The sequence below is a fragment of the Bombina bombina genome, chromosome 1, assembly GCF_027579735.1.
Source record: "Bombina bombina isolate aBomBom1 chromosome 1, aBomBom1.pri, whole genome shotgun sequence".
Lineage (NCBI taxonomy): Eukaryota > Metazoa > Chordata > Amphibia > Anura > Bombinatoridae > Bombina > Bombina bombina.
This window is the reverse complement of record NC_069499.1, coordinates 1,029,942,533-1,030,014,621: the sequence shown is the minus strand read 5'-3', so window position 1 is coordinate 1,030,014,621 and position 72,089 is coordinate 1,029,942,533. Positions and strand designations below refer to the sequence as shown.

The 72,089-nt window shown below is 37.0% G+C and overlaps 1 protein-coding gene across 1 annotated transcript; it reads right to left on the bottom strand.

Moving 5' to 3' along the window:
* Positions 1 to 20,485: 20,485 nt before the first annotated feature.
* Positions 20,486 to 56,801, bottom strand: LOC128662709 (protein-glutamine gamma-glutamyltransferase E-like). The gene is made up of 13 exons (XM_053716604.1): positions 56,783 to 56,801; positions 45,258 to 45,398; positions 43,904 to 44,146; positions 43,159 to 43,277; positions 41,998 to 42,126; positions 41,634 to 41,811; positions 37,642 to 37,777; positions 34,767 to 34,870; positions 32,510 to 32,752; positions 31,694 to 32,089; positions 24,593 to 24,750; positions 21,977 to 22,110; positions 20,486 to 20,633 (listed from the first exon to the last, which is right to left on the bottom strand). Exons 1-13 carry the CDS (start codon positions 56,799 to 56,801, stop codon positions 20,486 to 20,488), a joined length of 2,148 nt encoding a protein of 715 aa, XP_053572579.1.
* Positions 56,802 to 72,089: the final 15,288 nt, after the last annotated feature.

The following is a 72,089-nucleotide window of genomic DNA, read 5'->3' as shown; positions in this document are numbered from 1 at the left end:
CTTAGAAGCCTTTATCTCAGGCATCTAAGCAGCTACAGACCCCCAAGACCCATTGCTGGAAAGGGTGTAAATCTTGGGGGTCTGTAAAAAAAAAAAAAAAAAAATTAAAAATTTTTTTTTTTTAAATTTCAAAAATAAAAAAAATAAAATATTAGCACCCAGGTGGGAAATGGCTTAGCAGCCAAAGGATTAAACATAGCACTTGCTCAGAGAGTCAAATATGCATGTACTATCTGGTAATAACTCAATATCAGGTAGATTACAAGTTTTACGTTATGCTTGCAACTTTTTTTTTTTTAAAAAAAAGAATCAATTTGGATGCAGGGGATCTCCTTTCTTTAGTAAGGGATCTGGGAGCGGGAGGGATGTATATTATTTAGAGGAGCCAGCTACACTACAGAAAATAAATACTTCATATAAAAAAGTAAAAAAAAACTATTTGGGGGGGGGGGGGGCAAATTGGGTACTGGCAGACTGCCAGTACCCAAGATGGCAGCAAATAGATAGAGGGGGAGGGTTAGAGAGATGTATGGGGGGGGATCAGGGAGGTTGTGGGGTAAGGGGGGATCCATCACTGCAGACTGTATGAAAAAATAAAATAAAAAAATAAAAAATATTTTTATTTCAGTACTGGCAGACTTTCTGCCAGTACTTAAGATGGCGGTGACAATTGTGAGGTGGGGGAGGGAAGAGAGCTGTTTGAGGGGGGTCAGGGGGGGTGAGGAGGTGGGATGTGTCAGGTGGGAGGCTGATCTCTACACTAAAGCTAAAAATTAACCCTACAAGCTACCTAATTAACCACTTAACTGCTGGGCATATTACAAGTGTGGTGTGCAGCAGTATTTAACGGCCTTATTATTAACAAAAAGCAACACCAAAGATATATATGTCTGCTATTTCTGAACAAAGGGGATCCCAGAGAAGCATTTACAACCATTTGTGCCATAATTGCACAAGCTGTTTGTAAATCATTTCAGTGAGAAACCTAAAATTGTGAAAAATGTTGGTTTTTTTTTTTTATTTGATCGCATTTGGCGGTGAAATGGTGGCATGAAATATACCAAAATGGGCCTAGATCAATGCTTTGGGATGTCTTCTAAATATAAATATATACATGTCAAGGTATATTTAGGGATTCCTGAAAGATATCAGTGTTCCAATGTAACTAGTGCTAATTTTGAAAAAAGTGGTTTGGAAATAGCAAAGTGCTACTTGTATTTATGGCCCTATAACTTGTAAAAAAAGCAAAGAACATGTAAACATTGGGTATTTCTAAACTCAGGACAAAATTTAGAAACTATTTAGAATGGGTGTATTTTGGTGGTTGTAGATGTGTAACATATTTTGGGGGTCAAAGTTCGAAAAAGTGTTTTTTTTTTCAATTTTTTCCTCATATTTTATATTTTTCTTTATAGTAAATTATAAGATATGATAAAAATAATGGTATCTTTAGAAAGTCCATTCAATGGCGAGAAAAATGGTATATAATATGTGTGGGTACAGTAAATGAGTAAGAGGAAAATTACAGCTAAACACAAACACTGCAGAAATGTAAAAATAGCCATTGTCATTAAGGGTAAGAAAATTGAAAAATGGTCCGGTCATTAAGGGGCTAACTAAATAATACCTATTTAAAACTAAATACATACTTAGTTACATAACTATATACATCCATCCCATACCGCCAGGGGGTGGAAGCAATATCCTTTTTTCTTAACAATTTTTCTAACTATACTGAGGATATCAAATATTTTTTGCTAACAGCAGTAGAATTTCTTCAAGCTCATAATTATTTTTTATTTGAGGGGTGTTGCTACCTTCAGAGGCGTGGGACGGCTATGGAGGCCAAATTTGCCCCCTCCTACGCCAACCTTTTTATGGGTTGGTGGGCAGTTACCCATGTCTATGGAGATAGCAACCCCCTTAAAAAACATATTATTTATTATGGAAGATATATTGAAGACCTGCTGGTGGTGTGAGATGGAGATGCGAAGACAGCAGAGCGGTTCTTGAACACTATTAATGTAAATACTGTGAACCTGAAGTTTACATCTGAGCAAAGTATAAACAGTATAGTGTTCTTAGACTTGGAACTAATAGTAATTATACAGCATACCACTGTAAACACTTCACTACACAGAAAGCCCACAGGGGGAAATACAATCCTCAACTACAAATCCAGTCACCCTGGACATGTTGAAAAAGCAATTCCCAAGGGGCAATATATAAGAACAAAAAGAATCTGCTCAGACACCAAAACATATGAGGAACAATGTAAAGTGCTGGAGGAGAGACTCCTAAATAGGGGGTACCCTAAGCAGTTACTTAAAAACACCAAACATGAGGTAGATGTAATCCCACATGAGGACTTACTAAAATACAAAAAAGCCAGCACAAAACAAGATCCGAAGATGGAGGGCAAACTAGTATTTAGTACACCCTATAGCCTGGAATAAAAAAAGATCTGTGACATTATAAAACAATGTCTCCCTATTTTAGCAACAGACTCTAGTTTGGAGAAAGTAGCAACAGAAGGCTGCCGGTTTGTAGCAAGAAAAAGTAAAACCATAGGTAATATGGTAGCACCCTCAGACTTACCAAATGAGAATACTAGAACCTGGCTTCCAAATAGATTAGGCTTCTACAAATGTAGGGCTCAGAGATGTAAAACCTGTAGTCATGTAACAGAGAGTACAATTTTTTCCTCCACGGTAACTAAACGTGTATATGACATTAGATTTAAGTTGAACTGTAAATCTAATCATGTCATTTATCTACTCACCTGTAGGGGGTGCCAGATTCAATATGTTGGCAAAACTAAACGACTACTAAAAGATAGATCCCTAGAACACAGATATTGAGGACCCAGATATATTTACACCAGTATCCAGACACTTCAAATCTATGCACTCAGGGGATGCATCTCTTATGTCTATTCAGGCAATTGACTATGGGCTCCATGTACGAAGCAGCGAAAGCTGCTCCATAGCCTTTGCGAGGCAGGTTCGCATATGCGAGCCTGCTTCCCACAATGTAAGAAGCAGCGGTCATTAGACCGCTGCTTCCAACACCCTATGCCACCTCTTAGGTGGCGAAGCAAAATCACTGAGAGCACGCTCGCTCTCGGTGATTGACAGCTACTTCAGTCGCGTGATTGGTCGCGCGATTGAAGGGGCGGGCATTACACACTCCGATGAGTGTGTAATGATACATACGGGCAAGCGGATCAATAGATCCGCTGCCAGTGTGTAGCGGAGGCGGGCGGACAGCTTCACGAGTTAAGAAGCTGTCCGCCCGCCTCTTAGTACATGGCGCCCTATGTCCCACCACATAAATGAGGAGGGAACAGGGTACAAAAATTAGATTACAAAGAGGCTCAATGGATTTTTCTGCTAAACACTAGAGCCCCTTTAGGTATTAACAAGGAAAGTGATGTAAATCTTTTCATTTAAAGTAGTATCAAAACTAAAATACAACATCACAAATATCTTTGAGCTAAAAAACTATCTAAACTATCTAAAAGCAGGATACATTTAAAACCGGAATTTTGTAATTCAAAATATAAAATCAAAAAAAGCAAAATACTAAAAAACAAGATGTAATATACATCATAGGATAAAAATTGGACCAGAACATTAGTTCTTGTAAATATAAGTAATGATATATTTGCTACATCTTATCCCCTTTATTACTCCCTTATTTAGCCTAATATGTAAGTTGAAGCGTGATAATTAGGTAAAACTTAAAAAAGAAAATTCGTGAGCAAGCTGTCAAGTATTTAAATTGTATTCTGCATTTGAACTGCATTATAGTGCTGTCCATTCCTAAAGACATGAAGGGGTTAACTTTTTATTTTAAAATTAGAACATGTTGTTTCCTTTTAATAGAGGTCCCAGCAGTGGCAAAATTCAGCAGTGATCAAGTGTGATGGACCCACCCGAAACATGTCTGCAGTTGCCGTTCTGTGACCCTGGAATGTCATTTTTGAGCTACGGCACGTTTTGTTTTTAAGTGTCTCAGCAATAAACCTTTTTGTTTTATATCACTATGTGACCCCTGCTGCATAATTTTATATTTACCTCTATTTCTGGAGTGGAAAGGTGTGAAGCCTGGAAGTTTTTGACAATACTGTGGATCATTTTTTGCACCCTGGATGGAGGAGCTTCTGCTGGGCTTCCTTCCCGGAAGTAGCAAACAGCTGATTGAGCTGACGCCGAGGACATGCTGAAGAAACGCTGCTCGATATACAAGGACCCCAAGGACTGGTAAGCACCACTATTACATTGTATAAATACATACATACCTGTGAAATAAAACCAAAGATAGCTGCATATAACTAATAGTTATATTGTAGCTAGCTTAGGTTTTATTTTTATTTAACAGGTAAATTTGTATTTATTTTAACTATGTAGACTAGTTAGTAATGTAAATAGTTATTAACTATTTACTAACTACCTAGTTAAAATAAATACAAACTTACCTGTGAAATAAAACCTAAGCTGCCTTACACTAAAAGGCAAAAGGGAAAAGGCGCCCATATGGTGTAGTATTGTATGGTAAATATTGTTTGAAAATCTGTAGTCAAATATTACTCACAAGTCTCCTAGCACTACCAAAGTGCTATATGCGCAGTCTGGACCTTACAGCCGTCCAGTGAGCTCACTATTCAGAAGTTTTGCCTTACACTAAAACCTACCATTACAAAAAATAACAAACAAAATTATTAAAAACAATAAAAAATATTTCTATTCTAATACCCTCTGAAAAGAAAAACCCACCCAAAATAAAAAACCCTAATCTATAATAAACTACCAAGGGCCTATAAAAGGTTATCGCTCTAAAGAAATCAACTCTTTTTCTAAAAAAGAAAAACAACCACCCCTAATAGTATACTAACCCCCAAACCCCCAAAATAAAGTAAAACCTAATCTACCCATTGCCCTGAAAAGAGCATTTGTGTGGGCATTGCCCTTAAAAGGGCATTCAACTCTTTTGCTGCCCATTAAAAATAAAAAATGACTATTCTAAAAAAAAAAACATTGCACAAAATAACAAACAATTGCCAATAAAAGGGTATTCAGCTCTTTTTCTTGCCCTTCAAAGGGCATTCAGCTCTTTTAAGAAATGCCCAAACCCTAATCTAAAAAAAACCACCCCAAAAAACCTTAAAAAAACCTAACACTTACCCCTCTTTAGGTACACAGAGTTGCTGTAGTCCCGCTTGAACGCGATCTTCATCCCGGCGGCTGCCGTCTTCATCCAGTCCGTTCCATCTTCATCCATCGCAGGACAGGCATCTTCTTCATCCCTGCGGAGGTGGAGTATGCCAATAGGAATGAGAGCTGATTTCTTTAGGGCAATGCCCTACAAGAGGCACTTTTAAGGGCTATTGGTAGTTTATTATAGATTAGGTTTCTTTGTTTTTTTTAAATAGGTATTAGAATAGCAATAATTGTTATTATTTTGGATAATTTGTTTGTTATTTTGTGTATTGTTTTTTTTTTTTTTCATTTTGGGCTGGGTTTTTTTTTAGAATAGCCATTTTTTATTTTTAATGGGCAGCAAAAGAGCTGAACGCCATTTTAAGGGCAATGCCCATACACATGCCATTGTCAGGGTATTGGGTAGACTAGGTTTTACTTTATTTTTATTCTGTGGGTTTGGAGGCTGGGGGTATGTATACTATTAGACGGGTTTTTTTTCTTTTGTAGAAAAAGAGCTGATTTCTAGCCCTTTTAAGGGCCCTTGGTAGTTTATTATAGATTAGGGCTTTTTATTTTGGGGTGTTTTTTTTAAACAGGGCATTAGAATAGGAATATATTTTATTGTTTTGGATAGTATTATTTGTTATTTTTTGTAATGGTAGTTTTTTTTATTTTTTGTAATTTTAGTGTTTTTCATTTTTTGTAATGTTAGGTTTAAGTGTAAGACAGCTTAGGTTTTATTTCACAGGTAAGTTTGTATTTATTTTAACTAGGTAGTTAGTAAATAGTTAATAACTATTTACTAACTATTCTAACTAGTTAAAATAAATACAAACTTACCTGTGAAATAAAAATAAAACCTAAGCTAGCTACAATATAACTATTAGCTATATTCTAGCTAGCTTAGGTTTTATTTCACAGGTAAGTATGTATTTAGTTTTAAATAGGTATTATTTAGTTAATAATTGTAACTTTAATTTAGCTCTATTTTAATTATGTTAACGTTAGTGGGTGTTAGGTTTAAGGTTAGGGTTAGGTTTAGGGTTACGGTTAGGTTTAGGGGTTAATATAGTTTCATTTAGGTTGTTGCGATGTGGGGGGCTGGTGGTTTAGAGGTTAATAGGTTTATTTAGTGGTAGTGATGTAGGAGGCCAGAGGTTTAGGGGTTAATAACTTTATTTAGTGGTGGCGATGTTGGGGAGCGGCGGAATAGGGGTTAATATCTTTATTATAGTGTGGGCAATGTTGGGGTGTGGGGGAATAGGGGTTAATAACTTTAGTATAGTGGAGGGGATATCGGGAGCAACAGATTAGGGGGTAATAGATTTATTTTGGTGGCGGCGATATCGGGAGCGACAGATTAGAGGTTAATAACATTATGTAGGTGTTGGCGATGTCGGGGGCAGCAGATTAGGGGTGTTTAGACTTGGGGTTTATGTTAGGTTTAAACATAACTTTTTTTCTTCATAGACATCAATGGGGTTGCGTTATGCGCTTCAGGTGTTTGTTTTTTTTCTAACAATTTCTCCCCATTGATGTCTATGGGGAAAGCGTGCACAAGTACGTTGAAGCAGCGCTTGTATTTTGTGCGGTATGGAGCTCAATGCAACCATATCGCACGCACAAGCCAGCTTTTTAAAAAATTGTAATGACAACACTATGGAGGGTGAAATAACGCAACTTCTGTGGCGTTCGTTTTGCACCCTCTATAGCGCAAAACTTGTAACATAGGTGTTTGTTAATTGCTGACATGATACAAGCCCCACTGGTGTTCTGAGCAGCTGCAGTATTTAAAAATGTTGGTGCACTGAGAATATCTAGCTATGCTTCACATGCACGTGCAGAGAAAAAACACTAAAACAGTGATAACTGTTACTAGAAGCATCATTGCCAATACATGTATTTTGCAAATTACTTTTTAAATATTTAATTAACCTATGTGCATTTAAATTTTGAGCAGAATGTCCCTATAATCAGCCACTGTGCAAAATATATGGTACAAACATTGCATTTCCTGTAGTTTAAACTTAATCTTTACTAAAAATATCACTTTAACATTTCCTAAAAATATCCCTTTTAAAACATGCATTTGATCCCTTTAATAAGTCATCTCAAATTATAGCTCTATATAAAATAAATTTAATAGCAATAGTTTTTAAATATTTTTTTTAAAAAAAAACACATTCATGTCTTCTACTACTCATTTTTACTGTTCCTAAACCTAAACACTTTATTTTTCTTAAAAAGTCTTTGTAGTCTTTTATTTGCTAGGATGAACCAAACAAACTAAACTTAAATTAATGATGTCATATAAAAGAGTAATTATTAAAAAATTATAATTAATAGTAATTAAAGATACAAAACTGCCTATGACTCACATTTTATCTCTATTTAACAATGAATATAACAACAACCTTAGGTGAACCTCAAAAGTTAGTCTCATTTATTGCATCAATTGATCAATTGATAATAATAATAATTACAAAACAATACTGTAGCTTGAAATATAGCCCTGAAGCCAAGTTGACTGTGAGTTAAAACTATTCCATTAAATATTTCTATACATGTGAAATTACAATTCAATGCAAACATTATATATATATATATATAAATATATTAATGATCTCACAAAAATGTAATGTGATGAATGTTACTACTATGTTGTCAGACAATAACTATACATACAAATATAGCTTATATAATGTATATTTGGGTATATGACACTTAAAATATTGCTATATTATTTTTTAGTGACCTGTATTACAGCTATGACTTTAAATTAATATTCCCATAAGGGATAAACCTCCTATTACGTCTTTCTTTTACCAACAAAATGAATAAATAAAGACACTTGACAACAGGTTATATGGGCTAAAGACCGGTCACGGTCACATTTATTAATAACAATAAGCCTTTAAAACTAGGCTTATTCAACTATGCCAAATAGGCAACTTTAAATAGATATATAACAAACTATATTAGTTCTTCGCTGGTGTCGGCCAAGACTAGCTAAATTAACCCTTACTGACAGACGGCCAGGGCCCTACACGGTGTTTGCAACGTGGCAGGCTGCCATGCCCAATTGGCAGGGAGAGAGAGCTGTAAGCTATAGAGGTATTTGCCTAAGATTCGTAGGGGGGAGCAACCCCTAGGTCAGCACCTAGTGGGTGTCACCTCCCCCATCCCATGACATCACTCATCTCGTCCCCTGCCCGCTCTCTAGGCCCTGACCGACCGCTAGCTGTGGCATACAACCAGCCCAGTAAGGCAATCCCCCCCAGGACGAGTCGAAAAAACACGCCCTAGGTGGGTGGAAGACTAAATTACACCCCTGGGCTTATTGAGCTAGTTCAATTAAACCTACCCATGCCAGGGGATAAGTCCCTAACCCTACCTAGCGCAGCCACTTCTCCTTCCGGGGCCGGGCGGGCGGGGAAAGCTTGCTTGAAGTCTGGAACCAGGAAGAAAAGAGGGCCGGATCCACTGCAGCCAGGACCTATAAAGGTAAGCAGAAACACCGCCCCCCTACATGCAACATTGTAACATCTAGTACCTTCCAGACTTCAACTCAGTTATCCCTTAATTTTGCTACAGGCCCACTAGAGGGCCCTCCACTTCCATAAGGGATAAACCTCCTATTACGTCTTTCTTGTACCAACAAAATGAATAAATAAAGACACTTGACAACAGGTTATATGGGCTAAAGACCGGTCACGGTCACATTTATTAATAACAATAAGCCTTTAAAACTAGGCTTATTCAACTATGCCAAATAGGCAACTTTAAATAGCTATATAACGAACTATATTAGTTCTTCGCTGGTGTCGGCCAAGACTAGCTAAATTAACCCTTACTGACAGACGGCCAGGGCCCTACACGGTGTTTGCAACGTGGCAGGCTGCCACGCCCAATTGGCAGGGAGAGAGAGCTGTAAGCTATAGAGGTATTTGCCTAAGATTCGTAGAGGGGAGCAACCCCTAGGTCAGCACCTAGTGGGTGTCACCTCCCCCATCCCATGACATCACTCATCTTGCCCCCTGCCCGCTCTCTAGGCCCTGACCGACCGCCACAAGAGTCAACCTCTTGCCGCCACAACTGACTAGCTCCTACAACAACATATGAATATACCTAACCAGAATTCTTTTTTTTTTTTAAAAACTAAACAACTTAAACAAACAATAAAAGTGCTTTTCGAATGTCAGCTAGAAATATGTCCAGACCCTCTTCCGTGAGGTGAACGCCGTCCTTGCGGTAAAGAGTCTTATTGTCAGCCGTTATTGCATCATGACTAATGGCAAAACCACCTAACGCCGTGACCGTTCTCCCCATCTCCCTGTTAAGCTTCTTCCTAACATTGTATGCAGCCCTCTGATTCACAATGTATCTCCAACGCAGTCGTGCAACCACGTTGGACCAACCAATCCTGACATCAGCGAGCCAAGCACACACCCAGCGGACATCTGAAGCCATCCTCCTGATCAAGTTCAATACAGGAACCGACCCCATGTCGTTCCCCCCCAGATGCAAAACAATGATATGGGGCTGACCTCCTATGCGCATCCTGGAGCAAAGCAGGTAATTCTTCCCAGGTTAACCCTTTGCGCCCTAGCCACCGCACACTAGTTCTGGATCTTGAAATCCCCAATTGCTGTCCATCCGGCCGCTGCGATGCCCTGATGGACGCCCAGTGCACAAAGGAATGCCCCACTATCCAGACACGCTTCGTGGGCGCAGCCCTACCTGCAAACACATATACACAACTGAACCAACTACAAGGAACAGGAAAACAATCATTCCCAAAACTTAACAAGACTCACCCTCCAGGGGGCGAATGTATGACTTAAATCTCTCCGATTTCCAGCGCCCCAAACTCTTGATGCCAGCCTCCGACACCCCATTGCTAGCTGCGCTAGTAGCCGCCCCGATCCGGAATGAATGGGGGGCAATTCGCGAAGGATCCAGCCCAGCAGCGGACGCTGCCAAGGATAGAACCTTCTTAAATTGGTATAAAGATAAGGCAGAGCCATCTTCGTGGATAAGGAGCTGCCGAAAACCTTTCGGCCGAACCTCACAATAAGCCTCATAGTTCCAAACCGGGCAGCACTCCGGAAAATCATGCTTCCTCAATGGGAGCCATGCACCCTTACCTAGAGGATCCGTTTTAGACCTAGGTACAAGGAGCAACAGACCATCCTCCGACGGCCGAACATGCTCCCATTGTATCCCACCCTTGGTATCGCTTTTTGATGAAGCTGCCACTTCACCAATCCTCAAAGCCCCCGCTAGAGCAATTGAGAATGCTGTCCTAAATAACAAAACCTCAAACTTTGAAGCGCAAACCGACCGCAGAGCGCCCACCAATGCCTTCAACCATAAGGGTGTGATAGGCTCCCTGCGATCGTTCACTCGAGGGGACAACCGCCCCCATCCTTTCATTACCTGCTTCACCAGGAATGACCGCGAAAAATCCACTATGCCGAGTGACTTATTAAAGAAAGAGACGGCTGTTAACCTACTCTGCGCCGACAGCCTAGAGACACCTTGCTTATGTAACCCCGCTAGCCATTCCAGCACCTGTACCTGCGTAGCCCTCTGCACGGAGAACCCTTGCTGGTCGGCGAAGCAGACCCACGATCTCCAGTGTTTCTCATAAGCACACCAAGTCTTAGGAGCCAAGGACGCCCGCACTAGGGGAAGGACACTTTCCCAACCCCCGCCATCTGCCAAAGAAATTGAGGGCAAATTAGACCTGTGCTTGCTGCCATTGGTGCAACCCTCCTAAACTGAGCCCACTGAAATCTAGAGAGAGCATCGGCTATGACGTTGTGCACCCCCGGGACATGACGTGCCGTGAACCGTACATTCAACTGCAAGCAGCGCAACACCAGGTGTCGCAGATATGTGACCACCCTGGGTGACAAAGCCGACAACCGGTTTATGGCATAAACAACACTCATGTTGTCTGACCAAAAAAACACCGCCCGATTTGCCAGCTGCGGCCCCCATAGTTCTATTGCTACTATGATCGGAAAAAGTTCCAATAAAGTTAGGTTTTTGGTTAAACCAGCCGAAACCCAATCCTCAGGCCATGGAGCCGCACTCCATTCGCCCGCAAGGTAAGCCCCATAACCGTAGCCCCCTGCCGCATCCGTAAATAGGTGCAACACTAGATTGGAAATAGGGCCTTCCCTCCATAGGCAAACCCTGTTAAATTTCTTTAGAAATTCCTCCCAGACGCTGAGGTCTCTGCGGACACCTCTATCCTCGATCGCCGCGCATTAGGGCCCTGCAGCCGACTCTCCAACCGCCTGTTAAATACCCTCCCCATGGGTATAGCCCTGCCAGCAAAGTTCAGCAGTCCCAACAAAGACTGCAACTCTTTAAGAGAGATAGAGCTGGCTTTACGCACCGACAAAACCACCTGCAATAGGCGGTCGATCTTGTCTTGTGGCAATCTACAAACTCCAGCCGCGGTATCGATTTCGATCCCGAGGAAAGTGAGACGCGTACAGGGGCCCTGTGTCTTGTCATCAGCTAGAGGCACCCCAAATATACCCATCATCTCTTGCATGACCACCATCATGCGTGCGCATTCCTCCGAATCCGCCTCACCCACCAGCAAAAAATCGTCTAGGTAGTGGGCCACGGCCCCACCCCCAGACTCCCATTGCACTACCCAATGCAGAAAGGAACTAAAGCATTCGAACAGTGCACATGAAAGCGAGCATCCCATGGGAAGACATTTATCCACATAGAATGCCCCATCCACCTTCATGCCCATAAGCTTGAAGGCCGATGGGTGCAGGGGGAGTAAACGAAACGCTGACTCTATGTCCAGTTTCACCATTAAGGCCCTCGCCCCTTTGCCCCTGACAATCCCGAGCGCGTCATCAAAGGACTGGTAATGCACTGAACTCGCTTCAGGGTCAATGGCATCATTCACTGACCCCCCTCTCGGGAAAGACAAATGATGAATGAGCCTGAACTTGCCCGTGTCCTTCTTGGGGACCACCCCCAATGGAGACACCACCAAATCCACCAGTGGCTTATCCCAGAATGGGCCAACCATTCTCCCCAAGGCAACTTCCTTGCCCAGCTTCTCCCGGACCACACCCGGAAATTCGTAAGCCGACTTGAGGTTTCTGTGTATTACAGAACCCTGCACGGCCCCTTCTACCGGAATATAGAACCCCTCCCGCAACCCCGACCAGAGCAAATGCGCTGCCCTCCGATCGGGGTACCGAACCAGCCAAGGCTCCATGGCTTCCGCTCTAAGAGGGGTTGGGGCCCTTGTACCCAGGGCCCCCCCTGGGGGAAGGCTTATCTGCCCCAGACTCCCTGCGCTTGCTACAATCTGCCCCTGGGTGTGGACCGCTACAGAATTTGCAGATGTGACGAAAGGAGCAGCCAGCCCCCCTGTCACATTGCTTATCCTGGAACTTCCAGCATTCCCTGCCGCGCTTCTTTTGTTTCGGCACCAATATATTTGGACCTTGGCGAGGAACAGGGGAGCCTAACGCACCCCCTTCCACACCCAGCTTTGACCACAGGTCAAGATCCTTAGTCCCGAAATGCAGGAGAGGGTTACCCACCATCTTCCTGTGAAACGCCATATCATATTCCCGCCATGCGCCTTCTTTAAATCTGGCACGGATATCATCGATCGTATCCTCATATTTGAAGAGATTATGGCCTTGCGATGGCCACTTGTCAATATAGCAAGTAGCTAGCACCCGAAAGCACCTCTGCCACTCTTCAAATGTTTCCGGCCTTTGAACTTTCTTAGGTCCCATGCCATCCGCGGCGCGCTCCTGAGCCCTACAGGCCTCTGGTGAGAGTTCAAAGATGGTGACATATCGTCCATCCTGAATCTTCTTAACCACCTTAGACTTCAGGTGCCCGTACAAAGAGTGCACCAAGCACGGGTAAGTATCCCCCTGCGCTACTACCTTCCTGGGCAAAGGAAGGTCTCCCCCCGGCATGGACACAAAGCTAGCATCCTGAGGGGGAGGGACCACCCGACCAAGATCAACCGGTGACCCCTTACCTTTCGCCTGCGCCGCTACCAGCTTCTTAATCATCTTGAACATCTCCTTCTGCCCCTTACCCACTAGCCCTAAGTCACCCTCACTCTCAGAACCAGACCCACTAGAGGATGATCCTAGCCCAGTGTGTGCAGATGTGTGTAAAAGGAACTCACCGCTGGGAGCCAAAGGTGGCGCAGCTCCAGAAGGCAGACGCTGACTCCTGTCCTCTGCAGCCGCTGTGGATGAGACTGCCGCCGGCACAGGACCCTGACTGGAAGAAGCAGCCACAATTGACACCATCTGATCCATAACGAGCGTCTGTGGAAATAAAACAGATTGGGGAGTACTCCGCGCTGACGACTGAGCCCCTGAGGGTCCCCCAACCTGCTCCCTGGACAAACACACACCTAACGCAGCAGACACAGCCTTACGCATCATCTCCTCTGTCACGCCAGCAGATTGCCCATGCAGACCACTCACAGAGCCCACAGATTCACCTCTAATGCCCTTTGAAACATGTGAACCAGTATCCCGTTGCCTAGTTCCCCCTGAAGCAGTACCCACAACATCCAAAAATTCAGTGTCACCCACAGTATCCCCTTGGCCCACCACAGTTATACCCCTGTGGCTCGCACCCAGACACACACCATGCCCAGCTTGCACCCCCGGAGACACACCCGGAGCTACACCCTGCGCATTCATACCCCCATGAGCAACAGCAGGAGACCCCTGCACAGTTATACCCCTGTGCAACACACCCGTAGGCACACCCTGAACATTTGCACACCTGTGTAGCCCACCCGGAGAGCCCTGTGAAGTGCGATTGCCGAAGGCGCCCCGCCTTTTAAGTTTTGCAATAGTGGCCCGCCTACCGCCCACTGTTTTGCCTGTTTCCTTCCTAGCCTGGCCTGTTTGAGGCCCACCTCTGCCCCCCCGGCTGCCTCAGGAGCTCGACCACCCGCATGGAGACTCCCCAACTTACTATTCCGAGCTCCGTGCGGTGATCTGCTCCTGGTACCTGACCGCAGCCATGCACGTCCTCGCTCCTCCCCAACTGACTCATCACTGAGGGAGGAAGCGCGCAACGTGACGGCGGAAGGGGCGGAGCTACGCCCCGACGTGGGCCCAGGCATCTGAAGAGCCCGGACCACGTGGGCAGCCTGCGCTCCTTCCGAACTTGCTCCCACTATACCCAGGCCCCCCTGGGGGGTCTCACCCCAGAGGGCCTGAGCCAACGAGAGTACCGATGCCAAGGCAGCGGGAGGCAGGGCCCCAAGCTGCTGCCAAGACACGTGACCGGCAGCAGCCTGGTCCCCTTGCGGTATCTCCTCCTGGGTCTCAGCATCGAAGAGGCCAGAGGGCTGAACCTCTGGGAATAGCGTAGGGGAATCGGGAGGGGGTGAATCCGCCCAATAGGGGTAGATGAAGGGATATGGGAAGGGCCAGCCGCCTCAATTAGACCCGCTCCCCTAGGACTAATTAACTCGATCTGGGCCCCTAAACCACCATGAGGCGGGGGGACAGGAGGGACAGGAGAGGAACCCTGAGCTCCAGAGCCCGCCGCAGGGGCCCTGGATCCCAGCTTCCCCTTGACCCTTAAAATCCTTGCCTGCAGCACAGGAGACACCCTAGGCCTAACAACAGGGGAGGGGGGTACCACATCCTCTGAGCCTGATCCTCCATTGTCTCTTGCAGCTCCTCTCATGCCTGGAACCACCTTCACTACTTCGCTGTAGTGCTTAGGCGGATTAGACTTCCTCTTAGCACGCTCCATCACCACAGTATAAGAAAGCTTGCTTGAAGTCTGGAACCAGGAAGAAAAGAGGGCCGGATCCACTGCAGCCAGGACCTATAAAGGTAAGCAGAAACACAGCCCCCCTACATGCAACATTGTAACATCTAGTACCTTCCAGACTTCAACTCAGTTATCCCTTAATTTTGCTACAGGCCCACTAGAGGGCCCTCCACTTCCATACTAGGCTTATTTATCCCAAATGTTTACAAGCTTTAATGATAAATTATGAATTTAGCTGTAATGTCATATATGTCATATTGTCATTCACAGCAAATCAGTACAGATGTTTTTGAGATATTTCTAGGAAGAAAAAAAATGCAGCTTCCAAAACGTTAGTCAAGCCCACTACCAAAACTATTCATTGCATTTGCTGTTTTTTGGTTCCAATAAAAAAACATTAAGGAAATATTAAATACTTAGCTCCAAATTCTAAATAGACTTAGTTATGCATGAAAGAAACATATAACAGACATTGGCGTAAATACATTTATTAATACTTTATTTATAATACTAATTTAAATACTGTTTCCCTATAGACATTGCCTTTTTTTTCTAGCCATAGGGAAATCAACTTTTCAAGGGTTACTTAAAGGGACACTGAAACCAATTTTTTTATTTCGTGATTCATACTGAGCATGCATTTTTAAGCAACTTTCTAATGTACTACTATTACCAATTTTCTTCTTCTCTTGCTATCTTTATTTCAAAAAGAAGGCATCTAAGCTATTTTTTGGAACAGAACCATGGACAGCACTTGTTTATTGGTTGAAAATTTGATAATAGGAGTAAATTAGAAAGTTGCTTAAAATTGCCTGCTCTATCTGAACCATGAAAGAAAGAATTTGAGTTCAGTGTCCCTTTAAAGAAATGCCACCACAATCCTTCACTGCATCCAACAAATTAAACTTGGCTAATTTTGTTTATAAAAAACCTTTATTTTTATCACACAGCAAATAACTATATATATTTTAAAAATAAGGAATTTAAAAATGTTACTAAAAATGTAAAGACTATGTTTAAATTGACTTTGTGTCCTTTCATAGTTTTTATATTCTTTAAAGCCATAGATTAAGGTGTCACTGAGATGCCTGTGATTTTTCTTTATAGAAATATTAAAATAAAAACTCCATGTCACTAACATTTTGATATTCTCCCAATGTTGCTAAATAAAGTTTGGGACACGGAGCTGTAGATTTATGTTTATTTCCCCTGCAGTGATTGAACATGTATGTGTGTGGGGGGAGTACATCATTTAATTTCAAAATTTTCAATAATTAAAACATAAAGCCAAAAATGTCCGGATTTTTTTTAAGGATAACTTAATTTCTTCTTTACTGATGGTTTAATTTTCTATCTTTTTTTAAACAAACTACTACTACTACAGCTGATAATTATAAATAATAATAATAATAATTATTATTATTATTATTATTAAAAATAGTGTTAATCATAGTATTAAGACTTTGAAGGTAACAAATCTTAGTACACCTTTGTACATACAAAATATTATACTTGCTATTTTTGTTAGGTCTTCTTTAGTAATTTCTTTGAACTAATCTAATCAGACTCTTATGTACGTAATGCTTTTTATTTCCAACTTTGAGGCATTACCAATCTCAGAATATATGGATGTAGCCTGAGCGCCTTAACTAGAAGTGGGCTAGGATGTGAATAGGTAGTACACGTGTCTTTATTTATGACAATAAATGTTGACCGTTAAAATAATTAAAACAATAATTAAAACAAAAGTTTAAAACAATAAATAATATGCAAAATGCAAAGGTACCTATGTGGAATATTCAAATAGTACATTAACATGGATCCATGTTTATCTACATACAAAAAAACTGGTAAGATGTGACAGTAGACAATCTTGATAATAATATGTGAATAAAAGCTATATATACACTGTATATATATATATATATATATATATATATATATATATATATATAAGTTCAAATAGAGTAAGCACTCACTGGTCTTCAGTGAACAGTGACAATTCTTTATTACAAACTTGTGACATTTCGGGACTGGCAGCGTCCCTTCCTCTGACAAACAACATGTGTAAAAATGGTGACTTATAAAGCCTGAGACCCCTCCCCTTCCTCTCAGGGCAACCAGTGATTGGTGGCAGTGAAGTGCTCATTAAAACAATAAATTTCTCATAGTGTGTATCTTATAAAAAGATCAATAGTGATCTTTAGGCAAACATCCTAATTTCATAGTGATTCATAGTGATGGATTAAAGTGGTGTGATCTGTGTAAAAGCAGGTATTAAAAACATAAGTGGCGCCGTGGTGGAGGTGTGTAAGGTCAAAACACACCCATAATCAACCGAAATCAAAATAAAGCCAATGTGGCCATTGATAGTTGTATGAATACGCCTAAGGAGAGGCGTCTTGTAACACTGTGGCACGGATAAATTTCAGGCTGAAGATGTGAAATCGTACTCCTTTTTTTGAATCATGGTAAGTGAATGGTTTGAATTACACAGTGAGGTTCGCTTGTGGCGATATACGCAGTAGAGCCGTGATTTATATTTTATATTTGGTGAAGCAGCGATGCTTGATGGTGTCACTGACACTGGGCTATGATTGGTTATAGGTGACAGTTACGTGTCATTGAAGGCGTGACTATATTGCGATCATGATCGCCGTGGCATTCACTGTCGGTATGTCTTATGATGTTTATTGATACTAAGGTGAGTCACATTACAACATAGTTATGAGACTTTTTTGGTATGTTTACCCAGTATGGGCTGATGGCGATCTGCTGGATCACATTGCATGTTTTGTTTTGTTTTGGTTTATAGCGTAAGCCAATCACATTAAGGGGTGTTGCCTGTGATATCCTATTAATTTTTTTTGATTACGGTTTATTATGGGTGTGTTTTGACCTTACACACCTCCAACACGGCGCCACTTATGTTTTTAATACCTGCTTTTACACAGATAACACCACTTTAATCCATCACTATGAATCACTATGAAATTAGGATGTTTTCCTAAAGATCACTATTGATCTTTTTATAAGATACACATTTCTATGAGAAATTTATTGTTATAATGAGCACTTCACTGCCACCAATCACTGGTTGCCCTGAGAGGAAGGGGAGGGGTCTCAGGCTTTATAAGTCACCATTTTTACACATGTTGTTTGACAGAGGAAGGGACTCTGCCAGTCCCGAAACGTCACAAGTTTGTAATAAAGAATTGTCACTGTTGACTGAAGACCAGTGAGTGCTTACTCTATTTGAACTTTTATACATTACGCTATAGCACCCTGGCAGATGACACAGATGGTGAGAGTGCATACACACTTCTAAGCTTATATATATATATATTATATATATATATATATATATATATATATATACACTGTATATGGAAAAAGTACCACTAAAGCAGTACTACACCACCTTGGTACACAAATGGGGCACTAAGTGCCCAGCGGGGTCTTGGCCGTGGTGTAGTAACAAAGGATAAAAATACAAAAATGTGAAAAAGATGTGAAGATAATCAATATAATGTAGTATGCTCAAAGTAGATATAGATGTTGAAATAAGGCTTACCAGATGCTTGGTCAACGCATTTCGGCCTCTCACAAGTCTTTTTTTCAGTCTTGGAAAAGGCCTGTGAGAGGCCAAAACGCGTTGACCAAGCATCTGGTAAGTCTTATTTCTACATCTATATCTATTTTGAGCATACTACACTATATTAATTATCTTTCACAAATAAATCCAGCTACGAGCAGATCTTTCACAGATTCATCCAGCTAGGAGAAGAACATTTCCACCTGTGGTCACAACACTAACCCTGCAGCACCCAGCTGCACTAATCTCGCAACACCCTATTGAACCTTGAGAATAATTTTTCATTCACTAACTATCATCACTTAGGCTTATATTGCACCTACGAATGTATTTATCCTAACTTCAACACATTTTATCATCTTTTTCATCAATGGCATCTTTTGGCAATTTCTGCTAAAAAAAAAAAAAAAATCATATCTTTCTTACATTTTTGTATTTTTATCCTTTGTTGAAGGATAATCTTTATTTTCACTATTTTGCACTATTTTTTGAGCTTTCAGTCACATCCCCTTTTTTCTCCTACACCATCACTAATGAGGGATCATCTATAACATAACTATATTAGACTCTACCTAAGTATACGCTTGGAAATTCTACATCATATTTTCACTGAACCTGGGATTACAAATTACACTCAACTGATAGGAACAATTTGTGACTTCTCACTACACCACAGCCAAGACCCCGCTGGGCGCTTAGTGCCCCATTTGTGTACCAAGGTGGTGTAGTACTGCTTTAATGGTACTTTCTTAGTGGTACTTTTTACATATATATATATATATATATATATATATATATAGATAGATAGATAGATAGATAGATAGATATACAGTGTATATATAGCTTTATTCACATTTTATTATCAAGATTGTCTACTGTCACATCTTACCAGTCTTTTTGTATGTTGATAAACATGGATCCATGTTAATGTACTATTTGAATATTCCACATAGGTACCTTTGCATATTGCATATTATTTATTGTTTTAAACTTTTGTTTTACTACCTATTCACATCCTAGCCCACTTCTAGTTGAGGCGCTCAGGCTAAATCAATATATTCTTAGAGTTCCTTATTTATAGCTAGAGGTCAAGACAGCCGGAGCATATAGGATTACACAGGCGCTAGATATATATTCCAGCATTACCAATCTCAGTATTATTTACCCATAATGGCAGAGATGAATAATATTTTAGAAAATGCCTTTTTTTGTGAACTGTACGCTTGAAAGATTTTTTTTTTTTTACAGATTTATTAGCAGAAAAAAACAAATTAAAATAACACTTTTACTTGTTTTAGATTTTCTTTATTGCTTTTAAAAATCTGCATTTTTTTAAATAAATATGTTTCAACATGTTTATCCATATCATTTGTTTTCATATTTGATATTCAACTATATCATTACAAAAATAATGTTTATATTAGTTTGATTTATGAATGCTGAAACTTTTCCCTTCAGTACGAGAAACTTATTTAGTTGACATATTAGTGTATAAACCTAAAGATTGTTATTTATGTTTGTAAAAAGGCTTGTAGAATGAGGAATAAGAAAAAAAAATCTCTCAATTATTGAAAAATGATGTTAACTTATTTTTATATCTTTTTATATCTTGGAATCAATTATCAAATATAGTGCACAACCTAAAAATAAATTAATAAACTTACAGACATTGCCTCACAGACTCAAAAGGATCTGCTCAATAGCATGTGTTCACATGCCTTGTGTATTACATGATAAATAAAGCCTGTTACAAAATAATGAACAGAAAACTAGCTTCCCCATGTATAATAAATAGTTAGTAGTCATTTGTAAACTCATATAAATATATATATACTGTATATGTGTGTGTATTGCTGTGATCTGGTTACCAAGATTCAACATCCAATGGCTGGTAACCTCTAATTGAGAAATGTCTACATTTGAAATTGACAATTAGCTGTCTTTTTCCAGTCCTGTAAGGTGTGAGGTCCACTTTGAAACGTATTCTTTCTTTGGGTTTAAGGAATGGCACTCTGTGAAGAAACAAAATACTATTAAGTGTACTGGCAAAACAATCAAAGATAACGGGATGCAATAATCCAAAAATAAACTGCCATGTTTTATTAGGACAAACTTATGTATGTAAAACTCAACCCAATAGCTTGTTTTATTTGAATGAGCCTATCCAGGCTTGAGTCTGTAGACAACAAAGGTAGCCACTGTTATTGTTAGTATAAAGTGAATTGTTTTTCAGTTCTCTCTTAAAGTCAACCAAGGAAAGCTAAATAGCAGGGTTACCCTTGAGAATTCTGCATATGTTTTTTTCTCCAGTTCTGAGAAATAGAATACCTAAATTCTACAGACTAGGAATTTTCATTAAATTAATTTTATATTGATATGAATCCACATATTTAGCTAGGTTTGACTGGGTTTGACATGTTGACACAAAGTTAGTTGCAGTTCAGTAATTTGTGGACAAATGCTTGCTGGACTTCTATTGGAAAGTTGATTTTTACTGGAAAGTCACCGACATTAAGTGGACCCCAATAAGAATTATATGTACTCTTTGCTTTCAAATAATTATTCTCTGAATGAATATATATATATATATATATATATATATATATATATATATAAATTACGTGCCTTTATTTGTGACGTTTCGGGGACCGTATCCCCTTCCCCCAAAACGTCACAAATAAAGGCACATAATTTAAAAGACCAGTGAGTGCAAGCCAACTGTTTACTTATATTGTTTCTCCTGCATGCACCCTAGCAAGCTGACCGTGAAGTGCGAGTGCTCTCCTGATGCTATACTTATATATATATATATATATATATATATATATATATATATACACACAGGTGTGTATATATATATAATATCTAAAAGAGCTTAGCACTCACTGGAACCCTTTTTTTTGTATGCTGGGGCACTTTTCAAATCTTCATACTGAAATAGCAAAAAAATAAGAAGACACTCTCCGCTCTTAATTACTATGTGATTATTTGTCTGAAGACGTGTCTTAAACACAGAAACATTATAGAATAAATCCCCAATTAAGAATGACTGCTGGAGAGTGCCATCTTGTTTGAGGGTGCCTTCTTGTTTGATATAATATTGTGCATTCTCATTAATAATATGTCAACCACCAGGGTGCTTGCAAGGTGAAGAATATCCAAATCAAACAGTTCTCACTGAAATTTAATCTACACATATGATGTTTCAGAGATGTCTCTCTTTCCTCAGACCTCTATCTATCTATATATTTATCTATCTATCTATCCATCTAATATATATATATATATATATATATATATATATATATACAATATTTATTTATATGCACAAGTTTCTCTTTAAATTTCTACTTACACTGCGATGAGCTGTCTGTCAACCAGACCACTGCCTTCCACGATGAGGACACAGTCAGAAATTCCGACAGAGAGGGGGTTGGTAAATCTGACCTCCAGTGCCATTTGTTTGTGCAGCAGCGGTTTACTGAGGGGCTTTAGTAGACAAAGTACAAAAATTGGAATGAAACAAAAGCTTTCAAAGTAAGGGGTTAAAAGCAAGGTCATAATAATAATTTTTGAAGAAAACATGTTTTGTTTTAAAGTTGTCAATCATATATTGGCTGTTATTAACAGTTTAGGAATGTTAAACTCTGCCCTTCCCCTATGCAATCTGAGCCACACAAGCCAATTACTAAATATTTTTAACATTTATAAACTCAAGTATCAGTAGAAATTATGAGGTGGCAGTTAGTCATTTATTTATTTATTGTACATTACTTGTTTTAATAGCAATAAAGGTTATATCTTGAGGTCAGGTGGCATCTATGTTTCTCACTACATTTATATTTCAGTGCTATTTTCTCCTATTCAAATAGCTTTTTCTACAGAAAAAAATGTCTGTGATTGATATTTTCAGAGTAGTTGGAGATACAACAGGCAAAAGTAGCTATTTTTTTAAATAACAAATAAAGGTTTGCAGTTTGCAAACAAATACACTCCCACAGGTAAAATAGACTATTGGGAACACATTAAAGGGGAGAAAAATGTAGAGTACAATGTCCTTTTGACTAAACATATAGATCTTGATTCCAATCTTTTCAAAATTCTCATTTGATATAAAAAAATGGTATTGACCCATATGTGTTTTTTTTTTCATAACAATCTTATAGAATCAAACACAACCAAGCTTGACAACTTTCAAATTGTTTGATCTCCATTTCCCCCCAACCACACAGGTAATGACCAATAATGGACATTATCCACCGAAAACCGAATCGAAACATGAAAAACTACAGCTCCACAAACACCAAATCTAAAAATGGACAATTCTCTCTTTATAAATTACATCACATCCCTATGGACTTTACAGCCAATAACAAACACTGATAACACAACCAACATGCAACATTGTTGCACACAATAAACACAGATATGGTGATGAATCTGATGCATTCAGTGTGGTTTATTTAAAAAAAAAAATATTTGGCTGTCCTAAAAAAGGCAATCAATGTTTTTGGTGAAGGCAGCGCCATTTTGTTTCTCAAGCACAGTTTGGTGATCGATATCATTAACTTACATCTGATGTGTGTTATCGGATGATATGTGGGTGTAGAGCATTTATCAAATGCCTTTTCTTGTTAACCCTTTCGCTGCTAAGCATTTACCACATCCTTTTTGCTACTAATATTTAAATACAATTGTAAGTCACATTTCAGTGAGTGATTCACACAAATAACATTTTTTTTCAGCAAGGTCCAGCAGATTCAGAATATACCATTATTATATTTCATGGGAGAAAGCTGCAAAAAATATAGAAATATAATGTATATTTTTGTTAAGATTTTAGTAAATAATATATAATGGCCAAGTGACCACTGTTGTTACTGTGATTACCTTACTAAATTGTCATCAAGGGTTGCCACATGTAAAATAAGGGCCTATACAGGCTTTTTAGGGTTATAACATAAATTAGTTAGGCCCCTTTGTGCCAGTACAGAAATAAAAGTACTGTTTTTTTCTTGAAAGGTTACCACTGTGATCACCAGGCTATACAAGCAAAATTCATATATTTTTTTTAAGAAAGGGACTTGTCTACTATAAAATAAACTTTATTATGGGTTTCTAGACATAACAGATTTTTTTTTTTTTAATAAAACTTATAATGCCCCATTCCCCAGCAAAACTCCATGTGTAACATTTTTACTTATTTGAAAGAAAAAAAATCTGGGTATTTGTTGCTTTTCAAGACCATCACCATTTGAAAGAGCAGAGCTGAAGGGTTGAGATTGGGTTTGAACAACCCCCACCATCCAGCTCCCTTACCTGCCTGTCATTTCTTGATCTCGCCCCCTTTGTGATGTCACCACGCACATTCATGGAGACATCACCGGCACTCATATGCAGCTCTGGGAGTTATGCCCACTATTACCACCAGGGGATAACCAATCACAGCATCAGATCAGCGATTCCCTTTAATGATAAGAATGGATCGTCATGTATTCTCAAGCAGAGATCTTTATGGCACTCCGCTCTTATCATTCTCAAGGGAGTGGTTAATATTCAATTGATAACCTGTGGTTGGGTGTGTTATGATGCTGTGCATGCATTGTATGGCTAAGTTTTACGATATCCAATCTAATATTTTTCAAATACGAGAATGGTTATTGTTTGCAATGTGATAGTTTTAACGTCAAAATGAGTTATAGAGACCAATAAACAGACGAAAAATCGGAATGACTAGATCAGAATCAACCCCATAGGTGTTTTCAAGCAATAGTGTGATGAGAAAATACTTTGCATGATTATATAATATTCTTATTTTGTATTCTGGCAACATTAGCACATATTTAGTCAGGGAAAAATATAACAAGTTTAATTTGTCTTTATTTACTGTTTACATAAACAGTGCATTTCACATTTTAAAATAAACTTATACATTAAATGAAAACTTTCCCCATTTCACCTGTCAACATACCTTAATAATTATTGGTGGATTCTCCAAGACTACGTCCTTCCTTACAAGCACTTTCTCACCATAAGGAACCTCACACAAGGCAACCACTTGGATCATATTTCCATTTTGTAAACGCCTTTGATAGTGAGAGAAGGGAATCTGCAAAGATATATGTGCCTCTGGGAAAGCAGAAAATAGTATGAAACCTATTAGTGAAGTACCTACAATTTACACACACATATAATCATAAAAGCTGCAATAATATGTTTATGGTTTGTTTTTTCCATAAAAATATTGTATTTCTTTAAAAAAAAAAATACATTCCAAAATATATTTGTTTTTTCTGAAAGGGACAGTAAGAGGGACAGTAAACACCCCCTGAATTGCAAGACATTACTGCTGTGCTGCTAAAAAATAAAAACAGCCAAGTCTTAAAGGGATACTGAACCCAATTTTTTTCTTTTGTGATTCAAATAGAGCATGCAATTTTAATCGACTTTGTAATTTACTCCTATTATCAATTTTAGAAGGCATCTAAGTGTTTTTTTTGTTTCAGCACTCTGGACAGCACTTTTTTATTGGTGGATGAATTTATCCACCAACCAGCAAGAACAACCCAGGTTGTTCACCAAAAATGGGCCAGCATGTAAACTTACATTCTTGCATTTCAAATAAAGATACCAAGAGAATGAAGAAAATTTGATAACAGGATAAAATTAGAGAGTTGCTTTAAATTGCATGCTCTATCTGAATCACGAAAGAAAAAATTTGGGTTCAGTGTCCCTTTAATGTTTTTAAAACAAATTAACATTCTTTTTACTACAATTATTTGTCAATAGCCAAATTCCACCCACCATTTGCCTTATTTGAAGGAACCGAACTGGGCTTTAGTCAAGAAACAACAAGGCTAGTCACTGTCATAAAAGTAATATAAAGTGAATGATTTTGTAACTGTTGTCAGTTAAAACCAAGTAGGGGCAGATATGTAGCAGGGTTATAGACTTGTGAAGTCATGGTCTGAGAATTAGGGATTGGGAATGTGTTTATATCCGAATTCGAATGCTAGAACGAATGTTATTGTAGAAATTCGATTTACATAATAGAATGTTGATAAGAACGAATATTCTTAAAAATTCGATTTTCGAATGTTATTTACAGTTTTCGAATGTCACATTCGAATTCGAATATTACATTTATAAAACACAATTGTAGACTAGAAACACTATTTCGAATGTCACATTCGAATCGAATATCACATTCGAATCGAATGTCACATTCGAATTCGAATATTACATTTATAAAACACAGTATTAGACTAAAAATACTATTTTGAATTCGAATGTGACATTCGAATTCGAATGTAGCATTCGAATTCGAATATTACATTTATTAAACACAGTTGTAGACTAGAAATACTATTTCAAATTTGTATGTCACATTCGAATTCGAATGTCACATTTGAATTGGAATATTACATTTCGAAATTGAATGAATACATAGCTAAACATTCTATTACTCGAACGAATATTTTAGAATCTTATTGAAAAATTTGAAAATGAAAATTCGAAAATAGAATGTTAGAATGTTATATAAACATTCGAAATTCGATTCGAACGAACGAATGTATAAAAATTTGTTTTAAATTTCAAATTTTTAGAAACATTTGCCCATCCCTACTGAGAATTAGAAAGTGTACTATTTTCAAAGCTAAATTACATGAAAAGGGGGGGGGGGGGAATAAATATATTGAAAAGTTGTTTCATTTTGCACTCAACTAAACATTTTATATAAAAATCTCAAGGTGTTGCGTGGGAGTGCTGATGTTGCACAACATTTGCATTTTTAGCAGACTTGTAAAGACCTGTCCCTATCAACCAATTTAGCTTTGGGAATTTTACCTATCGTATAGTTAGTATTAAAGGGACTTGATTTTTTGTCGAAATTGTGATTTGTTCCATGCTCGCTAGAGAGAAAGCAAAGTCTGTATAAGTTTTTAAAATGATGCAAATTGCAAATTACAGGATTTTGCTTTTGGCCTCTTAGGGAGTGTGAGACAAAAAAGCACAATTATTACACAAAAACAAGTAAAATAAATATGATTAAATATGTTTGACTAGTCCTAAAACCATTCACACAGGCTATTTTTTGCAGTACAGCAGTCCCACCCCTTGCTCTCCCCCCCTCTCTTTTGCTCTCTCGCCCCCCTCTCTTTTGCACTCTCTCCCCCTCTTTTGTGCTCTCTCTCGCTCCATCTTTCTTTTGCTCTGTCCCCCCCTCTTTTGCTCTCTCTCTCTCTATCTCTCTCTCTTTATCCCTCTCTCTCCCTCTCTTTTGCTCTTTCTCTACCCTCTTTCTTTTGCGCTCTCTCCCCCCTCTTTTTTTCTCTATCTCCCCCCTCTCTTTTGCGCTCTCTCTCCCCCCTCTCTTTTGCTCTCTCTCTTCCCCCTCTATTTTTCTCTCTCCTCCTCTCTTTTGCTCTCTCTCTACCCCTCTTTTTTGCTCTCTCTCCCCCTCTCTTTTACTCTCTCTCTCCCCCTCTCTTTTGCTCTCTCTCCCTCATCTCTTTTTTTATGTGGCTCACTGCGTTACTGAGCAGAAAACAGATATCAGTAGGTTTGCCATTTTGGCCATGTTTTCCTGGACACTTATGAGTTACACATGCTGCTGGGCATGCAGAGGGGAACATGCATTATGCTGCTGGACAGCACAAAAATAGTGACCCTGGACAGCACTATTCATGTTCCTCCCTGCACACCCTGCAGCAAGTGTAACTCATAAGTGTCCAGGAAAACATGGCCGAGGTGGTAACCATAGATATCAGTAATTTGTTATCAAAAAAGTAGTTCTATATTTTTCATTAGGTTAAATATATTATACCGGTGCAATAACTTAATTTATAGTAATTCATTTTCTATATCAGTTTAAACTATAATATGAGGATAATCTAATAAGTATTAGTATAAAGTAATGTGGCCCATCTTACCATTAGTAACTAGTCCTTTTGAGCTGCCCTGCTTTACACACACTGACTATAACAGCAGGAATGGAAACATAAGAAAAACAATCTATTTGATTGATTACAGTGTGTGATGTGAGTGCACATTTTACAATGCCATATGAAAGCAACACTAAGCTCTAAAAATCCCTATGATGCATATGAAAGATCACTTTATAGCCCTAATAACCAGCTGTGTTTTGTACATCAAAGACAAAGAATAGGTTCTGTATTTGACATGCTGTATTTGTTACAGCCTTCCTGATTGGTTCAGGGGGATGTAGCGGCAGCATAGACTAAAGCAAGGAGCATGCTGGTTCCCTGCAGATTCACCCTTACCCAGCATTAAAGTGAAAGTCAAAGTCAATCCTAGCGTTGTACAAACGCTAGGATTGACAACTGAAACAAATAAACGGGACTTTCATTCATGAAGTATAAGATACATCATGTAGAATGCTCCTTTATTTGTTTCAACCATTCACCATTCTTGCTATGGTAACCCACGGCTAAAAAATTTTTGCTTGACATTAAGGTGACATTTTCATGGGAGCTAGATTAACCGCACGGCTATTGGCTAAGAGGTGAAAACGTCACCTCTTAGCAAAAAATGTTTAGCCGTGGGTTTCTGTAGCAGCTAAGAACGGCGGTCGATTGAAACAAATTAAGGAGCTTTCTACATGAAGTATCTTATACTTCATGAATTAAAGTCCCATTTATTTGTTTCAAAAGTCAATCCTAGAGTTTGTACAATGCTAGGACTGACTCTCACTTTAAGCAATGAATGTTTATTCACTCTCTTAGAGCCCAGAACTGTGTGGTAAATGCAAATGTTCAGATAGGAGGTAACAAGTTAAAGGAACATTATAATGCAAACATGGCATGTTGCATTTTGTTAGAACATTTAATTTTAGCACTACCGACCCTGCAAGTCTATGTCTTTAACCTCCCCTACAAAGGGGTTAAACACATAGTTAAAATACAAATTTGGAGCCAGTGGGTCATGTGGCTACTGATTAGCTCACCAGTCATGTTTGCTCTAGACCAGCAGTTTCTCCTCAGAAGTACTTTATGTTCTTAATGAAGTTACAATCATTGGGCCCTTAGACTTGCAGGGTCAATGGTGCTAAAATGACACGCTATGACAAATTTGAACAAGCAGTTTTTGCATTATAATTCTCCTTTAAACATGCTAAAGTATTTTTTGAGTTAAAAAGTTATATTAAAGGGACAGGAAACCCCAAATTTTCTTAATTTTTTTGGATAGAACGTTTCAATTTACTTCCATTATCAAATTTGCTTTGTTCTCTTGTTCTCCTTTGCTGAAGGAACATCATTGCACTACTGACAGAAAGATGAACATATCTAGTCACCCAATCACAAAAGACAAATGTGTGCAGGCACCAATTAGCAGCAGCTCTCACTAGTATAGGATATGTGTGTATTCTTTTCAACAAGGGATACCAAGAGAACAAAGCACATTTGAGCATAGAAATTCATTTAAAAGTGTCTTAAAAATTAGATGCTCTATCAGAATCATGCAAGTTTAATTTTGACTTTTCTATCCCTTTAAAGCTGTTTGTTTTGACTGAAAACCAAAGTAGTACAAAGAAAACTTTCACTAAAACAGAACACATTCTTTTAACGTGCTCTTCTAGGTACAATAAAAAAAAGTTTAGTGAATGAATAAAACAGACAATATCACCACCTTGTGGCCATCTCCCTTTTTATTTTTTAGGAATTGATGTCCCATTACTTAACCTCTTAAGGACATATGACAGAATTTTTCTGTCATAAAACAATTGAGCAAACTGAAAGCTGTGTCCTTAAAGGGTTAAATGTTTTCTGTGCTTTATTTAACTTTGTATTATTGTAACTCAAAGGGAACAAAAGAACTTACAAACAATTGCAGAGAGCACATTGTTCCTTAGACAGCATTATTTAACGTTCTGTAGCATTCTCATTCACTTATATAAGCTACGAGGGAGCATTTGAAATTACTTTGTTAACCTGCTCAGGTAAAAAACTAAAAATCTTAAAACATTCTCCTACTATCTCTTTTTTAAGAAAATAGGCACAGAAAAGAAAAAAAATCTGAGGCCTGACATTAACGATACAACAAAGCAGTTGCTGTCAGGTAATCATTCTAACTCTAATGGTCACTTGACAGCTAGGGATGGGTGAATGTTTCGCAGCATTCGAAAAATGAAATTAATTTTTACACATTCGTTCGTTTTGAATTTCGAACGTTGGTACAACATTCTAACATTCGTTTAATATAATAGTATTTCTAGTGGTTTCTTTAAATGTAATATTCTATTAGAATTTTCTAATAATTCGATTCGAATTATGCAAAATTCAAAGTCGAAAAATTTGAATTGATATATTTGTAATAGTATTTCTAATGTTCTTTTTAAATGTAATATTCGAATTATGCACCTTCGAAGTAGTATTTGATCAATTGAATGAGACAATTGAAATTTCGAATGTGGACATGCAATCGAATTATAAACATTCGAATTTGAAAGTGACATTTGAAAACTGTAAATAGGATTTGATTATAGAATTTTTAAGAATATTCGTTCTTCTCAACATTGAATTATATAAATTGAATTTCGACAATAACATTCGTTCTAACATTCAAATTTGAATATAAACACATTCGCCCATCCCTATTGACAGCTATAAGCACACAAAAACCCTTATTAAAATAGTAGGACCTAGTAGGGGTCTTATGCTATAGTAGGGTGAGGTAAGAAATGCTTTAGAGTTGTCAAAACCCCTAAAAAATAGTACCAAATCCCATGAAGTATTTTTAACTGTTATGACAATAAACTGGCAGCTGGACAGTTACAGGACAATTCATATGTAACTGTAGGGTTGCCTCTTTAAAAACAACATGTTTCCTTCCCCTCTGTGTGATGCATGATAGAGCGGCTACCTCACCTTCCATGATTTTGTTAACAATGCATATGGTTCTATTGTTAATTAATGTTGTCACAGTGAACACATGGTACTTGGGAATATGCCCCTCTTCTTTAAAAGTCCAGTCCCTCTAGAGCACAATCACCTGCTAACTAGAAGGGCCTAAGATAATTGGAAAAGGGGACTCCTTTATAGTGAGTTTTCCTTTATATAGTAAGATTTATAATTTCATATAGGGTGCTCCTTGCTTTCCAAAATGTTTCTCATGCTTCTCTTTACCCATCCCTACCCCTTAGCAATAAAACTTCCTGGTGCCTAGCTGGGGCAGGAAAGGCATTGTGTCCTGCGGGAGAGGTGTTCACCATTTATAATGGCTATTATCTGCACCCTATCAGGTAAAGTAGCTCCTCATATAAAAGATAAGGTGGTCAATGCATGTGCTATGGAGGAGTAGCCCCAGAGACAACAACACTTGTCATCTGCATTATAATAATAATGCAGATAAAAACTAAATTCAAAGAGATAGAGAGACTTTAAATACATCTTGCTTAATTGCAGGGAAAGCAAATTCTGTATCAAAATGCTGGAACACAAACAAACACAGACGCACAAATATACTATATATATATATATATATATATATATATATATATATATATATATATATATATATATATATATATATATATTTGTGTTTTGTGTTAATGTTTGTAATGCTCCCCTGCGGACCTGACACCCAGGTTGCTCGGGGGTTAACTGCCTGGGTTGCTGGGAACTTTGCAGCTGTCTGTCAGTGTTCAGGGCTGTGGAGTTAACAGTGGCTTAGGATGTGTACCCAGTCCAGTCTGTGAGTGCGGTCCATTCCTGTGTTTTATATATATATATATATATATATATATATATATATATATATATATATACACACACATATGTGTGTGTGTATGCACAGCAGCATTTTGAACAAAATTTGGGTTACAGAATTTGCTAATAGATGGTGGCATCTGAATTCAACCAGTGCTTATGGTAAATGTAAAAGCTATACACATCTACTTTTGGCCCTACACACATGCAGATTGTGCCAGTGGTGTGGCAATATCTTATTTCAACAAATTATTTAAGGGCAAAATAATGTTTTAAATTACTTCATCTTTAATACCTAAACCAAGGCTAATTAATTATTTGTAAAATAAACTTTTACACCTTACCTTCACTCGGGCTGATAATAAGAGATTTTTGATCAGTAAAGATGTCGTTCACACGTCTTCCAGTGTACAGGATTGCAGAAGCACTTAAATTCACTTTTACTGGTCTATGATAAGGAGTGAGGTTCTTCAGAATCAGGGAGAGATTTATATCTTCTCCCACCACTGGAGGACTAAGTAGACGGAACTTCCCTGATATCTCTGGACCACGGGGGACTGGTTCTGCTGGTGCTGCTGGTGCTGTAGTATTTGCTGTAGGCACTGGAGGCTGTGGCGATGGCACATTTCTAGCATGGCGATCTGTGTTGCTACGGACATCGCTGATTCTCTCTGTTGGTGTTTTATAATTTGGAACATTTCTGTTGGCTTTTTCAAATGCCTCTCTTTCTTCGGAGGAACCTGCACAGACACACACAACAAAATCATTTGAATCTCAAATGAAATTTAAAAACTGACCAGCTGTTAAATAAGGTTATCTAAATGAATATCAATCACTATTCATTGAAAACAAAGAATCTAAATGCTGATATATCAAGCGTGAAATATTAAACTTAAAAAGGAAATGTCAGCCATAATGTAACTTGTATGAGAGTGTCTGCTCCTTTTAACAAACCATACCAAGAGAAAACAGTACATTTCATAATAAAGGTAAAGATGTAGGATTACAAGTGATGCGCTCAAAGGAAACTTTTAACACGGGCGGGTTATCTCACATATTACAAGTTGAAAGTAAAAAGTTAGCAAGTGAGCAAATCTGATGCAGCTCGTTTATGTCAGGGAGCATCACAGGTTCAGTAGTAAGATGTTTTTTTCCCTTACCTTCTGGATACTTATAGTTGTGTGTGATGTCCACGCGGTTATCACTGCCCACTGCCTTGGTGCTAATGCATTGGCCCACAGATTTGGTATCAGAGTGAGCTTTCTCTTTGCTGCCATCCTTGTAACACACCCAGCTTACTCGGTCTGCATTAACCTCAGAAAACACAAATGGGGTATCATAGCCCAAATGGACGTCTCCTTGTTTAACTGCATTCACAGATGTAGGGCCACAGCGGTATATTCCTGCAGAGGTGATATATATTAGTTTAGAATTTTCTGTGACAAGCACATTATTACCCATAGCATCTTGCTGTTAATTTCATAGCATGTTACTGTTTACAAATTATTTTTTATGTTTTGGTCTTAAAATTCTTAATCTATTTTTTCCATGTATTTAATTTTGTAAGATTAAAACATGTTTAGTCAGTTTGCATTGTATATATATAGGTAATATTCTTAATTAATGAAATAGTTACATTTCCTTTCATTTCTTTATTATCAGCATGTTTGTATTATAAGGTTTCCCAAGAAGAACATCCTCAGAGCCAGGTATATTTGAACATTGTTTTGAATATGCTTGGTTGCATCTTTCTGATGGAAATGATCTTGGAAAGCTGCAGAGGCCAAAACACAGAATGATGGCCCAGGATATAGGATCTACCAATTCCAGGCCTTTCCTGGTTATACGGATTTGGCAGCTATACCCAGAATCTAGAAAATAGGGATCTAATCTGTACATTAGTGCTTAAAGGGACAGTAAACCTTAAAAAAAATGTTATATAATTCTGCACATAGTGCAGAATTATATAACATTACATTAGCCAAACATTTTAAATCATAATATTGCCTTTTTATTTTTAAAAAATAGCGCCGTTTTACAGACCCGCTCTCTGAGCTCTGCTGAGCGGGTCTGTTGTTTTTACTGAGCGCATCGGGCCAGCTGTATAGTCACAGCCTGGCCCGACCGCGCCATTAGACACAATGCAGCTCGCTCCTGCTCTGTCTGACAGCGAGAGCGAGCTGCATTGTGTCTAATGGCGCGGTCGGGCCGGGCTGTGACTATACAGCTGGCCCGATGCGCTCAGTAAAAACAACAGACCCGCTCAGCAGAGTACAGAGAGCGGGTCTGTAAAACAGCGATAAGGTTTACTGTCCCTTTAAAGAGACATAAAACCCCAAAAATATTTTGTAATTCAGATTGAACATACAAATTTAAACAAGTTTTCAATTTACTTATATTATAAGATTTTGTTTTCTTGTTATCCTTTGCTGAAAAGTAGGAAAAGGTAGGAAGGTACGATCAGGAGTGTGCACGTGTCTGCAGTACTATATGGCAACAGTTCTGCAACAATGTTATACCTTAGCAAGAGCACTAGATGGCAGCACTATTTCCTGTCATGTAGTGCACAAGACATGTGCACGCTACCTATCTAGATATTTCTTCAACAAAGAATAACACGATAACCAAGCAAAGTTTATGATAGAAGCAAAATGGAACTATTTTAAAATTATATCTGACACATGAAAGAAAATTGTTTCGTTTACATTTCCCTTTAAATCTGGATGCTCAATGTCAAATACATGAAAATAAAAGCGTGTTTATAAATAGGTAATGTGTCTCTAGGGGCTCCATGTACTAACCGGCGGGCAGACAGCTTCTCAACTCACGAAGCTGTCCGCCCGCCTTCGCTACACACAAGCAGCGGATCTGTTGATCCGCTTGCCCATATGTATCATTACACACTCATCAGAGTGTGTAATGCCCACCCCTTCATTCGCGCGACTGAAGGGGCTGTTAATCACCGAGAGTGAGCCTCAGAGGTGGCGTAGAGTGTAAGAAGCAGCTGTCTAATGACTGCTGCTTCTTACATTGCGGGAAGCAGGCTTGCATATGCGAACCTGCCCCGCAAGGGCTCCGGAGCAGCTTTCGCTGCTACACACATGGAGCCCCAGGTATCTCAGTGCCTCTATTCTCTTGTAATGATCATCCTGTTCTACATAAGAGGTGACATTACCATATCCTACTCCTGAGCAAAAAAAAAAATGCATTTAAAAAGAAAGGTCTGAAACAGCACTAAGGAGAACAATATTTAAGTTATTAGGGCAGATTACAGTAGGGCATGGCGGAAGAGAATACAATATTATAATAAATAAAAACTTCTGGAAACAAATTGTTATATTTAAAGAACATCACTACGTGGTTAGTTACTTCCTCATTTTTATGTAATTGTCTTCGGTTTTCTCTAACTGTTCTTACCCTGACTCTCTTCCTGAGGAGTTGAATCCAGAACTTGCCAGCCACCATAGTAATGGCCAAGATCTCTGCGCATAAACCAGGATTCATTCCAGACATGGAAATTCCTGCATAGAGAATGTAAGAGTCATTTGGTGCACAATTAACCAATGCTGTTATTTTCTGCACAACATAGCACATTCATATAACATAATCAGAATTCCAGAGAGCTGCTTATGCAAAATACAACGTATGCACAATGAAAGGACTAATACGTGGGCTTCCAAACGTTTACATAGTGGGGCATATATCATGTTTTTCTCACTCTGAGCACTGGTCAATACATTTTACAAATATTGCTAATTTAACAAAATTATTTATATATATTGTGCTAAAATATTAACAACTTGAAGATGGAAAATACTTTGGCAAGATATTTAACATTGTTTTACTTTACACAAATATCAATATCTTTATGGTGACATTCTAGAGTGATATATCTATGTTGTTGTACATATCCAAGTGCACACATATAGGATCTTTATCAATTTGCTATTGAGAAAAATAACCTTTACAGCTGTTTTTCTTAATTCCAGTCATGAGGACACTTACCAGGAGAGATATTTGTGATATATGAATTAGAGCACAAGTGAAATAATCAGCAGATCAGTAACCATGGTTACTAACCTGCTCGCACCCATATGCTGATTAATTCACCTTTCAGAAATCATGAAAATCTTGCCAGTTAGGTGTCCTGACTGGACTGGAATAATACTTTTTTATTGAACTGATTTGAAGGCAATGAACTGGGCTTTCCAGACACACCTTTGTGCTTTCTAGAATTCTTTATGGAAATAAATTAGCGCATTTCCACGAACAGCTAAACCATTAATTATTTAGAGTCAACACCTTAAAATGTCAAAATAATAAACTTTGAGATATCTCAGTTCCTTTGATTTTAATAGCAACTGAGCTGGTTGATACTGAACCGTTTTGTTATCAATGCCATTAGAAAGAAATACTTCAGTGAAGAGAGTATATTTGCTATTAATGGGACAGGCAAAAAGAAAATGCTTTTATACGTTAGAGCTTTTAATCATTGCACTGTTGCATGCATTTAACTACTTGTTTAATCCCTGCAAAGTTAAAGTCAGCTCCAGGGCAGCGATGCATTACTGGGATCTAGCTAAATACATCTGGTGAGCCAGTGGCAAGAGGCATATGTGTAGCCACCAATCACCACCTAGTTCCTAGTAGTGCATTGCTGCTTCTGAACCTACCTAGGTATGCTTTTCAACAAGGGATATCAAAAGAACAATGCAACATTTATAATAGAAATAAATTGGAAAGTCTTAAAACTGCATGCTGTAACAGAGTCATAAAATATATTGACTTGCATGTCCCTTAGATAAATAGAGTAAAGGCCTTTACACTGGCAACACCATCAAGTGCATTGACTTTGTTTTTAATTCTAACAAAGTCTGCAAAGCAGGATGACATTTGTTTCATACAGATGAAATGAACATGATCCCTCTTGTACACTTGCTTCTCCATAATCCCTACCTGTAACTATCCCACCACCTTAACCCCCAATGCAGGAATGGTAGAAACACATTAATGTAGTGAGGACTGCTGGGGCTTAAAGGGACACTATACCCAAACATTTTCTTTCATGATTAAGGTAGAGAATACAACTTTAAACAATATTCCAATTTACTTCTATTACCTAATTTGCTTCATTCTTTAGATATACTTTAATGAAGAAATAGAAATGCACAAGGTGAACCAATCACAGGAGGCATCTATGTGCAGCTACCAATCAGCAGCTACTAAGCATGTCTAGATATGCTTTTCAGCAAAGAATATCAAGAGAATGAAGTAAAATAGATAATAGAAGTAAATTAGAAAGTTGTTTATAATTGTATGCTCTTTCTAAATCATGAAAGAAAAAAATCTGGGTTTCATGTCCCTTTAATGTGTTGGGGTGCAGTAAATATTTCATTCTGATGGGAATGTATAGTGGTATGGGCTTAGGACTGGAAGGAGTAAATGAGCTGTTTTGGAACCAGTTTGGGGTTATATGGAAGTGAGTGGACTGATAGCTTTGGATTTACCTTTAATATATATGGATAACACAAATACATTTATCATATTGTTTCCATTGTTTATATAATACAATTTAAATGTGGTTCTTATTACTGTCCATTGCCATTACATGGAGGCAGACTTACATGTAAACACCTAAGGAAACACCACATGCAATTCAAAATATTACATTTTAACTTAGGTAAAAGACACTTGGGCTTAAAAAAGCCACTGCATTTTGATTCTAATCATTAAATCCCTTTTTGTGGATAAACTGTGATCCTGCCAATTAAAGGGACATTTCAGACAAACTGATTTTTTTTTTTTTGTTATGTACATGTGTTAGCAAAAATACAATAATAATAAAATAAAATCTATAGCTGTTTCAAATGTGTATTTATATATGCACCCTGCTCCAGCACTTTAAACATAGGACTTGCTCAGAGAGCCTAAGGTACCATCTGGTAATGACTGAATTTGTTAATTGATGACATGATACCAGCCACACTAGAGATCTAAGCAACTGCAGTATTTCAAATGCTGGTGCACTGAGAATATCTAGCTATGCATCGCATGCACGTGCAGAGAAAAATGTTAACACTAAAACAGTTATAACTGTTAAGCATTGCTGCTAATACATCTATATTGCAAATATGTTTCTATCCAAAGATGTAATTAATCTATGTGAATTTAAATTGTGCCTGGAATGTCCCTTTAACTCTAGACTGCTACAATCTGTTGCTATGAGTAAATCTTTCTTTAAGACTTTATGATTGGTAAAATTCCAATACAGACATAAGTAATATCAACTTACCAAATACTATCATTTGATATTTCTAGAAACTTTCCGTCAGGGTCGTAGTGCAGATCAACACACAGGTTTCCATCAGTGTTGTGGGCAGACAAATAATTAGTAACAACCCTGGTTGGAATTCCCAGACACCTGAGTACTAATCAAATAGATACAAAGACAATTTAATAACACCTTAAAGATATCCAGCAATAGTATTTTTAATAATACTGCAATTTGAATTATAGATATTACTTTTAATATTAATAGCTTTAATACTATACATGTATTCCTTTCCCAAAATAGATATAAGAAGCTTAAAGGAACAGCGTACTGTAAAATAGTTTTTTTCATTAAAGGGACATGAAACCCAACCCTTTTCTTTCATGATTCAGATAGAGAATACAATTTTTAAAAATTATCCAATTTATTTATTTTATCGAATTTGCTTTGTTCTCATGTTATTTTCTTTTTAAGGGATATCTAGATAAGTTGCCTGCACATGTCTGGAGCACTTTATGACAGGAAAAAGTGCTGCCATATAGTGCTCTTACTAATTTATAACATTGTTGCAAAACTGCTGCCATATAGTGCTGCAGGCACGGGCACACTCCTGAACTTATTTTCCCTTCCTGCTTTTCAGCAAAGGATACAGAGAAAATGAAGAAAATAGGATTATAGAAGTATATTTGAACAGTGTTTAAAATTGCATGCTCTATCTGAATAATGCAAGAGGAAAATGTGGGTTTTATATCCCTTTAAATTAGTTTCCAATGACTTGTTATACCACCTGAGTATAAAATGTATGAGAAATTGCTTATTTATGTGTATTTTTATATATGAAAAAATAGTTTTGTTATTTAAAAAAAACAACCCATTAAATGGGTTTAGCTTGCAGGGAAATCAGATCACCTTATTTTATCACTTTCTGTACACAAGCTTGCTGCCCCTGCTAAAGCTAGTCTTATGGTGCATGAGTAGGGGCTGTCAATCACCCAGTGTGAACGTGTCCGGGGTGATTTTAATCCACCAGTTTAGAGCTGACTTAGAGGTTCGGAAGCAGCGGTCTGTCGAATGGACTTCTCTCCGAAGCTGCAAACGCAGCTTTATAAAAGAAGCCCTTTGAGTGAACATTTGAAAATTAACATTAGTTTACTTTCTCTCCTACCTCCCACTGGGAGTGTAATGTTGAATATCTTTACACAGCTTTTATATAGCCAATACTTAAGTATAGAAACTAGTAGGTAGGGATACCACATGCAAAACCAGGTATTTCAAATGCTGATATACAAGTAAAGGAGCTATTTGTAAACAATTTAATAAACTCCAGCAGGTAATATGGATCATTTGGAATAAATTTAAGGGGAGAATATTTTAGGGTACTTTATCCAGAAAATGTAATGATATCACAATTGAGGTTTATTGATAAATTAAATCAAAGTTTAGCACTGGTAATTGTACTAGTTGAAATCAGTATTTCAATATTTTAGATATAAATCACTGTTAAAATATTAAATATGTTTAACATTCATAATTGTGAATATTTCATGAATTTAATGTAATAATTTGATCATATACAAACATTATTGTAGCGTAAAGATGTTTAGCTTGAATTCAGCAATTGTGTTGTACAAACATGTCCTTTCCATATATAAATACTGTCTATAATATTCCCAGATTTAAACTTGGTTTTTAGTGTTAATGAATGTGATGGGATTTTCCAGCAAGCAGCTCCTTGAACTCAGCCATGTGCACATGCTCAGCACTGAGCACCTAAATAATTGCTGATATCATAGCAAACATAACTGTCATACATACATCATTCACATGTTTTGAATTACTTGTAATCACTAATATAGTTAGTTTGCATTCCCAATTATGACAGCACATTAAATGTTTGTGTATTATTTATGTATCCACTGATTAAGCAGATGTTTGGGTTTTACATATATATATATATATATATATATATACTGTATGTACAGTGATACTGGCTGAGAAAGTTTAGTAGAGGAACATTAATGTCAAATTTCAGTTTGAATGTTGAATTCAAATGCCAATTTTAAAATGCTTTAATATGCTTATATTATATTTAAAGGGATAGTTAACACCCGACACAACTGGATTCTAAATGTTTGTAACGCAAACGAAGATCCCTTCTCTATTACCTCTATCCTTGTCCTAGGAATCCTTCCAAATACATACGCTACTCTAGTCGAAATATGGCTGCCAAACTCCTCCCCCATCTCACTTCCAAATCACGTTCGTTCATGAAGGGATTGATGACGCGCACGATATGTCATTGCGCATGCGCATTTGTAAATCAGTCAGATCGTACACAGAAATCGGACTTGACACATCCAATTAATTAGATCGGTGTTAAGTAATATGGTACTGTTAAAAATATAATACGTTGGCATAAGTTACGCTTTTTTGGTTCCTATTGAATTGCGCATTTTGAAGATTCTGACCGAGGATTCCATTCTGATTGGAGGATGGATTGATAGAGAAGGTTAGTATGTAACCGTATGTATTTGGAAGGATTCCTAGGACAAGGATAGAGATAATAGAGAAGGGAGCTACTGCAGGAGGATCTTCGTTTGCGTTACAAACATATGGAATCCAGTTGTGTCGGGTGTTGACTGCCCCTTTAATATTTAATTTGACCTTTAAATGTTGAATGTACAAGACTATAAGAAAAAAAATAATATTCAAATGTTAATTTAGTATTTAAATGTTCACATTCGATATTTGAACATTACATTTAATAATTAAAGCATTTACTTTATAGAAATATTAGAACAGACAACCTCAGTGTAAAAGTTGACATTAGCTCATTCATAATCTGCTTTATCCAATCTTGTACAAATAGTTTAATTTATAGGAATGTGACTGATTTTGTTGAAATACCAAACTGAACCCAATAACTGAAATCTACGATTACAAATTTACAATTTTGCCTATGAATTAGGTTGTGGTTGGTTTTACATCATGCAAATAATTTTTCAATACTATTATACATGTTTTTAGAAAAATAAAAAGCACCAGGGTATTTTACACATGCAAACCTTGAGTTTTAACAATTGAGATATGAATATGTTGTATCTGAATGGTTTAGTGGGCTGTGGGGAATGGGATACAACACTGTATGGAGCTTATTGGTAATTTACATATTATTATTATTATTATTATTATTATTATTATCGGTTATTTGTAGAGCGCCAACAGATTCCACAGCGCTAATATATATATATAATACATATATTCTTTGGGCTGTTCTCTGAGAAGCACACAGATCTTTACATTATTTTGACTTGTGTGTGTGTGTATATATATATATATATATATATATATATATATAAATAAATAAATAAAATACAGTCCTTAAATTGATGTTAAACAGTAAATATATGCTAGATATAATAATGTATGCAAATTAAAGATTAGCCTTAAAGTAATATGACTATGTAGTTTTACCATTATATTAGTTGTTTAAATATTGAAGATATGGGTGTAAAAGTTTAGTTTCCATAAAGTACTCTAGATTCTATAATGTAATGGGTGCTTGAACTAGTTTTCTATTTAATGCTTTGTTGGAAGCAATTAATAAAAGATATATAAACCAAGCAATAAAACAGAGTTTGTGTAAAAAAGGCTCTGTGGAAACCTACAAAGCCTTGTATGGATAGTCTATTTTACTACCTGAATTATATCTGTCACTAATAGTTTGCAGCAGGATAGTGAGATAAGGTGAAAACTTAATTTCAAACATGGTGGCACCCATTACTATACAGAAACTCAGTGGAATTTAGAAAACCAGCATTTATCAGAGTTAAATTACAGGAAAAGGGGGTAAAATAAATAATTAAGCATATTGCAAAGTTTTTTTAACTACACATATTTAAACATTTTATATCAAAATCGCATACTGTTTAATATCGCTTTAAATCTCAGGACCATGTGGTATGTATATATCCAGGAGCAGCATAGACAGTTAATATGATACAAGAACTGACCTGTACACATGACTGCAGCAAATACCCAACACTGGCCATACTTCACAGGCTGATAACCACTTTCTTGCCATTTATGGAGGATTTCAACACTTCCATTCCAATTATTTGGATCAATGCCATCACTGAAGTCTTTCTCCCATTTTCCTTCCAGTACTCCATATTCATCATTGCTGTTAACCTACAGGTAAACATTTAGTGCAAACATGCTTTAAAGGCTTAAGTTCATGTTTTTTTTTTTTTTTTTAATCACTTCATTGTGAACCATGACTATTTAATAACCTGGCTTCCAGAAAGTGCTAGAGTGCATTGCACCATATATATCAAACAGTAGTACAAAGAGTGTTACAATATGGACACTACTTACCATAGCACTGATCACCCTTCCCACATAAATTGGATTATTCCTCTGTGCTGAGTCTCCTATTGGATCATTACGGTAGCCCAAGCTTCTGTCCAGAATGTCCAGACAGATGTTCAAAATGTTGTTTTCAAACTGGCAAATAAAAAGGAAATGACAATTTATATACATTTCATTGGTGTTTGAAATATTTAGCAAACAGCAAAAGTTTCCATACATATTTCTCAATTTCTATTTTATATATCTATACAAAAACATGTCATACATAAAACAGATCATTTACAGCTTTTCTCTAAGAGAGAATAGAAGCCCTGTGCTAGTTAGCTATGTCATTTACTAATTTTATTTGTCACATTTGGCTTTAAGCACCTTCCATTTTGTGCTGATATTGTTCTTCAAATAAACATATACATAACATTTTCTTTCTTTGAAAGTATTTGAATTAGTGATGTCTATCAGATTTATTATTAGGGATGAGAAAATGTTGCAATTTGAACATCTAAATTGTAGAACAAATGTTCCTCTTGATATCTGGTCTTTGTTTTCAATGTTTTGTAGGAACAAATGTTAATTGAATATCAAAAGTTAACAAAAGTTAACAATTTCTTCCCATAGATTTACACTGATGTCTATGAAAATCAACATTGTAGTGTTGGTATATTGATATCTGAATGACAACAAAATGTTATATTTAAAGGGCCACTAAACCCAAAATCTTTCTTTCATGATTCAGATAGAGAATACAAATTTAAACATTACAATTTACTTCTATTATTTATTTTGCTTAATATTTTAAATATCCTTAGTTGAAGAAAAAGCAATGCACATGGGTGAGCCAATCACACAAGGCTTCTATGTGCAGCAACCAATCGGCAGCTACTGAGCATATATAGATATGCTTTTCAGCAAAGAATATCAAGAGAATAAAACAAATTAGATAATAGAAGTAAATTAGAAAGATGTTTAAAATTGCATTCTCTTTCTAAATCATGAAAGAAAAAATGTGGGTTTCATGTCCCTTTAATTAAGGAAAAAACTTTTTTTTGCTAAATTAAATCACAAAAAAAATAAATGGCGCCAAAATTTATTAACATTCATTTTATCATAAAGTTACAACACAATTGTCTGAAACGCATAATCAAATCATAATTGAGTAAAGGACATTACCTGACCAAAGTTCCATGCTAGATTAGCAATATACTTTTCATTCCCCATGTAAATAATGCCATGGTCATTTAATACATATTCCCTTCTCTCATCTTCATTGGCCATATAAACATCATCATCTGTGGGAGAAAATTCAGTGTTACAAATGATAAAACCTGGCCAGGAATCAATTTATTATAAGGAAATTTAGGGGTTGCCTTCTGGTATCATTTTTCAGAGGAGCTCACTCTTGGCTTGTCAAGTGAAAAACCTTAGCAATATTATTACAGTGTGTATTATGGACACTTGCATATCCAGTTAAGTTTAAGGGCTCTAGTTATTAAGCAGCAGAGGCTTGGAGCCCTTGCAGTGCAAATGCAAGCCTGCTTACTGCAAGTAAGAAATAGTCATAGCAGTTAAATCACCCCACCATGTTTGTTCAAGGAAATAACAAGAGACTTCCTTGTGCAATACTGTGTGAGAGCCGGGATTATCAATCACCCTGGCCAGATCCAACCAGGATGATTTAACTCTGCCACTACCCTCTAGTGGAGAGTTTAAGAAGCCTCACTATGGCTCCGAAGCTGCAGTTGAGAAAGGGAGCCCACTGTGTTTGGCTCTAAAATATTATATCGCTCAGATATCAAGCACCAGATTATTCCAGTGTCAACTCAATAAAAAGAAAAAAAAAACGTTATAATAAGTGGTACCTTTAAACTCGTACATTGTTAATATTAAATTCAAGTTTCCCCTCCCCAAGCATTACCTAGACACCAGGGATTAAATAGAAGTATAAATTTTCCAAGTGAATGTGTGGAGGTCACTCCCATAACGGATATTTGGACACTGAGGTTGTATCGACCTATCACTGCATTTGCTGGACTAGAAATAATGATTCGCAGGGAATTTCCTGGATTGGATTCAAGCACAGCACTCCACTGCCCACTACTCCACGAACTAGATAGGGCAAACTCCACATTGGTGTTGTGAGACTGGGAATTTGAAGGACCTTTAGAAAGAACAACAGGATTAATGTAGTGGAATTTATAATTAAATTGTATATACTTAAAAAGTGACAAAAGTGTGTTGTGTACAAGCAATTATATCCATTGCATAACATATAGGGTAAATTGCATGCATGTGGATAAAGAACATTTGTTCATCTATATAACTGACTTTAAACATGCATTTTCAGTTTTTATTACCTATTCCTTTATCTGTTTTTTTTTAATATAAATGTGTGTGTGTTTATATAATACTGAATACATGAAGGTTAAAGTAATTTGAAGGAAGAAAATAAACAACTGAAGAAACAACAAAACACACAGTTAATGGAACATGTTTCATTTTGTGGATCATGGTTCAAAGGGACAAGATGTCAAAAGTAGGTATTGTTCTATAAACCTATATCAACAAAACAGATTTCCTTAAGGTTTCCAATTCCTAAGACTATTTCTCCTTTTGCCTATTTTCTTAATTTGGATCTCTTTTTTGTTTTGTTTTTAGAGCAATCTTAGGAGGTACGGTGGGGGTCCTTGACCTTTCCCCTTGCTTTCCCATTAAACATGAAAGAATAAATCATTTTTACCATAAGAAAATAAATATTGCCCCCCCCCCACACACACACAGAGCACAAGCAATCCCTCATCATCCTTTTCTATTTATTTATTATTATTACTATACTATATATACTATACTATATATTTTAACATGTTTCCCTGGGGTAAATGCTAGTTTTTATCATAAAAAGACATGGGGTCCTTTTAATAATACATGTGGCACATGCACCACTAACATTTAGATTGGGAAAAAAGAATAGATTTTAACAATGATTTAAGAATAGGAAAATTAATTGTATTTATATATAAAAACATTATTTATACAGTGTGTCAAGATCTGTTAGAACCTCTAAGCACAGATAAGCCATCATAATTTATAGTGCTCTTACTTTTTGGTATAAAGCATGCAAGTGACCACTCTATCTAAAACATTATTTAAATTAAATAAAATGCTAAAACAATGATTTTTTTTTATAAAATTGTGAATTTTTTTTGTTTTGTTTTATGGCCTCTATAGGGAGAGTGTGGCAAAGCATAAAAAATCAAAAACAAATACATTACCTGTCTGTGCAGTAAATACAATGCTTTGCCAATTCTCAAGGGGTTTGTTAAAATCCATGGTTACCCTGAAGGACTGTCCTCTCCTTAGTATCAGCTCAGAGCTGTTGTACATATCTGTGTGATGAGCCTTCTTGTTAGATGCTGCATAAAAATAAAAAATATTGTCACAAAAAGTAAAACAAACAAATTCATAATGTGTATTAAAAATATGAGAAATAATAATTACTAACGTTCTTCTTTCATTTCTATTTGATATTGGGATCCAGAAAGTCAAAAGAGCGTAGAAATTGTATCCATCTGAATATATAACCTGTTTGCATTCACTTCTCACTATACTTTTAAAATGACATTTTATGATCCTATCCTCCAAAATACAGATAATAAGTTGTTTCTCCCAGTGACTAAACTATAATAACCACATACGTTCCAATTAGAAGTATCAAGTACCCCCTCTCCCAGGCCAGAGTTGTCTATTAGACCTTTAATCTTATGATTCAGGAATCTTTGAACTTTTGGGGTGAGGAAGGCAGTCATATGTTTAAGTGTTCTAACAATCTTTAATGTACATAATGATATGAATTAACACATATTGTCAATAATCTAGTATTATTTATTATGCTGAATCAGTATTTTGGCATTTAAATGTGTCTCATTTTTGACATTTTATAAGCATGCCTAGTAAGTGCTTTCACATGGCCGATTATTATTTGTGTCATCATAATGCAATATCACTCATGAAAAGGGAATCAGACAGCTCACCGGAACATGTAGCAGGAAAGGGAACTATATATAATAACAGCTGACATGTTACAAATAAAATGTATAAGTAAAAAAAAAAAAAAAAAAAAATACAACTCAACTGAAAAGAACAAAAAAAATCAATATATTCACATATTATGCTGTATGTGGTTTAGAAACAAAAGCACCACACTATTTAAGAGGCAGTGTATGTGAACAGTTTAATAGCTCTCTATATACCCACATTGTTTCTTTGTTTTTTGTTTTTGGGGGGGAGTTCATTAGTTTGCTGATTTCTAAGTAGGGGACGTTTTCTAATTTAAAGGTACAGTCTAGTCAAAATTAAACTTTCATGATTCAGATAGGGCATGCAAATTAAACGACTTTCTAATTTACTTATCAGCAAATTTGCTTTGATCTCTTTGTGGAAAGCTAAAGGTAGGTAGGCTCATATGTTAATTTCTAAGCCGTTGAACTGCCTCTTATCTCAGCGCATTACATTGTGCTCACTCCCATGAGCACAGTGTAATGCTCATGGGAATGTTATTTTATTTGCAAGTCTGTCAAAAGAACTGAAATAAGGGGGCAGTCTGCGGAGGCTTGGATACAAGGTAATCACAGAGAAAAAAAACTGTATTAATATAACAGTGTTGATTATGCAAAACTGGGGAATGGGGAATGGGTAATAAAGGGATTGTCTATCTTTTAAAAAAATAAAAATTCTGGAGTATACTGTCCCTTTAAATGATTAAAGTCTTTACCACATTTGAGTTATCTTTTAAATAATAAAAGCCCAGTGAAGGAATATTACGTGTCATGATCTTGTAAATAGTTATTTAGAAATAAATAAAAAGGATATCTTTTAGCTGAAATAGACAATATAGTGTAAAAAATAAAAAGCTCCATTTTAAGTTCCATTCTAAGTACGTTTCTTTCTTTTTCCATATGCTTAACCGTTGCATATTGTGCTCATATGCCTCTCTAGATCAAAACACAGCTGGCGAAGAAATTAGAAACAGAGATACATATGTATGCTCCAATCACTGTCGGTATTCTTATCTGGAGAAGATGCAACAACTGGCTATGTCTTTAAACTTTTTGAAGGCCTTTAAAGTGATGGTAAACTCTCCCTTTTATGGAAACAGATCCAGAATGTTAGCAATATTTTAGATGGAATCACATGCTGTGGCCGTCAATTTAAAAAGTATTTTTTTTCTGTGAACTAACGGTTTGAAGTGTTCTCCAATCAGCGCTCTAGCTTCAACAAAAGTGCCTTAAGGCAAGAACGCTGATTGGTGAACACCTCAAAAAATACTTTTGAAGTGGGCAGACAGTTTGCCAGTTATAGAGCATCTTGATTACAACTGAGGAATTAAACTCTATTTAAAATAACACTAACATTCTGAGTCTGATTAGGAGAAAGGGAAAGTTTACCATCATTTTAATAACTCACAGTAAAAGGCAGGAATTAGTTGAAAATAAAATCACCCAACAAAGGCCTTGCTTCCATTGAGTCGTTAAAAATTGAGCCGTAAGCTACTGAAGCGGCCGACAGCTAAAAGTAATTTACGGCTCCATTTTAGTACCAGGTTTCCATTGAAATATTTTGCGGATAGTGTGTAGTCGCTCTTTTCATGTAACTGAAAATTAACGTTGTGTTAACGTTTCCATCTGATGTCGGATTTCTTGAAAATCAATTAGTTGCTAAGGTAACCCGACCTTACGCTATAGAATTTACGTTTAACGTCCGTGCTCCTTACCGGTGATCACCTCTCAAGAAAAATAAAGATACACTTATCCATATTTTTAATAATCAAATACTATTTTTTAATATAATTATATTTACCACTTCATACATATAAGTAATATGAATTGCTGCCCTAGGCATAGGTCTAGTTTGCATTCTGTAGATATGTTCTTGCATATATTATTATATTTAAATATATACTGATATTTCTATTAGAATATAAGTTCAACTATTCTTATACATGAGACAAATATTACTTATAACAATTTATTTCTACATTAAAACACTTGCATTATTTGCAAGTTTTATAATTTCAATAGAAAATAGGTCTCAAAAGCACAATTTTCCTCTTTCACACCTAGTTGAGCTGGGTGTAATATTTCTCAATGTATCGACAGCCTCCGACAGTATATTAACTGTTTGCGCTTTCATTGGAAACCTGGTATAATTTATCGATTAACGACTTCTATTACTTTCTATGGGACGCAAAGATTTTTTCGGCAGCCGTAGTCCAGCTGCCGATATTGAGGTATAACGCGCCATTGGAAACAGTTGATAAACGATATTGCTTTCGACAGCATATTTAATGGTTTGCGAGTGCACGCAAACTGAATAACGACTCAATGGAAGCGAGCCCTAAATAGGACATTTTTTTTTTAAACTAGAATTTTAAAATGTAAAACATCTCTGTTATGCTGCTCAATAAATATGATTAAAACAATAAAAAATACAACTGAACACAAAATAAATAAAATGCAGCAATCCACCCAGGATCTAGACCTTAAAAATCAAGCATCCTCAGTAAGAGTTGATACTATTGATGGGTCATCAGTTACTGCTATACATTCCTGCTTTGCTTATTAAAATACATTTTCTCCCTTTTTCTCTCATCTAGGCTGAACAATATGCATATAGAAATGTGCTGCCTTACAAAATGATGGATGAAAAAACCTTTAAGAGCTGGGGGTGTTACAGTAATAATTAGGGGTGACTAACCCTTCTGCCTCTTGAATTACCACTGCAGTTACCCTTTTGGAAATAAACATTTGTGTATCCTGCTTACACTTGTAGTGACATGAAATTTAAAGGGACAGTCAACTCCAAAATTTGTTTTGTTTTAAAAGAGAGATAATCCCTTTATTACCCATTCCCCAGTTTTGCATAACCAACACAGTTATATTAATATACATTTTACCTTATTAATATATATTTTAGCCTCTGCAGACAGCCCCCCTTTTCTCAGGGATATTTATTTATTATCGATTGACTTGCATTTTAGCCAATTAATGCTTTGACCTGCACAACTTCACAGTAGTGAGCACAATGTTATCTATGTGGCACACATGAAGTAGCAGTGTCTTCATAAAAGCTAATAAAAAAACATGTGAAAAGAAGCTGTCTGTAGTAGCTTAGAGACAGGCAGAAATGTAAAGGTTTAAATGTTATAATTTATATTATTATACCAATTTTGTTTGGGCAAAGCTGGGGAAAAGGTAGTAAAGGCATTTTCTAACTTTTTAAACAATATCAATTTTTGTGTTGACTGTCCCTTTAAATAAAAAGCTTTGATCTGTCCTTTGCAAGTACATTTTTAATAGTATTGCTCTCATATTTTATAGGTATTCTGAAATAATATTTAATGTGTTTATTATTGGTTATTAAACTATCATTTTTGTATATGTTAACAATGAATAACTAGTTTTTGTTCTGCTTCCCCCAATGTTGTATATCATTTCATATACATTTGTTCTCTTATGCTCTCTGTTGTTTGATGTATCAGGGATGTTATTGAGATACAGATTAGATCTTGTAAAAACTGATAAACTATGCTATTGTTAATTCAATAGGTCCCCTTTGTATATCTTGAATTATTTTAGTGTGTGTAGGGGGGGGTTAAAGGGGGTTAGGAATAATTGGTGAACCAACCCAAGTCGCAAAGGTGTACAGTAGAATTGCATAAACACAAAGTTCATCATTAAAACACAATGCAATAGAACTTATTCCTTATTTTAAATGTGCAATAGATTTTTTCCTAACAAATTTAAAAAAATCTTTTGATTTGCCAGCCCCACTGTACCATGTAACAGCTATAAATCAATTACAGTCTCATACTTATATAATGTAAACTCTTGCAGAAGCTCAGTAGTAGCTGGTTCCTTATAACTTGTGCATATACAAAATATTGTGCGCTATTTGATAATTGGAAGTAAATTGGAAAATCTCTTACAATATCATACTCTATCTGAATCAAAAAGTTTATTTTTGACTTTAGTGTCCCTCTAAAATAAAAACAAATCAGCAACAACTGGTGAAAATGATTATCCTTCCACCAGAACAACCCTACAATTTTCATCCATAACATTGTGCAACTTTTTTTTTGCACAGAGATGGTCATCACCACCTATGTGTTTTCAATTTTTGTGGAACATCAAATAAACAGAAATAATTCAGAACAATAAATGCATGGCCATGTGTAAAGCTAATTACGTCCACTGTCCAACAACAAATCAAACCTGGATTGTTAGTATTAACCTTTAAAAATACTGCAAATATATTAAATCTATTAACAAATAGGACGTTTATTTTACTATCACTTTTTTATCATACTTCTATATATAATTTATGAAATAAGCTGAATTGGAATTTAGAATGAGCAACAAGTTAGTAAAGAGTTTTTTGCATACAACACTATTTTACTGCTTAACAATTTATACTGTAAGAAGCTCTTAACAGCAATTACCAAACCATGATCTCTTAATTATAACAGAAGTTTTTAGGCATTTCCTCAAAAAAAATTAGATGTGACCTTTTATGGTAATCAAAATCCATTGCAGTACATGTGGCTTCAGTTAAAATCCAGAATTTATATAATATTTTATTATAAATAATCTGTACACAATGCTCAGCAGTAAAATCTTCAACAAAACAACTCACAAATCCAAGTGAATCCAAGTTATAGGAATATAGGAATATTGCACTACTTTGAACTATTTCGCATGATCCAGCATATTTAGAGACTCTAAGACTATTTATAAAAGCATTGTATATAATATTATTTTTTAATTGGGGTGTGAATAGTTTGATATCATTTGTTATACTTTGACTATAATTGTAATGCTCAATAGATTATCAGAATTTTATATTCAGAACTTCTTCAAAGTGTCTATTTCCTCTATCTTAAAAATGAATGAAAATAAATAAATAAATGGGACATATTATAACAATTTTTTTAAAAATGTTTTACTTTAAAGTTATTAATATAAATTGCACCTAATCTATAAGAAAAGTTAGGACAAAAGGATAGACTTACTTTCCATGGTGCTTTTTGAGATCCTTCTTGCTTATTGAGTTGTGGAAGTGCTCAGACAAACTACTAAACAGTTGTCAATCAGCCGTTATTTGTATCACCACACTGCCCTAACTATTAAAATTCCACTCACTGAGTGCTTTATGAGACACTTAATAGGGCATGCCTTTATACTTACATTTTATGATAACTTCCTGGTCTAGCCATCACCTGAAGACCGGAAATGCCAAGGGAAAAAATGTTGATAATGGACATCTCTACTTTGTCATTGGCACAGTCTGTCATTACCTTGTAACAAAATATCCCTGAACATATCACACATAAATATTTTTCCTCTGAGTTGACACACGTTTTCATCCTAGACAATTCCTTAAAATAAATCATTATTTACAAGCACTTGGAAAGGATTCAATAAACATGTCTGTCCTCGTTTTTTTTTTTTTTTCCTTTCTTTCTTAACTGTTAAATAGTTCATGACTGGTTGTTCTAGTTATATGTTTTATATGAAGATTACAATGGGTGGTGTCCTGATCTTTGTTCTGAAATAGGTTTTTAATATGTATTTGTTAAAATGTATGCAGACTGAGTGCTGCAGAAACTGCATGTACAGTAATAACATTTTCTCACATATTTTTGATAATGTGTGATCTGAATACATAATTTTAAGATTGTAGAATGATGTCTGTCTTCAACAAAAGAGCTACAGGCATTGTCCCAGTGATTAGCTGATACAACACTAGTCTTTCTTTCCTTTTAAGTACATTTTTGCTGTATTTACAAATTGTAACTACACCCTCAAATTGCTTTGCTTAAATATAATTTAATTAAATATAAACATAGACATATGCCCTTGTCCATCACTTAATGATATGCAAAGCGAATTCTGACAGAGTTAATGATTTAGCTTCTCATTATCTATAATCAAGCAGCAGCAGTTTAGCATTTACAGAAGAAACTCGTATGGCCATATTACAAGTGGAGTGCTAGTTAATGCTCCTGCTTGATCGTTAACGGCGTTAGAAGTAAGTTTTTTGCGCGCATCGGATTGCGGTTGTATTATGAGTTGCGCAAAATGTCAAACTAAGAATATCACATGCTCGTTCACGTATTTCCCCCATAGAAGTCAAAGGAGAAAAAAAAATGGAAAAAACATCCTACTCGCACGCAAACCTGATCACATATTCTCATGTTCACTAACCAGTAATGAAAATATGAATTTTTCCAATGTTCTTCCCATAGAAGAATATGTGCTATTTATTCATAAATACATATCTTTATATATGTCTGATGCTTTTTTTACTACAATATATATATATATATATATATATATATATATATATATATATATACAATATATATATATATGTATATATATACATACATGATTACATATAGGTATTGAAATATACAGATAAGTAGGAATATTTATTTATAAATACAAAGAACATATTCTGTTATGTACAGAACATTGGAATGTGAATTATTTACAGTAAATACACAGGATAACACTTTATTAAAAATAAATATAGCATAAATATGTTTTTACATGCTTTCTTCTACTTAACTGCAAACGGCTCCACTGCACTTCTATGTATGGCTTACGTGTGTACATATGTATTTAAGTGTTTATATGTGTATATATGTAGTAAAGATAGTGTGACCAAGCAACTGCCAAGCTTGAAAGTTTCAATGAAAAAGCAGCACGACAGTCCTCCTTACAAATAATCTTCAAGATTTATTGTTGCATTACAGGAACATGCAACAATAATGCAACAATAAATATTGAAGATTATTTGTAAGGAGGACTGTCGTGCTGCTTTTTTTTTTTTATATGTGTATATATGTCTGTAAATACAGATACACACATATAAATAAAAACGTACACATATATATATATATATATATATATATAGTATATATATGTATATATATGTATATATATATATATATATATATATATATATATATATATATATATATATATATATATATATATATATATATAGTTTATATATGTATATATATGCATTTTTTTCTAACACCTGAGATTTCATATCTTTGAGCCCTTATAACCTTTGTGTGCAATATTTTTTTTAAAATATTTTTTATTAGATAGTGTTATTTTGAGTGTAACTGTATTTTGTAATGCTTTGTTGATGTATTTTGTACAATTAATATATAGTGTATATCTCTTTAGTTTTCAAGAGTTTGCTGTAAAAATTGTTATTACTTTAAGCTCTGGCCAACCCGAGTTTAGACTGAGGGATAGGAAGACTCTAAAAGAGCCTCTGTTTCCATCAATTTTTGAGGGTCAAAGATCCATTAATTTTAAATGAGAAAAGTCACAATTTTGATTAAGGAAGCTATTTTCCACCTACGATTCGTGTGATCATAGAATGTTGTTGTCAGGTTATGAGGGACTTGTTCTATAGATATCATTTATATCTTCTATGGATATCAGGGACATTTTTTATTAATATCAAGTTATTTTTTCTATGAATATTATGGATATGTTCTATGAAAGAGGGGCTATTATGAATATCCTGTCCACTGAATATTCTATTCCCCCCTGTGATTTACTTAAAGGTAGATAATTACTCATCATTTGTTTTTTTCTTAGAACAGCTTATTGTTATCATCTTCCTAACATCTGTACTGTACAGTGGGATAGCAGACCTGGCTACTATCTAATAAAGACAGGACAACACACGCACAATCAACCCCTCATATGATAGAGGATAATGCCTTTTTTTTTTTTTTTTAATTATTTTTATTGAGGCAAAGTAAAGTACAATTGTATACGATAATAATGTCAGCTCAGCAATACAAGAAAATACAATCAAAAAATAAAAGCCAAGAGCAATAATAGTGAAAACTGGCAGTCATTGATACTATATCATTCATAATCTAACAGGAACATGCCAAAACAAAACAATAGTCAAAGCCTCTTATTTTTCCATTATTTGTCAATAATATTCTGCGACTTATATCTTCAGAGTAGATGACAGATAGTGTCTAGATAACAGAACCATTTTGATCTGAGTAAAGAGAGGGGTGCGGAGGGAAAGAGAGGGAGAGAGAGAAAAAAAAAAAAAAAAAAAAAAGGGGGGGGGGGAGGGGATTTTTCTTTATTTCTCCTCTCTCCCCCCTCCCCTCCCCCCTCCCCTTTAGATAGGGGAGAGGGAAGGGGGAGAACTTAAAAGAGACGTGAAGAATATTCAGGATCTAGCTATTACCATACTCCTAATATAACTATTTCTGAGTATCTAAAGGGGTATATTAATTGATTTATTTCTTCTGGAGTAAATATTTTAATGAAGGCCGACCACTTTTTAAAAAATGAAGTTACCTCCTTTTCCGAAGTTAGAGATACGTCCATTTGCTCAATAATACATTGCTTTTTCATAAAATTTTTAATTTCCTGAATACTAGGTATTGAGGAGTCTCTCCACTTTCCAAAAATTAAATTCCTCGTTGCCAGAATTGCCCCATTCCTAATTTTTTTTTGATCCGAGTTTGTTGAGGAATCTACCAAGAATACCACCCCTGCCAATGAGAGAGAAAGAGTCGGAAGCTTCAGTGTGTTAATTAGCCAAAATTCTACCTTTTTCCATAATTGCCTAATCCTCGGGCAGGACCATATCATATGGACTATGTCCGCAGCCGGAAAGGAACACTTAGGACAAACATTAAAATCATAATTGTGCCATTTAAACCCTTTGAGCGGGGTGTAATGTGTTTTATAAAGTAGCTTAATATGTGATTCCCTCCAGTTTATGGATAGTGTGGATTGGGCCACAGTGGCTATAGATTTTTCCACCTGTTCTACCTCGATAACTAGATCTGGTTCTAATAGGTTCCACTTTTGAGTTATCTGTTGAAGATTAAGTGCTCCGTCTTGGCTTATCAGCAGCTCATACCAACATGATATAGAGGATAATTCATTTTTAGCCAGGATGGGCCAATTATCTAATTTCCCCCAAGACCAAGACCATCCGAACTTCCGTATTAACGAGGGTAGGTAGTGTAGATAATGCCTTTTTTAAGCAGCTAATTGCATAATAAGTTAGAGGACAAAATCATGAGGGTCAATTTTGGGAATCTGGTGTCTTTAAGTTATCCCTTTTTTATTACCTAACCTTATATATGAGAAATATACAGTATAAAAGATGGTGTTCTGCCATTCATATAAGGCATCTCATGTGATTATAGCTGTAAAGAAATCATCACAGTACCTTAGAGCAATGACTAACCTTATTTATGTTTTGTTGATGTCAGGATGTATAGTTCTTCCGTGCAATAAGCATAAATAGAATTGCAGTTATGCAAATAAATGAGTGAGCTATGTGACAGTAAAGATAAATGGCTTTCTGTGAAAAGATTTTGTTGCAGATATGCTGCTTTGGGTTTTTGTTATTTTATTAATTACACTGAGTTTTTAACAGTGATAGGAACATGCATATATTGTCAAATGGGAAACATCAACATATTGTGAATCTTATCTTTAATGTTAATCTATTATTTTATGATCAGATGCCTGGTCACTTTCTGCATGAAATGCAAAATAGTGAATATCAACAAAAAATAAAATGTATTGTTTCATTTTTCAGTCATTTTGTTTTATTGTAAAAATTATGCTAACTTTTTGTCCCAACTCAAAAATTCAGTGTGAATACTGTGCACCCATTAAGGATATAGGGGTAGATTTACCAAGCAGCAGATGCTGCAATCTACCCACAATGTTTCCTGCTCGCCAGAAACAAGAGTTAAAGGGCCATTATACACTCATTTTTTCTTTGCATAAATGTTTTGTAGATGATCTATTTATAAAGCCCATAAAGTTTTTTGATTTTTTTTAAAAATGTATAATTTTGTTTATTTTTAAATAACATTGCTCTGATTTTCAGACTCCTAACCAAGCCCCAAAGTTTTATTTGAATACTGTCAGCTACCTTCTCCAGCTTGCTCCTGTTTGTTTAAAGGGTCTTTTCATATGCAAAAGAAGGGGGAGGGGGGAGTGTCTTATTTCCCACTTGCAGTGGGCTTTCCAGCTACCTTTTCAACTGAGCTAAACTGACAGCTTCTAAGTAAGTTTTTAAACAGTTTTGTACTGGATTTTTATATCAGTATCTGTGCATCTCATTCTTTATAGTAGTGTCTATTACATGCAGTTATATGAAAATGAGTGTATACTGTCCCTTTAAGAAGCAGCGGTCGTAAGACCACTGCTGCTGAACTCATCCACCACCTCTGCATGATTAACACCCCCTGCTAGCGGCCGTGAATGTGAATGTGCCGACATTGCACAAGCATTTCACAAGAAATGATTGTGCAATGATTTGTCGATGTCGGGCAGACATAATTTGCTACAGCGAATCATGTCCACCCACCATATAAAAAATCGGCCCCATAGTCCCAACAGTTGAATTAAAGGGATATTAAACAGAACTCCTTTAGTAAAACCAAGCATGGTACATCAAACTAAAAAAAAGCAGATTGTTAAAAAAAAAAACAGACATTTCCTTTTTTTTTCTTGCAAAATGAGCAATAATTCTCAGTGTAGCCACTGCCCGCAGAGAGCTGAGAGAGCTGACATGTTGCTAACTTAAGTTGCATTCTGTCAACTTCTGAGCATGGGCAAAATAGACTGCCTATTTTTATTATATTCACTGGATACTAAAGCAGCTCATGTTAGTACAGTATAGAAGATTTAGGATATCAAGCTAGACATACCTTCCTGTAGAGACCCCATCCCCCATGTAGGGCTGTGACAGGTAGGGTTGCCACCCTTTCCTAAAATACAGAACACTTATAAGTTACACATGCTGCAGGGTGTGCAGGGAGGAATATAAATAGTGCTGTCCAGAAACACAATACATGTTCCTCCCTGCACACCCTGCAGCATGTGTAACTCATAAGTGTCTAGGAAAACGTGGCTGAGGTGGCAACCCTAGTGACAGGAAGTAAATGGACACTGCACAAATGTTTTCTTTATTAAAACAATGATATAGACTATTTTATATCTCTTTAATCCAAAAGTAACTTCTTTCTTAATAGCCTCTTGTATCTCCAAAGAGAATAGAACACAATAGTGAAGTATTGTGAAGAATGTTTGATAACATTCAAATGGTAGAATACTCACACTTATGAGATGTATGGCTAAGCTCTCACTGACAACAACAGTAGAGGTATTAAAGGGACACTCAAGTCAAAATTAAACTTTCATGAGTTAGATAGAGCATGCAATTTTAAACTACTTCGCAAATTACTTCCATTTTTATATTTATACTTTTTGAGTCACCAGCTACTACTGAGCATGTGCAAGAATTCACAGAATATATCTATATGCATTTGTGATTGGCTGATGGCTGTCACATGATACAGGGGGAGTGGAAATAGACATAACTTTAAAAATTGTTAGAAAAAAAATCTACTAATCATTTGAAGTTTAGACTAGGTGCTATTGCATTGTCTTTCTATCATGCATTTGTTGATTATGCAAATCTACTGTATTTACTGGCCCTTTAGGCCCCTTGGCTATAAGGAACAGCGCTGAAAAATGATGTGCAATAATTAAAAATGGTCTCTTACAGCAGAATAAACAGTTACTAGGGTACAGCTAATGGCATATAACAACTGCTTACCTGTGCCTTAGAGACTGTTTAATTTGCTCTAAGAACTCATTTTAATAATTTATTTGAATTATTACACACTAGTCCTAAAGCCCGTGTACACGGGCCAATTTTTGCAGTACAGCGGTTCCACCCCTTGCTCTCTCTCTATCCCCCCTCTCTTCTGCTCTCTCTCTCTCCCCCTCTGTTTTCCTCCCTCTTTTGTGCTCTCTCCCCCTCTCTTTGCGCTCTCCCCCCTCTCTTTGTGCTCTCCCCCCTCTCTTTTGCTCTCTCCCTCTCCTTTGCTCTATCTTTTCCTCTGTTTTGCTCTCTCTATCCCCCCTCTTTTGCTCTCTCTCCCTCTCTTTTGCTCTCTCTATCCCCCCTCTTTTGCTTTCTCTATCCCCCCTCTTTTGCTCTCTCTCTCTCTCTCTCTCTCCCCCCCTCTCTTTTGCTCTCTCTCCCTCCTCACTTTTGCTCTCCCTCTCCCTCTCTTTTGCTCTCACTATCCCCCTCTTTTGCTCTCTCTCCCCCTCTCTTTTGCTGTCTCTCTCCCCCTTTCTTTTGCTCTCTCCCCCGTCTCTTTTGCTCTCTCTCCCTCTCTTTTGCTCTCTCTATCCCCCCTCTTTTGCTTTCTCTATCCCCCCTCTTTTGCTCTCTCTCTCTCTCTCTCTCTCCCCCCCTCTCTTTTGCTCTCTCTCCCTCCTCACTTTTGCTCTCTCTATCCCCACTCTTTTGCTTTCTCTCCCCCTCTCTTTTGCTCTCTCTATCCCTCCTCTCTTTTGCTCTCTCTCTCCTCTCTCATTTGCTCTCTCACCCTCTCATTTGCTCTCTCCTATCTCTTTTGCTCTCTCTCCCCCTCTCTTTTGCTCTCTCTCCCCCTCTCATTTGCTCTCTCTCCCCTTTCTTTAGCTTTCTACCCCCTCTTTAACTCTCTCTCCCCTTCTCTTTCTCTCTCCCCTTTCTTTAACACTCTTTTCCTCCTCTCTTTTGTGGTCTCTCTCTCTCTCCTTTATTTTTCTCTTTCCCCGCTCTCTTTTGCTGTCTCTCTCCCCCTCTCTTTTGCTTTTTCTCTCCCCCCTCTCTTGTGCTGTCTCTCCCCCCTCTCTTATGCTCTCTCTCTCTCTCCCCTCTCTTTTGCTCTCTCTCTCTCCACTTTCTCCCCCCTCTCTTTTGCTGTCTCTCTCCCTCTCTTTTGCTCTCTCTATTTCCCCTCTTTTGAGCTCTCTCCCTTTTCTTTTGCTCTCCCTCCCCCTCTCTTTTGTTGTCTTTCCCTCTCTTTTGCTGTCTCTATATCCCCTCTTTTGATCTCTCTCCCCTTTCTTTTGCTCTACCTCCCCCTCTCTTTTGCTCTCTCTATCTTCCCTCTTTTGAGCTCTCTCTCCCCTTTCTTTTGCTCTCCCTCTCCCTTGCTGTATCTCTCCCTCTCTTTTGCTCTCTCTATCTCCCCTCTTTTGATGTCTCTCTCTCCTTTCTTTTGCTCTCCCTCCCCCTCTCTTTTGTTGTCTTTCCCTCTCTTTTGCTGTCTCTATCTCCCCTCTTTTGATCTCTCTCTCCCCTTTCTTTTGCTCTACCTCCCCCTCTCTTTTGCTCTCTCTATCTCTCCTCTTTTGATCTCTCTATCCCCTTTCTTTTGCTCTCCCTCCCCCTCTCTTTTGTTGTCTTTCCCTCTCTTTTGCTGTCTCTATATCCCCTCTTTTGATATCTCTCTCCCCTTTCTTTTGCTCTACCTCCCCCTCTCTTTTGCTCTCTCTATCTCCCCTCTTTTAATCTCTCTCTCCCCTTTCTTTTGCTCTCCCTCTCCCTTGCTGTATCTCTCCCTCTCTTTTGCTCTCTCTATCTCCCCTCTTTTGATGTCTCTCTCCCCTTTCTTTTGCTCTCCCTCCCCCTCTCTTTTGTTGTCTCTCCCTCTCTTTTGCTGTCTCTATCTCCCCTCTTTTGATCTCTCTCTCCCCTTTCTTTTGCTCTCCCTCCCCCTCTCTTTTGCTGTCTCTCTCCCTCTCTTTTGCTCTCCCTATCCCCCTCTTTTGCTTTATCTATCCCCCTCCTCTCTTTTGCTCTCTCTCTCCCCCCTCCCTTTTGCTCTCTCTATCCCCCTTGTTTGCTCTCTCTCTCCCCTCTCTCTTTTGCTCTCTCTGTCCCCCTCTTTTTGCTCTCTCTCCCCTCTCTTTTGCTCTCTCTCTCAACCTCTCTTTTACTCTCTCTCTCCCCCCTCCCTTTTGCTCTCTATATCCCCCCTATTTTGCTCTCTCTCACTCTATCTCCCCTCTCTTATGCTCTCTCTATCCCCCTTCTTTTGCTCTCTCTCTCCCCTCTCTTATGCTCTCTCTCTTCCCTCTTTTGCACTCCCCCCCTCTTTTGCTCTCTCTCTCTCTCCACTTTCCCTCCCCTCTCTTTTGCTGTCTCTCTGCCTCTCTTTTGCTCTCTCTATCTCCCCTCTCTTGATCTCTTTCTCCCCTTTCTTTTGCTCTCTCCCCCCCTTACTTTTGTTGTCTCTCCCTCTCTTTTGCTGTCTCTATCTCCGCTCTTTTGATCTCTCTCTCCCCTTTCTTTTGCTCTACCTCCCCCTCTCTTTTGCTCTCTCTATCTCCCCTCTTTTGATCTCTCCCTCCCCTTTCTTTTGCTCTCCCTCTCTTTTGCTCTCTCTATCTCCCCTCGTTTGATGTCTCTCTCTCCTTTCTTTTGCTCTCCCTCCCCCTCTCTTTTGTTGTCTCTCCCTCTCTTTTGCTGTCTGTATCTCCCCTCTTTTGATCTAACTCTCCCCTTTCTTTTACTCTACCTTCCCCTCTCTTTTGCTCTTTCTATCTGTCCTCTTTTGATCTCTCTCTCCCCTTTCTTTTGCTCTCCCTCCCCCTCTCTTTTGCTTTCTCTCTCCCTCTCTAGATCTCACCTCTTGATCTCTCTCCCCTTTCTTTTGCTCTCCCTACCTCCTCTCTTTTTCTGTCTCTCTCCCTCTCATTTGCTCTCTACTCACTACTCACGCTGAGTCTATCCCCCCTCTTTTGAGATCTCTGCACATCCTTGCACGGCCCCACCCACGCCACACCTGGCCCCTTCTGGCACCGCCCATGTAACACCCAGTCCCTCCCGTGTCCCTCCCAGCTAGGCCCACGACACGCCCGGCGGCCCGTCACTACTCACTCTGAGTCTGCAGAGTAGAAGGCCAGGTGTGTTTGTCCTCGCGCGCAGTCTCTACTGCGCATGACAGTTTTGGACAAACACACTTGGCCTTTTATAGTATAGGATTGGAGTTCAGCATTGTTCCTTATAGCTGAGGGTTTTAATAGTTATCTCTTTTATCACTGATTGATAACACAAAGTTCTCATAAGTGTGAGTAATCGACCCTTGGTTTTTATCAAACATTCTCTATGAAATGTTCCTATTTTGTTCCTGTACTCTTTAGATCCAGAGGCTGAAAATAATGAAGCTACTTTTAGATTGATTCAACCCTTAAAGGACCAGTAAATACAGTAGATTTGCATAATCAACAAATGCATGGTAAAAAGACAATGCAACAGCACTTAGCCTAAAATTCAAATGAGTAGTAAATTTTAATCTGATTTTTTTTTCAAAATGTCTATTTCCACTCCTCATGTATCATGTGACAGCCATCAGCAAATCGCAAATGCATATATGTATATTTTGTGAATTCTTGCACATGCTCAGTAGGAGCTGGTGACTGAAAAAAGTGTAGATATATTAAGACTGTGCACATTTTGTCAATGGAAGTAAATTGGAAAGTTGTTTAAAATTGCATTATCTATCTGAAACATAAAAGTTTAATTTTGACTTGAGTATCCCTTTAATGGGTATTTACAATTAATTTCTTTTTGGACTTTGTTACTATTATTATCATTTTTTTTAGTGTAAGCAGTTTTTAATTTTTGTCTTGGCTTATTTTTTTGTGTTTTGGCAAGTTGAGTTATTAAAACTGGAACTATAACGTGTAATTCAGGAAATAATAACAATGCTGTTGTTTGCTATGAATTCTGTGTAAAATGACGTGTTCTGTCTGGTTGTCTTTTTTAATGTAATTTTTGTGTATTTCTGGAAACTAAAGTTATTACCTAAAACTGCTTGATCAAGGTATTTGGTTTGGAGAATTAAAAAGTCCATGTAAAGTGTCTTTGATTGCTCTATAAAATAACACATTTGTGTGTGCTATTCCACTCCATTTGCCATTATGAAACTGTGAGGTCAATGGTCTTTGTGTGCAGTGGTTTAAGTCCACACAATAGTTTTATTCCTTTTTACTTGTTCCTAATTACATATATTCTGTTGGTTTTATAAATGTTTACACTATTCTTTTTATTCAGATTTAGGCTTCTATAACTCATCTTTGCTTTTTTTTCTGATGTACAAATAAGGTGCAAGTTGCTTGTTTTATAAGAACATATAGTAATTCATAATTCTATCTGACTTAATTTGGACTTTACAGTCCCTTCAATTCAAAGTTGTTAGTAAGATTTAGTTAGATTTTGGGAAGATTTATATTTGGTTTGGGGGATTAAAAATTCCATCTCAAGTATTTTTGATCTATAAAATAAAATTCATTTGCAATTGTGCTGTGAGGTAAATGGTCTTTGTGTGCAGTAGTTTAAATCCACTACATCTTTTTAATTCCTTTTAATTATTACTCAGTTCTCATTACAAATATTTTGCTGGTTTTATAAAACACTTTTTTTTTATTAAGATGCAGGTTTCTGTAATTTAACTTTGCTTATTTATTTCTAATGTAAAAACAAGAAAAGTACTTATATCTTAGTGTATTTATGTCCTGATCATGTAGCCCTGTTATTCTAATGTGTTCTCTTATATTACATTCACCTAGAGTACAAGTTTTGCACTATAACGCTGCCATTACAAGTTTTTGAAAAGTCGCCTTGTGCGTGCGATATGGTGGAGATAAGCTCCATCCACACAAAATCCAAGGAGGGAGAATACGCTTTCCCCATAGACATCAATGGGGAGAGAGTGTTAGAAAAAAACCTAACACCTGAAGCGCGGAATGGCGATCGCATAATGCAACCCCATTGATGTCTATGGGGAAAAAAAGTTACGTTTAAACTTAACACCCTAACATAAACCCCAAGACTAAAAACCCCTAATCTACTGTCCCCAATATCGACGCCGCCAAAATAAAGTTATTAACCCCTAATCTGTCGATCCCGACATCACCGACACTAATAAAAGCTATTAACCCCTATTCCGCCGCTCCCCGACATTGCCACCACTATAATAAAGTTATTAACCCCTATTCCCCCGCACCCCAACATAGCTGACACTATAATAAAGCTATTAACCCCTATTCCGACACTTCCCGAGTCCCGACATCGCCGCCACTAAATAAAGTTATTGACTCCTAAACCTCTGGCCTCCTACATCACCACCACTAAATAAACCTATTAACCCCTAAACCGCCAGCCCCCCACATCGCAAAAAAATAAATTAAACTATAACCCCTAAACCTAACACTCCCTAACTTTATATTAAAATTACAATATCCCTATCTTAAAATAAATAAAAACTTACCTGTGAAATAAAAAAAAGCCTAAGTTTAAACTAACAATTAACCTAACATAACTATTATACTAAAATAACACTAAATAACTACAGATTAAAAAAACTAAATTACACATTAAAAAAAACCTATCACTACTTAAAAAAATGAAGTCTAAAATTTACAAAAAATAAAAAAATTACAAAAAATAACAAACACTAAATTACGAAAAATAGCAAATGAAATTATCCAAACTAAAAACCATTACACCTAATCAAATAGCCCTATAAAAATAAAAAAGCCCCCAAAATTTAAAAAAATGAGCCTGCAATAAACTACCAATAGCCCTTAAAAGGGCCTTTTGTAGGGCATTGTCCTAAAGAAATTAGCTCTTTTACCTGTATACAAATACAAAGACCCCCCAACAGTAAAACCCACCACCCAACCAACCCCCAAAATAAAAAACCTTACACTAACAAAAACCTTTGACTGAAAATGTATTGATGAAAGAATAATAAAACTAGGTTCATTAGGACCTGTGAGCGCCTCTTCTTACATTGAAGTTTCTACCTATCTACCATAGAGAGCACCCAGGCACTTTACCTAAACAGTGAGTTCTGGGAACCCAGAACTATGAATATCTCACCAATTCTCTTACAGCACACTGCAAAGCCCTGTTATGGCACTAAGAGATCTATGTTCAACCCTATTTGAACACACACATATCATGGAGCACACAGCAAGTACACATACCTCCGGCGATGAACAAGATGACTGCAGTGACACGTTTGCATACACGGATGAGGATGCCGATAGGATCCTACAAGAATGTGAACAAGGAGACATAGGGGAGGTACCAATCAATCTATTCTACAAACTCTTAAATCTCAAGAGAAGGGAAATAGATTATAAATTACATGCAAATTATATAGCGGACTACTACAATAGAAAAATGATCCCGAGGGGCCTAAAGATAAAGAGCATACCAACTATTGGAAGGAACAACATGGAATTCTGCAGAAAATGATGCAGGATACATAACAAGTGTTCATTTGATCTAATGCTGCTTATCTTGGAAGAAGTAACAAGATTGAAGAAACAAATTGGGGAGACATTGAGAATTTGGAGCTAACAAAACTGAACATACTACATAACGATCCAAAAGAGGAATGGATAACTAAACTACAAGAGAAAGTTACCAAATACCAACAGGACCTAGTCAAATTCAAGAACATTGAAGGTGACTATAGAGAAAAAAATGTGTATGTTTGGCTCACAGGCAAAACACCGAACAGAAGGTTTAATAGAGCAAGAAAGACCACCAAACCGATTAATACAGTTGATAGCAGTCCAGTTACCATGACAATGAAAAGGCCAGACCAAGCACTGACAATAGAAACACATTAACCCCAAAACCACCTACCCAGGTTCAAAAAAAGGGAGGAAGAAAAAAACAAGAACCCACACCAGAAGGGGGGAAAGAACAAGAGTAACCAGATCAGGAACAGCCCAGACGACGTAGTGGTTAACCTGAGTATAAGGACCATCACCAACATAGAGAGTGAGGTCCTAAACAAGGGATTAAGCTTCGTCCCAACACCTAGGACAGACATGTTTAAAAACCACGTGGACCTGAACAGACTCCAAAGACAACTGAAATTGTGAGAGGACACAAAGATACAGACCAACCTCTTCTACAAGAAAAAACACTCATCCGGCAATAAAAACCTACATAAAAACTTGCACTGTAGGTGGAAAAATTAAACAAACAATTTAAGAATAGAGGGCAAAACCTCAACATAGCACAAAGAGAAGCACTAAAGAACCTCTCGGAGGATCAATCTATTGTCATACGCCCCATGGACAAGGGAGGAGCAATAGTCATACTGGACTATGAATATTATAGAAGTGAACTCATGTCACAACTCCAGGATACAAATGTGTACCAACAATTACCTTGTAACCCAACGGCCATGTACAAAAAAAACGTGGATAACATCACCATGGCAATCAGTAACCGCTACATTGATGAAAAATTGAGGGAATTCCTCACCACCCAGTACCCAAAGTGTATAATCTACACAGTACCCAAAATACACAAATCTATCAACAACCCACCTGGGAGACCAATAGTATCCGCCAGGGGATCACTGTTCCAACCCATTGCACAATATGTTGACCACTTCTTACAACAGACAGTTAAAAAGACAAGGTCCTTTCTACTGGATTCCAAATCCTTGATCAAAGAATTAAACAACATCAAAAACATCAATCAAGACTGCACATTTATAACCCTTGATGTAAGCAGCCTGTATGCCATCATCCCACATACCACCAGAATTGCAGTAACCAAATAATTTTTTACTGAAGACACAACGTACTGTGGCCCACCAATAGTTTCTTCTTGACCTAATACACCTTTGCCTTACTCATAACTACTTTAAGTTTGAAAATAGGTATTACCTACAACAAATTGGCACAGCTAAGGGCTCAAATATGGCGTCAGCTTGTGCCAACCTATTTATGGCCTGGTTTGAAAATCAATTTGTATACTCAAAAGACATGGACAATATCATCATATACCAAAGGTACATAGATGATATCTTCCTGATATGGAATGTACAAGATGAAGAACTATCAGAATGGTTTAAACAAATAAATAATGCTTTACCATATGTAAAATTCAAAATGGAAACTAGCAAAAACAGAATCCACTTCTTGAATATAGAGATCTACAAGGACACAACTGAACCAGAGATGAAAATTTGAACAACACTCTAGTAGATAATAGGGATTGTATACACTATGATTAGAATTTTGTCTTCAGAAAGACACACACATACTGAAACTTTCTTTATAATATGTTTTTAGTCATATGCCAATTAGAATGACTATAGCTTTGTATGGCTGAATAATAATAATAATATATTCTTTGGTTGTTTAGTTACTTAAATGTGGATATAGTTGCTAAACAGTTTACACAACTCTATATGAACTTTAACTCTATATGGATACTATATAGATTTTTCTGTGATTTTTATTTACATGTATATAGCTAATTTAGATTTTGTTTGTTTATTTTTTGTCTAGTGGTTGTTACCCTACTGGTGTGTTAGTTAACATTTAGGGGTATTAACTGTTGTTTTACTTATGTACCTTTTATTAGAAAACAGTCTTCAAAAAGGTCCCTGCGAGGACCGAAACGTTGACTGAAAATTTATTGATGAAAGAATAATAAAATTAGGTTCATTGAGACCTGTGCGTGCCTTTCCTTACTTTGAAGTTTCTACCTATCTACCATAGAGAGCACCAATGCACTTTACCTAAACAGTGAGTGCTGGGAACCCAGAACTACATATATATATATATATATATATATATACACCTACATTTTTAAAGATGTACATGTATGTATCTCAAAATTAAAACTCTTTGCCTGCTTTTTCCCCCTAACACATGAGATCTCATATCTTTGAGTCCAATAGTAATCTAACCCTTACTGTTTAACTTTCATATTTACAAGCTTTGTAAAGAAATGCAGATAGGAAATATGTTTTTAATTTTTTTCCTATTTATTTATGTTATATCTCTATTTTGTAAATGTTTTAAAGGTTAATTTGAATCTCATGGATTACCGTCACTATTAAACATAATATTTATTGGGGAAATATTTTTGCAATAGGTAATTTCTAATTTAAGATTTCATAGTTCTTCTGTATCATAAAATAATTATAGTTAATGAATTGCATGACAAATCACTTTGACTTCTGCATGTCTGAAATTATAGTTTATTGGTATTAACATGTTATATGTAATATATATATATATATATATATATATATATATATATATGTAGCTGCCTTAGCTAGGTCTAACCAGGAAATCAGGAAAACCTGTTACAGCTAGAAAAGACTTGTTTAATTTGAGTGGTAGAAATATACCAGATTTAAAAGACATCCCTTAGTGAGCACCAAAGAGTCAATTACTGTCTCAGGTACTAACAGTTTCTTAAAATCCTCCGCAAAAACCTGTTCTACTTTGGGCTAGATTTATTAATGCCCTATGGCTGCAAGTTCTCACAAGAACTTGCTCGCCGTCATTTATCAAGCTGCTTCCCTAGCCTCTTCGCCACCTCTAATGTGGCGAAATTCAAGCTCCTCGGTCTAGTCAGACCGAGGAGATTGACATCTCCTGCCCGCGTGATTGGCTGTGCGCGGCAGAGGGCGGGATTGCATGCGAGTGCAAAATTGCGCTTGTGTGCAATGCCGAATACCTGGGGGTATTTTCGCCCCACCACAGGCGAGCTGAAGCGTACAGGGGCGCATGTACGTGCCCTTGTACGCCTCAGCTTTAATAAATCTAGTCCTTTGTCCCTGCTGAGGCCAATTATTGATAAAGCACTTGAGTGCTATCAAAAGTGCTTCTATTTTTGCTCTCATATTACAAACAAAAGTTATTTTGTATCGCTCGAGCAATAGTCTAGTACATGCTAAAATTTGCATGTCAGACAGCACAGGTGTGCTAAATATATCACTTAAAAGACTGCTATGAGGTTGTGCACTTAAATTCATGTCGGATATCGCTCAAGCACTAAGCCAATGGGGAGCAAGTAGTGGAGTTCTTCATGTACTTCTGAGCTATACTATTATAATGAAAGTTACGTATAAAACACTTCATACACACACACAAATATGAACACAAATGCACATTTGATCACATCCCAGTCCTGCCCCTTGTTATTTAGCATATTCCTTTAATTTTGACACAAAATCGTTTTTAATTAATATACCTTTGTTTAAAGATAATCCCTTTATTACCCATTCTCAACTTTTGCATTACCAACACAGTTATATTAATATAATTTTTACCTCTGTAATTACATTCGGCTAGATTTAGAGTTTTGTCGGTAAAGACCCGCATAGCTAACGCATGCTTTCCCCCCCCCCCGCACCTTTTAAATACCGCTGGTATTTAGAGTTCACAGAATGGCTGCGTTTTCAGTGCGTTAGGCTCCAAAAAGGGAGCGTAGAGCATAATTTACCGCCACTTCAACTCTAAATACCAGCGGTGCTTACGGACGCGGCCAGTTTAAAAAACGTACTCGTGCACGATTCCCCCATAGGAAACAATGGGGCTGTTTGAGCTGAAAAAAAACCTAACACCTGCAAAAAAGCAGCGTTCAGCTCCTAACGCATCCCCATTGTTTCCTATGGGGAAACACTTCCTAAGTCTGCACCTTACACCATAACATGTACCCCGAGTCTAAACACCCCTAACCTTACACTTATTAACCCCTAATCTGCCGCCCCCGCTATCACTGACCCCTGCATATTATTATTAACCCCTAATCTGCCGCTCCGTACACCGCCGCAACCTACGTTATACCTATGTACCCCTAATCTGCTGCCCCTAACACCGCCGACCCCTATATTATATTTATTAACCCCTAATCTGCCACCCCCAATGTCGCCTCCACCTACCTACAATAATTAACCCCTAATCTGCCGACCGGACCGCACTGCTACTCTAATAAATGTATTAACCCCTAAAGCTAAGTCTAACCCTAACACTAACACCCTCCTAAGTTAAATATAATTTAAATCTAACGAAATAAATTAACTCTTAATAAATAAATGATTCCTATTTAAAGCTAAATACTTACCTGTAAAATAAACCCTAATATAGCTACAATATAAATTATAAATGTATTGTATCCGATCAGCCAATAGAATGCAAGCTCAATCTGATTGGCTGATCGGATCAGCCAATCGGATTGAACTTGAATCTGATTGGCTGATTCCATCAGCCAATCAGATTTTCCTACCTTAATTCCGATTGGCTGATAGAATCCTATCAGCCAATCGGAATTCGAGGGACGCCATCTTGGATGACGTCCCTTAAAGGAACCATCATTCGTCGGGAAGTCGTCGGTGAAGATGGAAGTTCCGCGTCGGCGGGATGAACTACATGGATCCGGAAGAAAGAAGATTGAAGATGCCGCTTGATAGAAGACTTCAGTCGGATCATGGACCTCTTCAGCTCCCGCTTGGATGAAGACTTCAGCCGGATCATGGACATCTTCAACGCCTGCTTGGGCTTGGATCAAGACATCGGAGGCTCTTCTGGATCGATCGGTGAACCCGGCGTGGTGAAGACAAGGTAGGGAGATCTTCAGTAGCTTAGTGTTAGGTTTATTTAAGGGGGTTTGGTTTAGATTAGGGGTATGTGGGTGGTGGGTTGTAATGTTGGGGGGGTATTGTATGTTTTTTTTTTACAGGCAAAAGAGCTGAATTCTTTGGGGCATGCCCTGCAAAGGCCCTTTTCAGGGCTGGTAAGGTAAAAGAGCTTTTCTATTTTAATTTTAGAATAGGGTAGGGCATTTTTTTATTTTGGGGGTCTTTGTTATTTTATTAGGGGGCTTAGAGTAGGTGTAATTAGTTTAAAATTGTTGTAATATTTTTCTAATGTTTGTAAATATTTTTTTCTTTTTTGTAACTTAGTTTTTTTTTTTTTTTTTGTACTTTAGTTAGTTTATTTCATTGTATTTATTTGTAGGTATTGTATTTAATTAATTTATTGCTAGTGTAGTGTTAGGTTTAATTGTAGATAATTGTAGGTATTTAATTTAATTTATTTATTGATAGTGTAGTGTTAGGTTTAATTATAACTTAGGTTAGGATTTATTTTACAGGTAATTTTGTAATTATTTTAACTAGGTAGCTATTAAATAGTTATTAACTATTTAATAGCTATTGTACCTGGTTAAAATAAATACAAAGTTGCCTGTAAAATAAATATTAATCCTAAAATAGCTACAATATAATTATAATTTATATTGTAGCTATATTAGGGTTTATTTTACAGGTAAGTATTTAGCTTTAAATAGGAATAATTTATTTAATAAGAGTTAATTTATTTCGTTAGATTTAAATTATATTTAAGTTAGGGGGGTGTTAGTGTTAGACTTAGCTTTAGGGGTTAATACATTTATTATAGTAGCGGTGTGGTCCGGTCGGCAGATTAGGGGTTAATAATTGTAGGTAGGTGGAGGCGACGTTGGTGGCGGCAGATTAGGGGTTAATAAATATAATATAGGGGTCGGCTGTGTTAGGGGCAGCAGATTAGGGGTACATAGGTACAATGTAGGTTGCGGCGGTGTACGGAGCGGCAGATTAGGGGTTAAAAAAATATGCAGGTGTCAGCGATAGCGGGGGCGGCAGATTAGGGGTTAATAAATATTATGTAGGTGTCGGCGGTATTAGGGACAGCAGATTAGGGGTACATAGGGATAACGTAGGTGGCGGCGGTGTGTGGTCGGCAGATTAGGGGTTAAAAATTTTTAATAGAGTGGCGGCGATGTGGGGGGGCCTCGGTTTAGGGGTACATAGGTAGTTTATGGGTGTTAGTGTACTTTAGAGCACAGTAGTTAAGAGCTTTATGAACCGGCGTTAGCCCAGAAAGCTCTTAACTCCTGTTTTTTTTCTGCGGCTGGAGTTTTGTTGTTAGATTTCTAACGCTCACTTCAGCCACGTCTCTAAATACCGGCGTTAGAAAGATCCCATTGAAAAGATAGGATAAGGGGATCTGCGGTATGGAAAAGTCGCGGCTGCAAAGTGAGCGTTAGACCCTTACCTGACTGACTCTAAATACCAGCGGTAGCCCAAAACCAGCGTTAGGAGCCTCTAACGCTGGTTTTGACGGCTAACGCCAAACTCTAAATCTAGCCGATTGTATCTAAGCATCTGCAGACTATTTCAGTTCTTTTTACAGACTTGCACTTTAGCCAATCAGTGCTGACTCATAAATTATTCCACGTGAGTGAGCACAATGTTATCTATATAGCAAACATGAATCAGCGCCATGTAGCTGTGAAAAAATGGTGAAATTCATTGAAATAAGTGGCAACTATCAAGGACTTAGAAATTAGTATAGCCTAATGAGCCTACCTATGTTTAGCTTTCAACAAAGAATACTTACGGCTAGATTATGAGTTTTGCGTTAGGCTTAAAAAGCAGCGTTAGCTGGTCCTAACACTGCTTTTTAACGCCTGCTGGTATAACGAGTCTTGAAGGTACAGGTATACCGCTCACTTTTTTGGCAACACTTGGAATTACCGCAAATCCACTTACGTAAATTGCATATCCTCTTTTTCCAATGGGACTTGCATAGCGCCGGTATTATGAGTCTGCCAAAAAGTGAGCGGTAGACCCTCTCCTGTCAAGACTGGTACCGCATTTTAAAGTCAGTAGTTAAGAGTTTTAAACTACAACACCGTAGCATAAAACTCAACTAAAGTGCTAAAAAGTACACTAACACCCATAAACTACCTATTATTAACCCCTAAACCGAGGCCCTCCCACATCGCAAAAACTTTTAACCCCTAATCTGCCGAACCGGATATCGCCGCCACTATAATAAATATATAAAACCCCTAAACCACCGCACTCCCACCTCGCAAACAATAGTTAAATATTATTAACTCCTAATGTGCTGTCCCTAACATCGCGCCACCTACTTACATTTATTAACCCCTAATCTGCCTCCCCCAACGTCGCCACCACTGTATTAAAGTTATTAACCCCTAAACCTAAGTATAACCCTAAACCTAACACCCCCTAACTTAAATATAATTAAAAGAAATCAAAATAAATATTCCTAATTTCCTATCATTAACTAAATTATTCATATTCAAAACTAAATACTTACCTGTAAAATAAACCTTAAGGTAGCTACAATATAACTAATAGTTACAATATAGCTAGTTTAGGATTTGTTTTTATTTTACAGGCAAGTTTGTATTTATTTTAACTAGGTAGAATAGTTATTAAATAGTTATTAACTATTTAATAACTACCCAGCTAAAATAAATACAAAAGTACCTGTAAAATAAAACCTAACCTAAGTTACAATTAAACCTAACAATACACT

Coding starts and splice junctions, on each gene's coding strand:
- LOC128662709 (XM_053716604.1), bottom strand. Junction 32,090..32,509: donor CAACTATAAGTATCCAGAAG/GTAAGGGAAAAA, acceptor GTGTCTGTGCAG/GTTCCTCCGAAGAAAGAGAG. Junction 24,751..31,693: donor TATTATCAGCCCGAGTGAAG/GTAAGGTGTAAA, acceptor CTGCTTTCCCAG/AGGCACATATATCTTTGCAG.